Here is a 72,089-nt window from a genome sequence, read left to right on the forward strand (position 1 = left end):
ACAGCGGCATAAACAAGAGAAAATGCATATTTTAAATCTAAGTGATAAAATGTAAATCAGACATTAGCATTTCAAGCTTGCTAACAAGGCCAGACCAATGCTTAATTTGGGCAGGGCGAGACCAGCAATTCCCATTCTCCTGGGGTCAGCTGTTTCATTTTTGTTGTTGTTGATGTAATGTCTGTAAAGCAGAATAATTAAGTAAAACATCTGGGTTACTGTACATCCACTTCCAACCATCAAATGATCCAGCCCACTGACAACACAGCACATGGTATATCACCCAAAATCCGAGGTTAAGGATCTGCTGTGTCCCAGAGAGAAAGACTGAAGAAGAAAAATGGACAGTTGAGTCAGAGGTCAAGTCTCAGCTGCAAAAAACCTGAGTATACAAATGTCAGAGGATGGATTGTGAAGATGTGCAAACGTCTGTAATGAGCTATATGTGAACATGATGAAGAGAAGGGGTCTATATTCTACATATCGTGTGCACAACAGTAGTATTTGTTTACTTGCTGTGAAAGTTGTTCGGAAAATATAAAGGTCAAATGTTAGAAAAAGCATTGTCTGCATCTCTGTGGATCTCACTGGAGTGCAAATATCGTACAAGCAAAAAGTCAACAACTCATCCCGACTCAGTAACAAAGCCTTTTGCACATTTTATAGGCTAAGCGTCAAACTTTATTTCTGTTTGTTTGTCTGTTATATACAGTAAGTGGTCAGAGGGTCCAGACAGCATGCATTCAGATGCCGCTTGAGGGTGTCCATATCATCAAAGCTGTCATATTTACTGTATTCAATGCATGAAATTCTTCTTCTTCTTGCAGCAGGAAGATGCAATGGGAGCTTCAACAGGAAAACATAAAATGAGAAATGTCCTTGTGAAGTTCAATTTGTCTTTAAAATATAAATCTAAAACTTCTAAGACCTCCAGAGTGTGAGCCAGAGGAGCCTTTAGACCAGAATGACCCACTAAAGGTAGAAAACAAAGCTATTTGTCAGCCGCGTTTTTTTCCACACCCCGTTTATTGTCGACGCCGCTTAGTTAGGACACCTGAATGTCATCCCTGTTTTAGTGATTGCCATGAAATGTTCAAAACCTGTGAAATGCAGAGCTTTGTGAGACTAGTAGAGCTAGTTGTTTTGAGGATTCAAACATAGACGCGAGCAGAAGATGTACTTGGATAAATGTCATGGAGCCATAAAAACGTTCCTGCCAGACTTCTAACGGTGTTGATGTTGTATGTAAAAACGCACTCAAAGCAGGTCATTTTACTGTCTTTGGCAAAGCAATGACACTTCACGGTCACAGAGAATTCACCGAAGCTGTTAGTTTGTCAGCTGGTTAGTCCTTTCGGTCTAGAATGAAAACTGGATGTAAAGCTGCAAAAATCACCGCCACAAAGCAAAAAATCATACCGACCTCAGCGGTGTTTTGACTTTTCCCTCAGCATTAGCCTTGAGGTGACCGCTTTCTATCTTTTTTGTGTAAAATGTGTCAAAAAAAAAAAAGTGGAAAACTGAAATATTTGTTTTTAAAACATCGCTCATGTGATGTATCTCACTGACCTCACTGACACTGGTGATATCATAGACTGTATATAAAGCATGAATGTAGCCACACTGCCCACATCTTGGTTTTTGAAGCCAAGTCTGAGAAACCAAAAACACTGCTTATCCAGTAGCAACTTGTCACTCACAAGTATAGCCACACCCTAAAGCGTACTCGGCTTAATCATACATTTTTACTCTAAATAGCACCATCATTTACAAAATAGACACCTTGCTGTATTAGATGGAACTTCAAACTAGCAATTGAGACAAGAAAGTCACCAGGTAAATGTTTATGGAGGTATTAAACTAAGGGAGAAGTCGGAGAATTTGATCATAGAGGTTTGTAGAACAAAATGAGAGCGATTACTCCCTGGTGGCCATTAGAAAGAATGCAGACTAAATGCACTTCACCTTTCAGACCCAGAATCTGGACCCGTCTGTGGATCTTAGGTAATCGACTTAATTTGCTGATTTGAAGTATCCCTTTCTCCGCTTTTTCTTTCCTTTACTAAGTTTATTTTTGTGGTTTTACATTTAACGTCTCTAAAATTATGAGATTCAGTCTGATGTCAGTATTGGGAAGGAAAAAAAAGTAGCAAAACCCTGGCTTGTTAAAAGTCTGGCATTCAGGATTTTGCTCAAGATCACTTAACTAATCATTTGATGGTCCAAGGATGTCAAATCACCTTGCAGTCAATAGCAGATCAAACTTTAGCTGATCTTTAGCATCCTCAGGTTTGTCTAAGTCCGGTCAGCCTGACATTCAGTAGATGTGAACTTCTAACGGTCTTAAATTGTTTTCACAGTGACATAATGACACAGAGCATGTAATGAGCTAAAGAGCTATTTACACATCAGGAACAAGTGGTAAAAATGCACATTAACATTTTGTAAGCCAAGCTCTACTGGCAGAGCCACGCACGAGCTTCTATCTTGACTCACTGCACAATCGGATATTTTCAGCTCTGCTTCTCTTCCTTTTCTGAAGCAACAGAACAGGAGCCATCCACAAATGCCCTAAAATGTCTGCATGCTTTCATTATCTATTATTTTCCAGCTGTACACGTGTGCATTTGGTATTTTGTGTATTCCTCAGTAGGCAAACGGGGGTATTAAGCAGAAATTTAAAAATGCAAATGCTGGCATGTTTCTGTGGGCCATCATCCTAATGGCATCGTACCTCATCACTAATACTACAAAATGAAACGTGTGCATTTGGCTCAGGTGACATTATAAGCTTTCACTGGTTAAGCTCTGTTTTTGCAGATGCAGCTTAGTAAAAGTGACACCACAAGGCTGTACTCTGAAATCGCTTTCGTTCTCTCGGGTTGGCAAAACCTCACGGTGCAAAATTAAAATCTTCTCCACGTCGCTGTTTTTCGGCTAAATAAGCACGAGGTAAAATTTCTCACAAACCGCCCTTCCTCACTTTAATTGGGTGCGCATGGGTATTCAGTTTGGTTTTTTTCTCTTTTTTCAAGAGAAGTAAAATCACAATCCATTTCAAATCATTATCACAAAAAGAAACAAGGGGAAAAAACACATACAAATATTTTTGATGGTTGTCTTGACTGCACTGTGTGTGTCTGTGTGTGTGTGTGTGTGTGTGTGTGTGTGTGTGTGTGTGTGTGTGTGTATGTGTGTTTTAAATGAGCCCTTAAGACTCAGAGAAAAGCAAAGGAACCCGTTAGACTTAACTGCAGGAGGAGTTATTATCTTGGTCTAGGGATTTGGGATGACAGCTGTTTTCACACCGGTGTAAAGTGTCATCGTAATGGCAAAAATCCTGCACCACACCCTGCCCATCATCAGTCTGAGGATGAATCATCTCATTTTCATGCAGACAGTCTGATACATGGATAAAGAGCAATGAAGCATCCAAACTGACATCATCCAGATTTACTAATACGGCACGTGATAAACAATAGAGACACGAACAATTGAGCAATGAACTCAAAGTCATCCTGCACAAACAGCTAAGCTGGCACCAGGTGGGGCCTCGGGGGTGCGAGAGCATAACGAGGAGAAGAAGGGATCAGTCAAACACAGCGGGCTGGTATGAAATATGAACGAGGAGGAATGGCTCTGCGTTTGATCCTCCACTTCAGGCTGCCGCTGTCGTGTTGTAATTAAGGTAACAAATGATACTGACAGTCGTCTGTTAGAGCCGTATGTTTGGCTGTGTGACTGAAGCATCTCGGTGAAGCAAGCCTATCGCTGACTGTTCCTGGTGAATTTTTTTTAAGACTCCTGGATGCCTGCTATATTATCATGTAGATGTAAGAGGATTAGCTTAACCAAAGAGTTACAGCTGTTCAGACGAATACAGGCATGCCTTTCTGACAGCTCATGCAACTGTAAAAAAAAAAACAAAGAAGAAGAAAAAAAGTGGGCCTGTCTACTGAAAATATCCCACTGTTTTCGTAAGGCTACCCCTGCTGAAGTTAGGACTAAAAGTAAAGGTTCCAGGAAGACCACAGGAGGGGGCCTTCAGGTCCACTGAAGGCTTTTGGCTTTGAGTTGTGCGATAGCTTGTGTTGTACTGAAATGCTTCACCGGTTTCCCCGTACAGAAGTTCAGAGGTTTGGAGGTTGCTTTGAATACCTAGGAAAAAAAATATTCTCAGTTGAATCTTCTTTCCAGCACTCGCACGTCAGCTGTTCTTTCATCCAAATCCAGCAATGTCACTGCAGCTCTGTACAGCAACAGGTAAAAAGAGGCACTGCTCCCTCATCGGCCCATTTTGAAGCCCGCTGTGAATAATTGCCGGTGGAACGCGACAGACTTGCAACTCATAATGACTATAGGCTCCATTGCACAGAGTTATAAGATCAAACAGTCTAACGATTAATTTCCTTCCACCAGATTTCACATTCTTCATATTTGGAGAGAAATTTGATTCTAATAACTGGCATGATTTAATTATTACATTTGGAAGCGTTCATTCCTCATCCCTCTGTCGTGGCTCTGCCAGAAATCTGGTTTGGTCCCTGTGTTTCTGTCTCTCTTGCATTCTCCCTTCTGTTTCTGTGGGTGTTTCTGTGTATCTCTGTGTGTTTGCGTTTCCCTGGCCATGGCCACTCCTTTCCCTGCCCGAGGTCCCTGCGGCCGCCACACCTGCACGTCCTCTTTCAGTCAGCTTCAGCGGCACACCAACCCCTCGGTACTCCTCCGAGGCAGATCGCACGGTCACCTCCGCTGAGCCTCCTGTGTGTGCCAAATCGCCTGTCTGCTCACTGTCATCTGCTTGTCTGCAGACAGATGACCACCAAACCATTCTCTTCGCCCACCTCCCTGCTCAATCACTGCCTCGCTGCTCAATGCATTACTCTCCAGCTCGCCATTTAAAGACTACTCACTCCTCAGCCTCTACTCAGTCCACCATCTCTCAGTCAATAAATCTTTTAGACGTTTTCCCTTTGACTTTGTGCTGCTTTTGGGTCCGAGTGATTGGTAAATCATAGCACCCTTTTTTGTTTAAAAGGAACCCCCCCCCTCCCATCCTGGCAGTAAGACGGGATACATGCACTGGAGTGTTTGTACATCTGCGAATCAGGGTTGCAAACCATGAATCACTTTAATGATTAAAGAGAGAGTTTATTCACAGAGTCGGTTTCTTAATTAGGAGGAAATTTCAAATTCTAACTTTGAAGTAAGCAACTTAATTTTGTTGTTTTTTTCCCCCCTCTTCTCTCTCCCCGCATCTATCCATCTGTCAGGCATCTGGCTTCTTCGAGAGTCCAACTGTGCATTCTTACACCAGCTTGTGGGTATATGCATTGCGTGCCTTGGTACATGAAGTAGACATGATGACTGATAGGAGGATAACAGAATCATGTGGATGTTAGTAACCTGATGGCTGTAAGACTTCACCGTTTTGTCAGCTCGAATCCTGTTTAAGGTCTTTGATGGATGTTCTCTCATCCTTCTGCCTGATTCTGTTTGTCACTTGTAGTTATAATGCATCAGGCACTGGGCTCGGGTCAGATAGAATAACAATGTTCTGTATTTCAGGAACCGAATAAGTGGTTTGAGATAAAATGTAATTTAAACCACTTAACTTCTTTCAGTAACTCTTATTAAGCTCTACAAAGGTGATATGTTTTGATTCTGCTCAAAGCTGGGATATCTTAGGGAAAATGGGATTTACACAAGCACAAACAAAAGTTCAGTGGGTTGCTTGGTTGCACAGCAGGAGTTTGTAATGACCTGCCCATTGGCAAGTCAGTAAGCTTACAGTTTTTCTCAAATGTTAAAACACAAAAGCCAATCCTGTAACCCAAATGACCAGTAGTCTAAACACATTTACTAAATGTAGCCACCATATTCCAGTACCATAAACACATGTCACATGAAGACACAATTCACAAAACACAACCCTCTGTACTCATAAATCTAAACACATTTTTCCTTGCTAAAACACATGTTGCAAAACAACTCTGCTCATATCCTCAAATGAAAGCCCATGTGATGCAAAATGCTTGCCACAGTCACCAATCTTTGAACACAGGGAACACACCTGGCGTCATTCACTACACACAATGACTCAAAATTGAAGACACTTGTTGCTAATGCTGTACCCACATGTAAAAGCAAGTTCAGAGTGCACAGTATGCTGAAGGTTCCAAACAAACACAATGGATGAAGGCAGAGTCAGGGGAAGAGGAATTTGATGCAGAGGAAGGAGAAGAGCTGGCCCTGGAAGAAGAGGAGCAGGCCAATGAGGAAGAGGAGTTCAAATGAGAGGAGGAAGAGGAGCGACCAACGAGGAAGAGGAGAAGGCCAACATGGGAGAGGAGAAGGTCCAGGAGGGAGAGCAAGACAACCTCGCACCATCATTACGGACGAGATGCGAGCAACAGCTCAGCGACATGATGCCGCACAGTGATTGTGGTGTGTGTGTGGTGTGAATAACGTAAATAAAAAAACTTCACACCCTGTTCATGTTTTCAAGATTACTGTTGTGTGCAATAGATTCTGTTTTTGCATTGAGTTGTGTTACAGTAGTGTACGTACATGCAGGATTTTCTATAGATTTATACTACTCATATGAAACTCACAAATCTAAATGCCTAATCCTCTGCAGAGATCTACGACGATCCGTTACTGTATAGTTTCTAAAATATGCATTGGCAGTTATGGAACAAAGAACCTTCTCACAAATTGAGCATTGTGTTTTCAATTGTTTTGCTGTAGTGTGTAATGCTGTGTATAGTGTTTACAGTTTTGACAGCTTCGAGCTGCTCTCTTGGTGTGGGAGTTTGAGTTTTGCAGTGGGAAGGTGTGGTTGTGTTTATGTAGCTTTAGAGAAGGGTGTTGTGTTTGGACATTGGGGGACCTGGTGGTAACGTTTGTGAAATGTGTTTTAGCATTTGAGAAAAACTGTAAAAGCTTTCTGGCGGCGATAGTTAATTTGTGGCTGCATAATAAGAAATAAATTCAGAGTTCATGAAGAGAACGAGCTCAGGTAATAAATAAACGTGGCATTTGCGAGTTTCTAATCCAAAGAGGTTAAGCAATCACAGGGATATAGCATCACAGCGGCCTTACACGCAATCTGAATGTCTACCTACACACAGTCAGGCACTGCAGCATATCATGCGATCAAAAGAAGGGATCCTCGTGATTGTGTGCTTTTCTAAAGAGAAAATGGTTCCCCCGATGAGTGAAGGCAGGGTGGGGAAGCAACCAGCAAATAAGAGCCAGAGCAAGTCTGTGCAAATACATCTGAGTGGAGCTTGTGTAAGCAGCTGTAAATGGAGAATGAGTGCCCTCCTCTGGCCGGACTGTTATTTTCTTCACCTGTGGAACTGGGGTGGGAGTCCAACTATTAACAGGAACAAGCAAACAAAGGAAAAAAAGAAGGCTGCTGAGTCCATTTTCAGAAAGCATTTTTTAAATTAATTTTTATTATTTTATAGCTAATTTACAACAAGCGCTTCACTGAACTGGAACATTTTATTTTGCTTGATACTGTCATTGTTAAATATATTTTTCTGCATCAGCTGACTCTGTTGTAACTTTGTAATCAGTCTTTTCTGTAAAAATTCATATACTTTATAAGGAATATCACACTATGATAAGGATGGCTGAGAGAGATATTAAGAAATACACTGAACCCTCAAATAAAGAAACCCAAAACATATTGTTCAATTCATGGATGTGTCGCGGTGTGTCGTAGTTTCCGTGAGTTCTCTCTATGTGTAAATGTTAAATGCATGTGTGTGGACGTGCTGATATCTCCTTGCGTGTGTCGTTTCTGTGTTTGAGCAGTTAGAAACTGGGCTGTGGCTCTGATGGATGCTGCACTTGCACCAATTCAGCAGTGTGAACGGCTAAAACCTAAACCCACACGGCACTCCAACAACATATTTACAGCATTTCTGGCCAAGACCCGAGAGTTCTCTCAATGTGAAAAAATACAAAAATATACAGACAGGTGATGCAACTGGTGACAGTTCTGAATAAATCATACATACATATATATATATATATATATATATATATATATATATATATATATATATATATATATATATATATATATGTATTTCAAACAGAAATTGATAGTCGTCATTCACAAGCTTCAGCTATTCCAAACCGAGCCAACAGAAGCATGTGAGCATAAAGTAAACAAATATAAATATGAATGGTCACTTCCATCGATACTTCCACCTTTACTCTTTTAATTCAGAACAAATCATAAGTAAATACAAAACACATGCTCTTAAAATCTTGACATGGGGTCCTCCTGCTTTCGCTCGCCATCTTTATCCCGCCGATACCTGTAGCATATAATGCCGTCAGTGCAAACTTTATACAGTTTAAATCTTAGACCCATAAAACCATCTTCATTGCATAACATCATAGCAGTATTGCACTACATCTTCGCGTGCGTGTCTCGCTCTCTCACTCACACACACACACACACACATTACAACCATAAGGATGGATGTTCTCATATAGCATCGCTTCTATTTTATACACGACACGCGCTTTCTTGCCACTCTCGCACACAAGCGGCAAACACATACCCACACAGTCACACAGACGCACGCAGCTGCATTGCACACGTGTTTCAGTTTGTCTTCAGCGCGTACGAGAACACGTCGTGTGTTCTCGGTTCTAGTGTGAGGTCTGCTTTACGTTGACTTCAATGGTTCAGTTAGTTGTGTGTAGCTTTCTGCTGCGCTTTGCAACATGAAAAATGGGATTGTGTGTAAATTCAAAAACCAAACTGCAATATTACCCCCCCCCAAAAAAAAAAAGAATCAATGGAATATTATTTGGAAATGTTAATTTTTTTTACAGACTTAATCCCGTTAGAAATTGTCATAAAAAAGATATATATGCATATATATATATTTATATATATAGGCTATTTATTTGTTAAACATGACTTAGCTTTAATTTGTGTGGACACGGGAAGGAGAAAGAAGCAGGGAAAACTGGAAGAGAGAGAACGGATAAAAGGACATATTCCTCCCACACAGAGGAGTCCCCGCACATGAACGAGCACCACCGTGCACACGCAGACACACACACTTACACACACATACGCCATGGCTTTTAACTGCGACCACTGGAGACGGTGTGTACGTCTGCGGCAGGGGAAGGGGGGTATCTTTTGGAAGAATGACCGATGAGTTTGCTGTGGTGCGATGAAGCTAAGAGCTCTGCTGTTTGTGCCTAGAGAGATAACATTCATCCTGGATGCTGACTAGCAGGTCAGAACAGCCAATCCGCCTGTAGAGGTGTGCTAGGTTACAGCTGAGTTTACGACCCTACGATTGTGTGTCTGTGTGTGTGTGCGGTTGTGTGTGTGTGTGCCGCTGTAAGGGAGTGAGGGTGTGTGTGTGTGGGTGCATGAGTGTGTTTGTGTGCATAAGAGAGTTGAGGCTAAACTACACGCCAGAGCATCTAGTATGCTCAGCACTGGCCTCTCATGACCATAATCACATGATCATGTCTCTCTTCTCTTCTTGAGACATGCTAAAAAAACCAAACTCCTTCACTTTTTTCTCCTTCCTTTAGATTATTATCACGATTTTCTTCCTTTGTTTTTCTCTTCTCTCTCCGTTGTCTTTGAGGATGCATGCAGAAATTCAGCGTATGAGGTTTTTAGCAATATAATTATTTGAACTGCCTTTAAATAATGCCTTGCAATATTCAACATGGGGTGACCCGAACAAACGTCAGTCTTGGCCTCTGAGGTGTTATTCTGAGTTCACACCCAGAACCAAGATGAGAATCACAAAAAGAAAAAAAAAAGAAAAGAAAAAAAAAGCGGGTCTTTGCTGAGAAAGGACTCCTGGTCACGTGGGACTCAGCTGGATCTGGGCCCCTGTTCTCGGTCTTCCCCGTTCCTGTCCTGAAACAAGGCAGAGGTGGCAGGACGAGGAGGACAGAAAGCCAGGAGGTGATATAAAAAGAGTGGCCACTGTCTTTTGTTGTTTGTTTTTAAAGTGAGGGGGGACCTCCATCTGAGACATCGGTGCACTGAGGTGTTCAATGTCGGCATGAGACTCGAGATGGCTCTGTAGGTGAGGCGATAGCACCTCAGGGTCCATCTCTGCAAGGTCATCCTTTATTTTCTTTCGAGCCCTGCTCAGAATTAATGTCTCATGTCCACATACATCTAGACTGCTGTGTTGAGCTCCAGGTGACGTGGGCTGCAGTTCACACCCAGCATCAAAATGCAACTGAAATCCGCCTGAAATAGTCACTTCATTTGCTCCCTATCTGGTGGGAAAGTGCACCTGTATCCAAACACAGGTTAAACACATTACATATACACAAGTTATTATCTGTGATTTGGATATTTGCATCCCCCCCACCCCCACCAGCACCCAGTTTAGGGTGCAGTCACAGCTGCATCTAGAGCTGTCCACTCGTGTATCCGAGATGCATTTTAATGCAAAGTGTGAACTGGGTTGGCTTCATTATAGTGGGATACTGGTTTAGTCTTTTCTCTCAGTCTCTTTATACATCGCTGCATTTACATCTGTGTCAGAGTCTCTCTCCTTTTTATTTTTTATTTTTTGGTATCGTTCTTTGCCTCGCGGTGTCGCTGTGTTTTGTCTTAGTATGCGTTTATCTCTCTGTGTCATTCTCAGTGATTGCCTAAGCACTGACTTTGCTGGAGGACAGACAGGCAGGCAGGCGAGGCTGGCTTGGCTGTGAGGGTGAAGGGTGGCGGTCGATCGGTGGTTGTGAGGGAGGGGTGGTCGAGCGGGTGCAGCATCACAGCCTCTCCCGAGTGGGGATCCAGATGTAAGGCCCTGATTGCTCCTCAATCACTGTCTTTACTTTGTGATAGACCTCTTCAAAGCTGTCCCCTTCCACGACAGCTGCAGCGGGACACAGCATGTGCGACAGAAGGAGAGAAAAGAAAAGAACAAATAGAACGAGGTATGGGTTAAAGAAAAAAATGACACAGGCAGCAGGAAATTAAGAGAAAAGAGCAAAGACAGGAGATGAAATTGAAACATTGGTTGGGTGGTGGCGTGGGGATAAAGAGAAACAGGGGAAATGACAATTTAAGATATAATCAATTATGAATATAGTTTTACAATCTGTGTACGACATCAAAGAAGAGGCACATTTACATCAGCTAAGTAGTTCTACACAGTTTCCCACGTGCTTTGAGTGGTTGATGAAATGTCACACCCCCCCACTGTTCATGATTTGTTAGAAACTGTAGACAGTGTTGAATTTGCTGTGAAACCTCGCATTCATATTCTGCCAACTGCTGAGATTTGCCCTAAATGCATCGCTTAAATGTTAAAATGCCCTGAGTCCTCCCAAAAGGCATTCCTTTTCTTATTCAGATTGTTCAGTCGTGCCAGTACAAACGGGAGCGCGGAGCCCGGTCGCTGGCATTTGTTGGCATTAAACAAAAAAAATCTACGAGAGCTACAAGAGGAAGTTTGATCACCTTCTAAAGTGTGCGTACGAGCGCCAGCAAAACACGGTCAGCCTGTTGTTTCTAGAATCTTGTAATGATAAAAGAGATGATTTTTTTCCATATCAAATAGATTATGAGTAATCCTACATTTGAGTGCAAACACAGACGCATAAAATCCTGTTTTTCCATCTGGTTCTGCCAAAACCTAAATGTGAATCCCTCTGCTAAGAATACAGTGATAGACAGTGCATTGAAAAAAGCTTACTTTTTTGTTGACTTTACATTTAAAATGTCCATGTAATTAAGTGCAATCTAAAACCAAACCTCGTGCACATGTGATTGCTGCATGCTCTTACCAGTAAAACACTCTAGGAAGTCTTGTTCTAGTTTGAGGGCTCGGTCCATTCCTTTCCTGGCCTGCTCCTCTGTCAGGCGAGTGTTGATTTCTCTGTTAATCAAATCAAACAAATATAAAATCATACCTGCTTTCAAGCTGTAAAGAATAATCATTGTCAGAATTTTTTTTCTAAATGCATATAGAAGATTTGAGCTCATACAGGACATTCTCCAGCGACTTGGGCCGCACAAAGATGGCAATTGGGTGAAGCTGAGCTGCTTGTAGTCTGCGCACAGCGTTGGCTGAGACATCCAGGATGCAGTGTTTCCCCTGCTGCTCATGCATGCAAGCAAGAACAGAAATGATAAGTAAATACAAAAATAGAATGTTATTTTACTAATGAATATTGTAGGTTAATTGAGCTTAAACGAGCTTATTACTTAAACGGAGCATTGCTGTTATAAAACACAAAGTGTTTTTAGTGCAAACGGATTCATCATACTTAAAGGGGTAAGAGTTTTTTTCCCCATGTCTTTTAGTATTATTTATCTACAGTGTTTTGCGTCAGTTGACCAGTTTTGAAGAGATATCTGCCATTAGATATCTTAAATATTTGCCTTGTGGTGCTTCAAGCTCCTAAAAACTGTGATTTTGTGGTTTCTGAAAGAAGCGTTACTACTGATGTTTCACCACACAGCCCAAGTGCTATTTAGTATATTATACATGATAGAAGGTCGAGTCTGCACATATCTACTCAAACCCAAACCCATTTAGATGAATAAAAAGCAGGTATAGAGGTAAAATATGTAAATATATTTGGGGGTAAACTGTTCCTTTAAGTAATGTCCTTGTGCCTGACTTCATACTCTGGGTACTAAAAGCCGTGGTTTTTATGGCATTATTTTTCAATATCTCAATGAATCTGGAGGTAATGATCCCATTTTACAAAACCCATTATCCAACACGCTGCTGCACACCTGCTCAGCCACCTCACGGACACTCTGGACACTCGTGCCGTACAGGTGACTGTTGTACTGTCCGGCCTCAATGAACCGATGGCTCTGGATGTCCTTCTCCATCTGTTCCCTGGAGGACACAAAGTGATAGTCTCGCCCGTCCACCTCATACTCCCTCTTGGGCCGCGTGGTGTCTGTCAAATGAAGAACAGAAAGCGCACCTCATTTTGAATCTCAGCATCACCTCTGTCTGATGCACTGCGCACACATCGCTTTAATATTGTCGCATTGTGCAGCGGTGGCAGCAAGTGAAAACTGGCGAACACATCTGTCTCCGAGACTGACAGCGTAATCACTTACGTGGGACACAAGATCCAAACTTATCGGGGAACTCAGACAACAGGTCATCATTTATCCTGTCCTTCACAGGACCCAGAATGATGATGGGCCTTGCATAATGTACTTATCATAAAGAGAATGAAAGGATAAAGAGAGAGCGGGATCATTCACAAAAGAGAAAATCAAAACAATGAACATTCGTATAAAAGCCTGAAAGTACAGACTTCACCTTACCTTCCACTTGGGTAACTGTCTCATAATTGTGTGAGGCTTTATCTCTCCCTGGTGAGAGAACACAGAAGCGTTCGGTTTCTTTTTGCCTTCTTACAAATGACACGTTTGCATCGACATGCGCGTGTTTGTACTTATATGCAGGGCAGATGATGTATCTTCAAAGGTGGCAGCAAATGTATGAGATATCATTATTGGCAAGGTGTTAAAGGCGTGACTGTTTGACGTAATGTGTGCTTTGGATTATAGCCTTCTGGGAAATACTGAAGGAGAAGTCTTAGATTCATATCTGGCAGTCAATGATCTGCTCAAATAATAGTGGAGAGGCATTTAGAGATATCAGCAATGCCAAGAGTAGAGCAAAGGTGATGATAACACTGCTTTGTTCACACATTTGTTTTAGTTCCAGCTACTTGCACCTTTAATGCATATTACTAATCTCTTAATGGATGCAAAAGAGCATCCACCGAATTACCTTGTGTGCTCAAGCTGTCCCGACCAAGGTCCTGTAACAGAGACAAGAGCAGATATTTACCGATCAGGACACACTTTGAATGAACTCCCCTCCTTCAGAAAGCTATAATGAACAAACGTACCCTCTCTTTGGTGTTAACACGAGACCACTCTTTTCTTTCCACCCTGTAAGGAAGAAAAATGTGTGACAAAGGTGAGACAACCTGTCATTAGCACTGAGCTGCAGTGCTTTACTCTACATTTCAGTAAGTTTGCTACATATAAAGTGTCTGACCTGTGCTTGCTGGGGATGAAGCCAACCTCTTCAGCCTCATTCTGCGGGCTGACCTTACGGGCCTGCCACCACTCTTCATCTCCGCAGTCCAACACGTGCAGCACGTCTCCAAACTTGAACCCAAGTGCTTGACTGAGAAAGCCACAGTCGGCAGTTTTATCATAGTCAAAAAGAGCCCTGGAAGGAAAAAGAGGATTTCAATTAGGCATTTCATAAAAAGCCTTTAAATATCTTTTTTTTTTAAAAGCCACTGATATTCCAAAAACTGCGCTTTTAGTATATTTTAATGTGCATCGTGATAACAGAAACATCCGTACAGTTGGAAACGTTACATTGTAAGAGATGTGTACTAAAAAAATAATTTTTGAATTTTAACAAGTGTGCTGACTAAATGGAGAGAGAGGACCAGAAACATGCTTGACATTTTCATAAAGACAAAGCGGATAGGAATAAAACATTGGGGGTACGCTGCTATACTGGCATTTTTAAAAATAATTGTTTTTAGCCACCTGTGGCTAGCACTGAGTGCCCCGCACGACTTCAGTTATTCAGAAAAGAAGAATTTGTATGAAATATTGGATTTAGCCTAATTATGAGCTTTAAAAGCATGACTGACAGCGTCTGCTTTCCATGTGCCAGTGGACGTATAACACACTGTGTGAAATGTAACCATGAACTGCTTCTCTTTCCAGGATTTTTTTCGGTCAAGCAAAGCATACCTTGAATACCAGCGACTAGTCCTCTCACCCACACTTCTTATAAAGACCAGTGTGTATTCTGTGCAGTGTGATGTGGTGTTTGGATGTTTGCTTGTTGGTTTTTGGCTTAAAGTATTTCTGCAACCTGCAGTGATTTTGAAGATAATTTGCACCACAAGTACTCTTTAGTTTGTCTTTAATAAACATAGTTAATAAGTTGGTTGGTGTAAATCTTTAAATGGAACATTTCAGAGTAAATTCAATGTGGGTCGGTTGCTGTGTGGCTGTAGAGCTTAGTTTCCATGGATTAATCGTGACATTTTTATTTAACTGCGCAGAAAATAAAGAGCGTTTCAGTAACGTTGTGTTGACTGCTCTAAATGATTACCTTCAGTAAACACGTGAGCCTGTTGTATACACAGTAAACACAGTAATGCAATGGTGTCCTGCTGGTACTCCCTGTAAATCTAATATTGGCGGTGAATACATCAAATGGTAGCTAAATGCATATAAAGGCCCAGGAAACAATAATAAACACTCTAATGCTGTTGACTGAGACATATTTGCAGACAGATACTTTACATTTTTCCTCTTTATTCTTCTTCCTCTTAAGGCTTGTAGTTTTTGTGATTTTTGTATGTCTAGTGCTCGCCTTGTCATTTTATTTCTCTATTCTTACTTCATATTGTGTGCCTTTGAAGCCTGACTATACATTGCCTTTGATAACGCTTCTACTTCTACTCTTGCGGCTATAGATCCTATTCTGACTTTCAAAACTCAACACTTCAACTGAACGAGGCTTTGCAAATGTTTCTTTGCAGACACATTTGGCAGCATAATGGCGTTCAAGTGGAAGGACGGCTGAGTTCAAATAATGACATTTTCTTTAGTTAAATATGCTTGACATATTTTTGGCTTTGTGCAGGTAGATTTTTAGCTCTCTGACTCAAAATACTTTAAACAACATTAAATGGAACTAAATCTGCATTATTTGAAGTATTTGAAACATCCATACTATGCTGCAATATAACCACTCTTATTAATGATAAAAAGCTGTGGATTTCTGCTATGCTGCAGTCAAACGATGCATTAACCCAAAAACCGTATCCTCGAGCCACTTTGATCTCATCCTATAAGGCTAATATCAAAGGTAGTTCTTCTGCTTTTAGTGTGAGACCTGATGTAGAAGCCTCTCTTTGGATTACTCCTTAGGGTTGTCGTCCCAGAGCCCATGCTGCTGTTCATCAGCTGTTCCCTCAAGTCATGGATCTTAGCCTCGAAACGACTGTACTCTGCAACAGAGAAACACAAACATATAAGATTCCATATTTTACTCTCAGACACCTAAAATGTTTGCTTCAATAAAAATAAAGATCTTTCTCTTTTCCATGTCTAGTCCTTCAGTGGCTGAAGCGTGGATAAATGGATTTAGCTGCAGATGTTTGATCTCTTTGTTTCAAAAAGAATCTAAATGAGAAATTACTAAGTCATTGTTTTGTTCTTTGCCCATCGCCTACATTTCCACCTTATTTAAAAAGTAGTCCTACCATTGCATTTAGTCATTTTCTTCAAAAAGAGATTTTGAAGCTTATTTTAAAGGCCAATTTTTAGACTCATTGCTCAAACAAGTTTTGCAACGTATAAAGTTCTTTGTGAGAAGGTCTCTCAGTGGTTTTACCATCGGGTCGGTACTGTGCGATGATGGTAACTGTCTGGCCAGCGTTCTTCAGTGCTGCAGCTGCCTGTTCGTGTGTGGCCATACGCAGGTCCACGCCGTTTACCTGTCACACACACACCATGACTGTTAACACCTGACGACCCAGTGCTGCTAAGGATTACATGACTACTTGATAACATGAAGAAAACTGTCATTACACTGAGGATCTGATCCCCTTTGTGCAGCTCTCCGCTGAGATCAGCTGGACCGCCTGCCAGGATGAAGGAGATAAAGATCCCCTCGCCGTCCTCTCCTCCGACGATGTTAAATCCCAAACCTGTGGAGCCTCGGTGGATCAAAACTCGACGAGGCTCTCTGAAAAATCGATGAAGGAGACAAAATAAGTTTTATAGGGCTAAAATGCCCCCATAATAATAATAAATAAACAAGATAAAACTGCAGTTCAAGGATCATTGCTCACCTGGGAATATCATCATCTCCCATCATGCCGTGTAGAACAGGAGAAAATCGACTCGGTGAGGTGGGAGTGAGGGCTTGCGGGTAATCAGATCCGAGATAGTTTGGGTGGCTAAGTTCAGTATCCATATGGGAATATGCTGGAAAAATAAGCACAAAACCAAATGAGGTGTAACATACCAAGCACATGGATTTTATTGTACTTCAATTTTCATGCACTTTTTTCTTGGTTTCAGGTCACAGGTTGCACTGCAACTTAAGAAAACACCAGAAAAATAGAAAAGGAAATACTACGGAAGTAGCGGAAAACAAATCTGTGTTTTGGGGGGAAAAATAACAAGACAAAAGTGACAGAAACCAAAACACGCTGAGACACGCTCAAAATAAACAGAAGATTCATCAGTGTAGTACAAGAGAAAAGGGGAAAGTAACGTGTTTTAATACTGTACATACATGTTTGCTATTAGACTTTTACTGTTAGCTTGCTATTCCATTAAGTTTCTGTCTCCCAAAATCACATCTGTTGTGTTTTGTGAAACTTTTTTCTGGTGAAATTTGTGTTTTGTATTTTTGTAGCTCTCACTTTGTAGAGAAAACTGGTAGAAACTGGTTCTGAACTGAGCTTTTACTATTCATAGAAATCCCACAGTCATCTCTAGCACTTAATAAGACTTTTTCTCCCTCTGTTCTATTTTTGACAGCTGTTCCAAACACAAAAAGAGCAGGTCTTGTTTTTAATAGCTCAAAGTTCTCTTTAATACGGGGTGAGGAAATTTGGGCAGAAGGATGGAGGCTTACTGCTGGTGAGGTCAGGAGGGTTGTACGAGTTGGTCAGGAACAGGTTGTTGGGCTTGGCCACCCTGAGGTACACCACCTCGGCTGTGTTCTTCAGAGCCCCCACCGCATCCTCGTGCATCACATCCTCCAGACACACGTTGTTCACCTGATTGTTCGCAACAAACAAGGAAACACAGGTAAGGTAACAAAGTGCAAATAAGAAGGCTGTCACCCCTGTGACTTCATTATGTGTGATCCAGCAGCACTCATGGATTAGATTTAACAGAGACATTTAGCAGCTAGATTCCAGTAATGAAAGCAAAATTATAGTTTAGTCCGTGGAAAGTTAATACATGTTAGGGAAAGATGTTAATAACATTAATTTTTAATGGTAGAACAATAAGTTTTAAGAGATTTATTGTAACACAGACCAGTTTGAATAATACGCTAAGTGAAGTTGCTCCATGAGAGAATCTCTCTTTGTCTAAAAGCGGGAGTCACATTCATTTCCATCCATGGGCTATATTCAGCCCCATGAGATATCAAGTGTGCCAGGCCAGTAAAACCACTTCCTAATAACTTAGAAGAAATATACACATCTAAAATTCTCCCTGTTTTTTACTGTAATAAGGTACAAGATACATTTGGAAAATGTTCATATTTTATGAAGCATCCAGGAGTCTGAACCTTTTGAGGTCCTCTCACCCTCAGCTGGTCTAGGTGGATCGCTGCCCATCCCTAAGCCTGGTTTCGCTAGAGGTTTCTTCCTGTTAAAAAGGGGTTTTTCCTTCCCACTGTTGTCAAGTGCTTGGGGCAACACAGGGTAGTCTGATTGTTGGGGTCTTTCTTCTACTATTTCTGGGCCTTTAACTTCCAATGTAAAGTGCCTCAGGGAGACTGTTGTTGTGATTTGGCGCTATATAAATACAACAGAATTGATTTAAATGCATATACATCGTAAGAAAAACAATATCCTCCAAATTCAGTCAGTCTACTGTTAGTATAACCAAACGCTTTGTCAAATGTGGAAAAATCGCATCAGTCACACTTAGCAAAGCGTTCCAGATGGGACCCTGTGGAGGGCTGGTTCTGGCTCACTGACCTCATGTTTGACACCTCTGATGCAGAAATTAGAGTATAAATCGCTAAACTCAAATTGGTTTAGACACCTTTAAAGTGGACGGGAAATGCAGGGAGAGAAATAGTTGGAATGACAAGTTCCAGCTGATTGAGAGTTAAATCAAAGAAACTGTGGCTGCGTGGTGTTAACTGTAGGTTACAGAGAGAACACATAATGTATTTTTTAACAAATTCACAGGGAACAAAAGGATGCTGCCACATCCCATTCTGAGTTAAAGCAACGGCTCAGACACCATTTAGTGGGAACAGCACCATTTTGAAGCTGGTGGTGTTGAGCTGTGTGTTCCCCAGCAGGTGGCAGTAATGCTGCTTAGAAATCACTCTGGCATTGTTGTAGTTAAGGCTCACTCCATCCTACACATCTGTTAACATATTAATGGCTGTAATGTCAAACCATGAAAACTGAGAGCTGTAATTTATCTTGGCTCTTGATACATCAGTGCCTCATATGTGCGCAATGTGTGAGTGTACATACGGGTGAACACGAATCCATGTATGAGAACACATGTCCCTGCATGCTGGAAGCTATTATATGTGAGTGACTGACCGCTAAGATCTTGTCTCCAATCTGCAGACGCCCATCTTTATGAGCTGCTCCGCCTTCAATGATCTTAGTGACATAGATGCTGTTATCTCCTGGTATGTGCTGGTTCCCCACCCCTCCAGCAATGCTGAAACCTAATCCTGAGAAAAGGGGGAGCAGAGCGTGAGCAAAGGAGGTGCAGGTTAACACAGAGTAGATTTGCTAAATCCAGAGGGCACAGCTTAGCATCCGTAAGCCCACGCAAAAGCCTTGATGCTTTGCACCAGTCCTCGCTTGCACACACCTTTAGGCCCTTTGATGAGCTTGATTTCAGTGACTTTTTCCGCTGCTGGTTTTCTGCGGAGAACGTAGAGGCGGACGATAGCACCTGCCTCCTTAAGAGCCTCCACAGCTTGGCTATGTGTCACCTCCCTCACGTCCACATCATTCACAAATAGGATGCAGTCGTTCACACTAAGAAATGGAGAGAGACAGAGAGAGACTGTGGGCGCGAGAGGAAAAAATACCGCATGAGTTTTTGTTTTGGTGAAGAAGTTTGGGTGTAATCCTCCACCAGACGAGGTCAGGAACAGTCAATCTCCAGCTACAGCCGCGCTGGGGATCCAGTTTCACTGCAGACTTTTTTTTTTCTCCACTTCTCAGTGACTAAGATTAAAGAGGGTATAATCTCTTGCTCTATTGATTTAGCACCGGGGGAAAGCTGCAGTATAGCTTCTTTGTGTTAACCGCTCATAAAAAATGATGACGACTTGATAGGTAAAGCGAAAGTGACAGCCTGTGTGTATAGGAGAAGCTGATCTTCAGCGATGAAATTGCTATTTTCAGACACACACATTTTTTCCCCCTCCAGGGCCGTGTTTTCGTGATTCCATTCATGTATTCAAAATGTATTTTATGGCCATGAAAATGATGATGCGTAAATAGGACTGAAATTATTCTTGCAGGCTGCCGGAGCTTTAACCACTGAAATACATCGCTATAGTCAAATCCAAAGGGACCCAATCACAGCTGACATCTTCATGCAAATGATGTTACATCATCCGAGCTGCATATTATCTGCAAGGCTGCATGTAGGAAAGATTTAAAACATTTTTATCATGCAATGTTTTTTTCAGCCTCCACAGAGCATCTGTATATATTTATTGATGCACTGTGTTGATTTGAGCACAACCTTTATTAAACGTGTATGTGTAGGGGACTAAATATTCCAAATAACCGTCATTTAACTGCAAAAAATAAATAAATCAGTTACTTTGATGGAAGAACCTTTTAACAACCACGTTAAAATAAGCAGATAGTAGCTTAATCAAAGACCAAGGACAAAAAATATACTTGCATTCAAGCAAATATGAGCATTTTCATTAGGTCTTCTTCAAACTCATCATTCCAGATGGAGGTTTATAGGTCAAGTGTAAAGAAGACGATGCGTCTGTGTTAAAGCACAGTCACAGAAATGGATCCTAAGTGTTGTTTTTTTCCCACAGAAAGGCAAATTCTGTACTACATCCTCTTATGAAAGTGGCAAAACATGCATATTATTACATATTCTTGCAACAAGCATGATTAGGATTCCATCTTTTTTCATTTAAATTTAGGCGCGAACAGTTCTTTTCTTCCAAAAAATATGTTGCAGCTTGCCGCTACATGTTTTGTCCATTAAGTGAGAGTGTGGAGATTTATGGCACTAACCTTGACACACAAACCACATTTTAAACTTGCTTTTCCATATCGTTAGTTTAAAGTGCGACCTAATTTGTCATATACAACATATTTAAGCCTTACTTTACTTCTTTTAAACATGGCATCAAAATGCAAAAAGACCTTTAAACATGTCGGGGAAGAAAATACAAACTCTTAGCTAGGCTAAGGCATGCCTTTCTTGAGTTAAACAGACAGATGCTCTTACATGTAGCTCTGAAGCTGAGCAGACTGAACGAGCAACGAGTTATGTACAGTACTGTGTTACATTACTTTGCACTTAAAAAAGAAGACGGGAGGCTTTGCTTAAGCATCCACTTCTCTTGTCTTGGGTTTTGGAATGTATGTGCGTACAGACTGGATTTGTGTTTATTGTAGCTCGCTGTGTGCGCTTTTACCTCAGCCGTCCATCCTGAGCAGCAGCTCCTCCAGGTATGATTTTGGTGATGAAGATGCTGGGGTCATCGCCCACGTGAGGGTTGTCTGTTCCCCCTGCTATGCTAAAGCCCAGGCCTGAGTTACCCTGCAATTCAATGCAAACAAAGCACACAGTTATTCATGTGCAAGAGAAAGTTTTCCTGTGACTGCATGCAGTCCTATGAAAAAACAAAAAACACAGCTCTATTGAGCTCTTGCAACAGCATTTTAATAAGGCTGATGTCTGTACTTTGACTGGGACATTAAAATACCCTCTTTTTCTCTTTTCAAGCCATTCTGTTGTAGATTTGCTGCTGTGCTTGGGGTCACTGTTCTGTTTCCTGATCCGTTTGGGCTTTTGCTCACGTTTGACTCTAGATTACTTTAGTAAACAGTGGAGTTTATGTTTGACTCAATGCCATTAAGGTGCCTGGGTCTCATGGCTCTAAAACAAGCCAGTGCTTGACAGTTGGCATGAGGTGTTGGGCACTGATATGCTGTGTTTGGTTTGGGCCAAAACTTTCCACTTTGGTTTGTTTACATAAAACTTTGCAAACCTTTACAAAGCTGTGTTGCCATGTTCTTTTTACAGAGAAGAGGATTTCTCCTGGCAACTTTTCCAAATATGCCATACTTGTTAAGTCTTTTTATAACTGTACCGTCATCAACCTAACATTTAACTCTTGGATTTTTGGGAATTTCTCTGAGCCTTGCACAGTCTGACTTTGGGAAAATTACTGCACTCTGTTATCAACAGACCAGCAAACTGCCAAAACCTGTGCTTTTACTTGTTGAAAATCACTTAATCAAGTGCATTTGATTAGCAGCGCCTTGCTGCTACTTAATTCTCTTTGTCATCTGAAGGTTTCGTGTTTCCATGTCTTTGAATGACGGGAGTGGCATTTATAGATATATCACTCACAGCACTTTTACATTCATGCATCCATAAAAAGCTTGACTTTGACTCGCTCTAACTTTTAATCCCGATGCTGTCCATACGATAAGAATCACAGCGCAACTGGACTGTAAATGTGTAATGAGGTTTAAAAGATCACATCATGACACTCACTCTCTCCAGTGTGATTTCCTCATACTCGATTTCACCTTCTGTCCCATTCACCTGTCAAGAAGACATCAGTTTAAGGGTGGTGTCCCTGTAGACCATTTTTGTCACAACCAGTCAGCTACATTTTATCTCTAGCATTAGTCCCGTGGACCGGATCATCATATGTGCACTATTGACTGCTGCACTGTTCTTTCAGTCCCATTCTTCCTTCTGGATGAACAACTTGGCTCCACGTCAGCTTTACCTTTGCAATTACAGTTCAAGAGGACGAGGAGATTTAAGTAACTTCAGTCTTCAGTGTTTTGGTGTCTGACCTAGAAAACAACTTCTCTTCATGCCGTAGTGGTGCAAAAATGCTGCTGCTGCTGCTGCTCTGTGATTGCAGGCATTTCCACATTCTCTACACAACTCGTGATGATACGGTCACTGCTTTTCCTTACAGATATGACACCATTTCAGAACTCTGAAGCAAATTAAGGAATATTTCTATTCTCCCAAATGTATATCAAACAAAGAAAGCTAATTTAATTAAAATGGAGGAAAAATTCACAACTGTTACCGTGCAGATTAAAACAGTGTGCAAAGCCCTACCTGCAGGGTGGGAAAGGAGTGGAATTGAACTGATAATGTACAATGAATATGAAGGCAGTTAAGTTAGCCATGTGGTTAAGCCTAACGTAATAATACAATAAAGGGAAGATTAAACATAATCCTTACATATGGGGAGCCATCGAGTGTGTCAGTGTTCACGACCACTGGAGGAGTGTTTCCCTGGAGGCAGAGAGAAAGGAAACATTATTAAGAAATAATGGCAGAAATTCAAATGTGAGGCAAGTCTCGGCTGAGCTCTCAGTGTACCCTTGAAACCTGCAGTCGCAGCCAAGACTGATGACCATTTTAGCTGTAAGCTGTGATGACACTGCTCTCACTATGCTTTGGTTATCACTCTGCTAAAGGATGGAGAGCACTGCTCCTAAACCATTTGTTATCATCCGTCCATGATGGACACAGAAATAATTCACGCAGGCCCTTATACTCATGGCCATGGTTTTATTTTTGCTCTAGCTGCTAGTTGAATTACAGAGCTGATGCACTAAGTGGTCATCTCATAGATATTGCGGATATGCCTCCTGCCCATCGTTTCAAAACAAACATCTCAGTATTTCGTACATATGGCAATTTCTGTGGAGAGTCGGAGGATGATGAAGACACGGTAAACTGGTGTAATGACAATGACACACAGCATGATTAGCCCATTTAGTATAATGCCGGCTCGCTTAATGGTCGGCGATTCTGTCCTAAACCATACAGCAGCAAAGCTCACAGAGCCAGATTAAACCACAGCATTTCAACAAGTTATCCATCAGGATTAAAGTGATGTAGAAAATAGCACAAAAAGCAGCAAATCAGTGGGTGGACAGGATTTTTGGCGTGGACGTGGGTTGGATTTACCTGCCAAGAATTTTCTTCCAGCTCACCTGAAGTGTCACAGTTTATCCACGCTCTTTTATTTCACTTCAGTTTCATTCATACAGCACCAGCTCGCCACAGCAGACATCAACACTGTACTCTCGTTCTTTCATCATTCTTTCTGGGATTCACTCACATCTTCAGTCTGTCGCTCTAAAATGCGAATACACTGTTGACCGACTCCCTGTGCAAACGCCATTGTTCATTTTTTTTTGTTACTGTTCTTTAGCGCACGCTGATTAGCATGGGGAAGACACTGTGCATCCAAAAGTGCTTACAGAAAAGCAAACAGCAGCACAAAATCAGCCTGCTGACCTTCACAGACCTGACAGCTCTGACACACACAAACAGCTACGCGGCCAATCCAAACACATGCGCTTTCAATAAAATGGCTTCATAATCCTAGCCAGTGATCTTTATGGGATGCAAAGGGAAGTTATTTGTTTACACTCTCTAAGACGTTCAAGCTGAGCCAGAGGAAGAAGTGTTATCCGTTTATTCATATTTTCTCTGAAAACAACATCTGGATGTGATACACTGTAGAAATACATTATAGCAGTGCAGCAGCTTTTCAGCAGACTTTTAACAACATGCATTTTGACTGATCACAGCAGGAAATGCAGATAATTTACATTTTGTTTGTAATGGTTCAGTTTCATTAGGCGTTCCATGGCGCAGCAGGAGAAGTGCAGGGGTAACTAATGACATTAATGAAGCCTTTGTTTCACTCTGTGTCCCAGAGCTACCACGCACTATAACAAAATCCTGGCACAGCAAATTATTTCATTAACAACATTATTTATATCTGAGGAGCCAAAAAGTTCAGTGAAGCCTGCTCCTTTTAAACATGCTGGATGTGTGGAATTGCCCGACGACTCGGGCAATTTCACAAAACGTCAGTCCTCCTAAAGAAAAGACACAAATCTCTCTTCTGACGTGTTTCAACTGCTCACTGTCTGATTGCAGCATCGCCTGTGCACGGCTTCATCACGCACGGTAGCCGCATCCAGCGGTGCTACTGAACATTACGTCAAATTCATCCTTATCTGGAGAGAGAAATAATGAGTATAGCTAGCAGAAATCTAAGCCTAGTGCAGGCAATTTCCCTGCAGGGATTTTGACAGAGCTCTCTTTCTGTCTCTCCGCTCTGTCAAGTCTTTCGACATCAGGGCGGTTAGGATTTACAGTGTTTGGCTGCTCTTGCCCACCTATATTTTAACACCACCTATTCAGCCATCCCTGGCATGGCTCTATAGGCAGCACCGCCATCCATCAGCAAACGGACACTAATGCATTTACAATTCAAGCAGGACTTTGCAAATTTGCATCACTACTCACACACGGCCTGAGCAGGACTTGATTATTATTAGCAGATCTGATTACTCGAGCTCACTGTGATTAAAATGTCTGTTATGAGCTTTAATGGCAGCAATTTGAAAAGTAAAAAAAAATCCCGGTGCCTTTTAAATCACACAATAACACAATGCACATACTTTAAAATATTTAAATAACAAAACACACTAATGTAATATTCTGTGCCGGTGACATTTTCATTAAAATCTGTGCAACTATGCTGAGGTGAAGTCATACAAACAAACAAACATGAAGTAAACATGTTTAAAACATGCCTACCATTTTATGATGCCGACGTTTCTTGCCCTTCCGCACATTGTTGAGGAATCGGCAGCCCATCTTTTTGGCGTACCACACAGACATAAACATTGTGCTTCTGTCCTTAGATGTCAGTCACTGATATTCAATATTACACCCTGTTCAAGTCTTACAACGATATACAGACACACTGAAAGTGTCAAGGTGTTTTTTTAGAGTACCCTCTGCAAGCATCTTCATTCAAATTCACCACAAAGTACCACCAAGGTATTGTTGCCAAGCGAGCCATTAGGTCTAGGCCCTGCCATAACAGTAAGCTTCCACAGTGGATCAATTAAAAGATACCTGTTTCAACTTAAGATATTACACTTGAGCTTTACATTTAACTCAAATCTAATCGAACCCTGCTGGCATGCTCAAGACATGCAACGATTTCATGTCCAGAATCACAGAAAGAGCACAGCTCAGTAATGTTTTCCTCCTGTTGAGTCGGTGCTGAAGATTTCATCCACCAAGGCTGAGGCTGATCACTTGTTGCCAGTAAGTCTTGTTGTTATCTGATACCCGATCATCCACTCTTCGGGAAGCCATCTATCCAGAATAAAAAGAAATAGATCCCTTCATTCTCCATCCTCTCTGGTAGTGGACTACGATAGCCGTGCCTCCCTGCTACTGGTCTGTGCTCAGAGAGAACGCAGTTCACATTTTCTGCTGCTACTGTACTGTACCCCTCCCATCCCTGCTGCTGAGAGAAAGAGGAGCAGGCAGGAAAGTTTGATGGCAATTACTTAGCTGTCTCACTGTATAATGTCTACGCTGGTGATGTGAAAGGCTGAGGAATTATACTTTGACTGAACTTAAGAAGGACAAGTGGCGCAAACTGGCCTCCCTTTTTTCTTAGGGAACACTCGACACTGAAAGGTTTGTGAGTACTGTACCAGTTCTAGTAAAAAGAATGAAGCCTGAACACAGTAGTGACAGCTTGGTTGGAAAAAAATGAAGCTTGCCATGTGACGTTTTTGCCAGACCTGAGCTGTTTTTGAAAGTCTGTATATGTCCGTAAATTAGGGCCCTTCAAAGGAGATTTTTATTTGCGACGTGAGGAGAAGCTGGAGTAATTGCAGGGCAGCGTTTGCACATAATGAACAAATCCTCCTTTTAATTTCATTAAATTTATTTAATTTCAGCTCAATATTTGTGTCTCTTCTGCTCTCTTCGGCTTTCTGCTTCACCATGTTAGCGCTGCTTCATTCAAAAACAGCAAAAACAGCAACAGAGAGTGGCTGGTTTAACATTTGTTTATCTTGGTTTAAGATGCCGATGCCCTCGTGTGACGTCCGCTCACTGTGAATATTGTTTTTTGCAGCTTTACTGCAAACACAAATTATTTTCAAGTTGGGCGATCAGTATAAAACATCATTTTACATAAACTTATCAACAACGTAGCTGCCTGCAAATGCATTTTTGTTTTGTTATGATGAATATAATTGTGTTGAAAATAACATTGAATATAATAATATTCTCTCAAGACATCTCTAAGAACCTTATTGAAGGACCTGTCATCACTATTGACAGCAATACTCTTGACCGAATATGGAGTTGAAGAAAAGAGGAGGGGTTTGTTTGCCATTTTTACCTTGAATAATTAAACAGGACGTGAGGTTACTATGAAAGCACACCACCATGTACAGAAAAAAAGGCTTAAATGATCCTTTTTCCAAGCTTGTGCAAGCTCTCTCTTTCAGAAAGACAGATGGATTGGCAGGCGTGGAATATATATGCACAAATGCATGCACGCACACTGAACAGACTTAAGCAAGGACATGCTGAAGGACAAGCTGTCAGCAAACGTTCTCATTCTGTGAAATAAAATCCCTCCATTTACCTATCTAATATTTTCGCCCTTCTGCAAGGCCCTCTCTATCCTTTACTCCGCCATTCAGCACGAACAGCTCTCTCATCCTCTTTCAGCATTTTTTCTCCCCCTCTTTCTCTCTCCCCTCTGCTTCCCAAAGGACCTGAGCTGCGGCTGCTCAGTAATTACACTGAAGCTGCAGGGACGTATTTAAACATTTATTAAAGAAAAATAGGGAGGATGGGAAAATGAAGATGGAAACCAGATACTGACCAGACAAGAATGGAGAAGAGAAAGGGGGAAGGTATAATGGAGAGCTCTTGGGGAATCTCTACAGAAACGTGTAACTGATCCTTGCGTTAAAAACAAACTGTCTTTTTTTTGTGCAAAGTGTCAGACACGTGTCAGAGGGTTTAACTGCTTTGTCTGAAGAAGGATTTGTCTGATTTGGGCTGCGTACTGCGTCTGTGGTTGGAGACAAGAAAAGTGATATGCATCCTTTTTCATTAGAACTGAAGGAGTATAACAAATGGGTTGGTGGGAGTCTTCAGTAAGCACTTACAGCCTTCTGCTTCTCACTTTCAGCTTGTCAGGTGAAGGATTAATGGCAAAGATAAGCACTGTGTAGAGTTTTTATCTCAACAATTCAAAACTGTCACAATAAAAGTACCTCATACATTATTAAAAAAGCCTTTTTTGTTTTGTTTTTTCATTTTTAGACAGATCTCTGTCTTTAAGGAGAATTATATAAAGAGAAAGAGAACAAAAACAGTGCTTTCAGGGCAGTACATTCAGAATATATCGAATCAGATGACCCTAACCCTTTAAAGCATTATTTTCATATAAACTTGTAATAAGAAAACAAAGAGTGAATTCACTTTCTAAAGAAATCTCCACGTGTTACAGACTGGATACAATGTGACACAAAAAAGCTTTCATTTGCTGTTAGACCGTGAACTTTAAGTAAACCAACAGCAGATAAATAAAAGCAGAGCAGTCAACACATCAGTTTCTATGTTTATGCAGGCTCGAAGAGTCACATCGAGTAAAAGGCGGGAAGATTCATCAGCATGAGCTCAGATCGATATCAAAAGTTCTGCGCAGTGTGAAGAAAAAAAAGATTTCTAATTACATTACCAGATAAGTTTAAAAAAATGGATGTCATTTGAAGCTAAAGCACCTCTTTGCTAAATCATGTACATAACCCAAAGACCTTCTATTACTTGCCAAACCATTGCAGTGCTTCCAGAGACAATCCTACCCATAAATCAATGGGCCCTGGAGTGGTACTGGCAAACCCCACACCATTAGAGCAATAAAGACACAGACTGACGATACCACCTACACATCAATGACAACCACACGGGCATTACATCGGCTGCAAACACGTCCACACACAAAGGCATTGCCGCAATGCATCTTGAAGACAGGACACACTTAACCCGACCGGTGGGGAAAATTGAGTGCATGCATCAACAGAATGCAGTCGTTCTGTGCATGTTTGAAGGAACGCATACAAACACATTTTTCTTACTGATGACTTCATGCTGGAGGCTGCGTGGTCTCCCATATGTTAAACAGTTTAATTCTAAGCATGTGTTATTAATTGCGTTGTGTTCAAAGTCAGGGCAGGCCCACAAAGACAAAGAATGACGTATAGTTTACAAGAGTAACTACTTGTTCGAGAGACACGGAGAGACTGAAAGCCAAACTCCACTTATTTCAATGATCCTGTCTTTTTGCTTTTAAAGTAATTATGTAGCAGCTCATTTCTAATGTTCAGATTTTCGACTAATAAAAACACAATATAATATTGTGTGTCTTTTGTTCTGTCTTCCTCCCCTCACCCCAAATTGGCCAGATGGCAGCCTCTGACCCTGTTTCGGCCATATGTTTCTTCCTGTTCGAAGGAAGTTTTTCCTTCCCACCTTTCCCAAACCACTTACTTAAAAGGGGTCAAAGGGGCTCTTCGATTGTTGGGCTTTTCTCTTGGTTACCTTACAGTCTAAAGCACCACGAGGCGACTGCTGTTATGATTTTTGTGCTACATAAATAAAATGTAATTAAATTGAGTATCCTAATAAAAGGTTAGGAAGGAACAAACTTCTCAGTGGTGATAGATACATTTCTGGACCACTATAAGCACGTTTCGCCTTGCAACTGCGAGCAACACATTGAGCAAGATGCAAATGCAACCTCTCTCAAACCTCACAAAAATGCTTTATAGAGGAAGCAGGACAGCCAGCTTTTCAAGGTTATGAAAGTTGAGTGTGCACGGTCTAACACTGACACCTACAGGTTTCAGTCTCCCCTTGCAAATCTCTGCTTGTCTCTGTCTGTCCATATCCATGCCACAAAGGTTTAGCAATGTAGCACTAAAGGTTTAGCAGCGACATACATCAGGACTTTACATATGTGTCTTGACCACAAAGATAGTTTTCTCATTGTGTTACATGTTTTAGGATTGTTGGGAAATATGAACTTCTACATGCACAAAAATGCTATGGTAGATTATGTGTTGTTTAATTAGAACATAGGAACTGAAACATGCACGTAACGACAGATCTGAGTCTTGTGGTGTGATTGAATTTTCAACATTTGAAAAACTATTTTAGTGATTTCTGTGATTTTAGTCCCAAAAATAGCCACTGAGTACGAGCAGAACAAATCTGTTAGACAAAGGAGATTTGAATGACAGTGAGCATGAAGCCGCTGATATGATCAGAAACAGATGACCTCATACTCTGGCAGTACAGATAAAATGTCGATGAATGGGCAGCTGTCTCTCTGCAATCAGACAGCCAGCCAAAGACACGGAACAAAGATAAAAATCACACTGATTATGATGACTGATGATGATACTGGTAACTTTCACGTTGATGGACCAGCACGGATTGCTGTGCTCTTACCAGTGTGGAAACAGCGGAGGTGTACATTGGAGTGTGTCCCGTAGACATCAACACAGGCTGCAAAACAACAGAAGGAGAGGGTAATTGTGCAGGCCTTGTACATCGGCACAGGGAAGAACAGCGGGTACCGCTCAGTCTTTTCTCTTGTGGCGATTGATTTTGCATATTTCTAAGAAATCCTGAAAGCAGGCCTTGAATGCGACAGTTAAAGGGCCCACACTGTAACATACTGTACTACAGTGTTGAAAGTAAAATACTTGTTATATGCAAAATCTTAAAAACAGTGTACCACACAGACAGCACATCGAGAAACATTGATTAAAAATTGTATACTGATCATTTATACAAGCACCAGCCCTGAAGATGGATTAATGCAGAACAGCGATCAAACAATCAAACTAAGCAGAATACACAGTGACACAGACGGACTGTCTCTACTACTCACTGATAGCTTATATATGAGAGAGTAAAAAACACTCAGGTACATACAACCATTAAGAAACAGTGGGATTGTCAGTGCTTGTTAAAGCAGAATTGATTACTCTGCACAGCTGAAGTTTTAAACAATCCACCATGTGCCCATGAATTTTACAAACAGCAACACTGCAGCATTTTCACATGTCAGGAGACCCGTTTCCTCCCACTGGAAAAGTTTTATATTACAACAAAGCATGTAATTAAAGTATGAATGTTAGGACAGCTGCATTTGCTGATCCAGCACAGCACTTCATTCAGTTGATTCATGCCGATTCCTCCTGTTATTAACAGACACTACCTGTCTTTCTTAATATAGACACTGCTTTCTATTCAGTGCTTCACTGGAAATATTTTGGCTTGCTAAATGGCAAATCAGGAGTCATATCAAAGCTGAAGAGTATGAAAAAATGCAATGAGTCAATGTTTCTGCTGCCACGCAGTCTCAAGCATGTGAGATGGCTGCAGGAGGGGTTAGGTAGTGTGGAGAAGGTTTTTAAAGATGGGAAAGTAAAACTTGGGCAATGTTATTCACTCGCTGGACCCACATCCTCTCTGTAAACGAGAATGAACAGCTTGTATAACTGGGGGAACATATATAGATGAGAACCGGGAGGAGCGTGTTTGGAGGCGTAGTCCCGCTCCTGAAATTCAGATACTTTATCTCCAATTGATGAAGGCCAGGGTTTCCAGTGTTGTTCAAAAAGTAACAAACCAGTTCACAAGAGCCCTCGGGGGTACTGTGTGAGGACACAGTACAAGCAAATGGAGCAACACAGTGCAGATAAACATCATGCATCATCATCATCATAGTTATCCTGAAATTGACCATTATTGTCTTTAAATCTTCATCAAAATCACAATTAACAACAAAAAATCAATTACCTGTAAGCCATATGTAATAATTATTAAATATCTTTATCAGGCCTGTATTAATATTTGCATGTGACTCATAATATCGCAGAAATCTGATCACAATATGATTTTTACTCGTCTAACTCTGAGTGGGACAAACATAAGGGTCGCCACATGTTCATGCATCCAGCCAGCCTAGGACGGAGTTACGTTCTTGTATTTGTTTTTATAGCTATTCAAGGATGCACACGCAAAGCTCCCAGAGCGTGATGTGAACAATTCACTTTGAACTAAGTTAAGGCAGACCTTTGTACTTCATCATGCATTCAGCTCTCCCTGAAGAGAAACACAAAACTTCATAAATAATAGCGGTATTCCAAAAATAGAAATAGGGCCAATCCTGATTCAAAAAAGCACCACTGCAAACAACATCAACATGCTCTCTTTCAAATGTTAGGAAAAATATCCTCAAGACAGAATTTCACTGCAGTGTAGGTGTCTTAATAACAGTGTTATTGCTGCTAATGCAATTTAGTGGTTTATAAACTGCTCTCTGTGTCACACAAGTTTTGATGCAGTGAACATACTGAGCACCAGAAATGTCTTTGGGCAAAATGGGGAGACTGTAGAAAATCTATTTTAGGAGACTTTTAGAGACATGGGACACTCACAATGCAAAACCTCATTATGGTTTTAGTTTATATTGCAAAACCCTTGTATTTTACACCAAGTATTACCCACTGTACTTAATATCACATTGAGGGATGATATCAAGGAAATGCTTTCACAGCCTGCACTTTAATATTTGCTAAATTGGTTTTAGAATTCTAAAAACTCATTGCCTCAAAAATGATGCAACTTTCACTTAAAAGTGGTGAGCAGTACAGTTCCAGCTTGGTTATAGTGACTGTGTCATACTTTTTAAAGCCTAAACCATGACATAACTGACAGAGAATTGAATGAAAAAAAAAGTTTATTGAACGTTCTGACATATTCTTTTTTATATATATAATTATATATTATTTTGCATATATAACATTTAAAGTGCATCATATTTTGCAACATATTTATTTAGGTTTAAAAAAATTATTTAGGTTCTTTGGGGAGATAAAAACACACACTGATGTTGTAGAAATATTAAAAATTAAAGGAGGCCATGCCCAAACCCAAGTATTGTTTGTGATTTTAGTCTGTTGTTAGGTGGTTACTAGGCAGCGTGACAACAAAATAATGTACCGAGAATTTAAGTTTTGAGGAACTAAAGCAGATGTTGCTGTTGCTGTTATGAATTGAAAATGTATTGATGCTGTAATGATTTCATAAATTAAATACATTTGTGCATAAATACTAAAAATGGGTCATTTTAGCTTGTTGCTAGGTAGTTGCTAGGTAACGTGATGACATATCTGATATAGATAAGAATCTTCAGGGCCTTTAAAATATACCCGTGTGCCATGTTTTTTTGTTTTTTTTTGCTCAACTCCTGATTGTGTAGGATGGGCAAACAATTTCTTGTATTATAATAGGATTTTATGAATAAATTCAATAAATTCAATTCAATAAATTCTGAAAATTAATTTAAAAAATGTTATAGAAGAAAATATTTTATTTAGAAAGACAGAAAACGAATGAAATTTAACAGTGGTTACATTACATGTTGAAGACAGATTTCACTTTTTCCTGCATCTCCGTGTGCCATAGACTACACACTGCACTTAAACAGCAATACTGCTTTTATTAACATTTGAAAAACAACCTTAAAGAGGACCAGTGACTGGCCATTAATCACTACAGGAGTTGCAATAGTGGTGGCCTGTTGACTTTACACTTCTCTTGCCCACACACACTGGAAACGACATTACATTTCAACAAGAATCAAAATCTAAACACGTAACAGAAAAAATATCACAGCACTCTAAATTAAAGCTTCAGCAGCCCTGTAGGTCTCTGTGCTTGGCAGTTTAGAAGTATTATGTACAACTACTCTCCTCACATTACAGGCAAAAAGGTAGATAATGTTAAATAAGTAAGTATATTTTAAACTTATGCTAGCTAACAAATTAAGTTATAGGCAATTAAAGGCAATTAAAAACTGATTACATTTGTACTATAATGTCAAACTACTATTAATTTAAGATACATGTGGTCTAATGGTGTCAGACAAAACACAAAAACCAAGCAGGAATTTTATTTAAACAATTATAACACCTATCTACACACCAAAGTAAATTAAAAATTCAGTGTTATTAATTTGAATTAATATGTAATTCTATGCAATTTTATAAATTTCCCCTTGAAAATCAATACATTTACATTTCTGGAAAATAATTAGATAAGGGCTTACATGTGCATTAGAAGCATGCTTTATAAATTTTATGAAGCCAATTAAGAGTACAAAGTCATGGTATGCTGCACAAACTGAAGTCCACCAATAAAATGCTTTAGCAGTCAAAATAATAAAGAGTCAAGACTCGTAAGGATGATACAGTGTAGCAGAGTCAGTCACTGTTTGAGGAGAAATACAAATAACAGAAGAAAAGCAGAAATTATTTCATATTTCTGATGCCAATTTCCTGATTCTCCACACTGTTTCTGCATGCCAGCCTCAACACAATTAGTTTTCTAATGAAAGTGCACATCTAATGAAACAGTTCACAGAAAAAGTTATATACTAAGTGCCATTTTATTAGTGGAGACCTCTTCAGCTGCTCATTAATGCCAGTATCTAATACCTAATAGCTTATATGCAAATATTAGCCAATGATGTGGCAGCAACTCTGTACATGTGGACACTTTGACAGGATCGAGAATTGCAATGAAAAGCAGGGATCCATCCTGCCTTGAATAATGGTTCACACTGCTGGGTGGGGGGACATGAAAGTGACTTTACTCAAATGGCCTCCACCTTCATCAGATCACAATCCTGTAAAGCACCTTTAGGATGCGTTGGAACAGGAAACTGCATTGTGGATGCGCAGCTGACAAATATGCTGCAATGTCATGATGCCAGTATGATGTCAATATGGGTCGAAAATCTCTGATGAATGTTTCCATATTGAATCTATGACGTGAAGAATTAAGGCAGTTCTGAAAGCAGAAGGAGTCATGCATGGTGTACCTAATACAGTGGCCAGTCTCCATGCTCACGATAAAAGAGGGACCTACTGATATTCATATAAAATACTCTTCAGTGTAATGGGATGCAATAAGTAAATCGGGCAATTTGCCAGTTTGAAACATATATTAAAAAAAACCTCACAGACGTTATCATTATTAGATCATAAATAATATTTCCTGTATGATAACTCATATATACTGAAAAAAATACCACAAGCCTCAAAGGACTGACTGAATGAGTCATGTAATGGACCTGAACCACTGGAGGGCACGCATTACATTTTTTATTTGACTTAATAAACCTCATACTGGTGGGTTTTTAGAGAATGGAGTAACTCTCCTGCCACATTACCATAATAAATGGTGCACCCATCAACTATGAATAATTACTGATCCCTTGGCATGTGCTGGATAGCAAACTCAACTGGGAGCACAGGGATTCAAAGTAACAAAAAAAAAGAGAGCTTGTCTGTCCTTTGTAAAAGCTAATAATGCGACACGTTTACACGTCATCTTGTTTTTAAATATATATTTTAACTGTCACAACACATCACCCCCTTAAACATCTACAAAAAATGGTTTAACAGAGAAAAACATGTCATCTTTTTGTTGTCAGTCTTGAACAACCTCACGGGTAAAGCCTCAAAAGCAGGGACGTCAAAGTCATGTTACATCGTCGGACACATACAGCCCACTGTGATCTTCAGCTGTCCGGACCAATGAAACTACGTGATAAATGTCTAAAATTACAAAAGCTATGGTAGTTCATTGTCCAGACTGAATTTAATATATTTAATAATAATAATAATCATAATAATAATAATAATAATAATGATAATCAGAATAATCGGTCTAGTATAAATGGTAATGGTGTTGAAAGCTGTAAAATGTAATTAAAAGTTAAGTTCTTTAGGTTTTCCAAAGCTGCGCATTGTGACACCCGAACTTTAGAGTAAGAGTCACAGACTTATAGACAAAGTTACCACAACCAAAATATATGTATATTATATATTACAACCACTTTCTTGTTTGTGCCCATCAACGAGCAACCTCAAAAGCCAAAATGAAATCTAGAACTGTAGTTCCTCTTGTGGCCACTTGAGGTTGGCTTCAAAAGAGAGCCGATCCCTAATAGACTCTCATGTTAAAATACCCAAATTTAGGCCGACATATACATGATTACATCTTGGCATAAAACGGTTTGCTCTCATTATTTTCTACCTCATTATAGTTGTACAGGCAATTGATTTTTATATAATTTACTCCTTAAAATCACACAAAGGCTTAAATTTAGGCATAATTAAGGTAGTGCTGCTTTGATATGTTGTTGTTAAGCCTGTACCAAAGTCACAAGTTTCCTATTGTAACAAATTATGGAAGCAAATATCTACCCAAGCTTAGCTCTTAACTAGGGCTGAACGATATATCGCATTTGCGATAATATCGCGACATGATCAAGTGCAATTTTCTAACCGCAAAGGCTGCGATTATACTCTGGACATGTCCAAATTCATGGGCTGCATCCTCCTGAGGCCGCATTTGTAGACCGATTACGTCACAGCGACGTGCCGAAGGCTGTCCAAATTACTACCATATCCCAGAATTCATAGCGCGGCCCAGCCAAACTCCAGTTTCCAGCAATGGCGGCCGCTACTAAGTTTTAAAATTACTCATACTAATCTTTCTGGGTCACAAAATAAACTTTTAACATATTTTCAGGCGAGAAAGTAGTTGTGTAAACATCAAATATCTGCTCGGTTTATCAAGATATCCCATATTTGCAAAAGTGCTTCGACGTTTTCAGAGGCGTCTGCTACCCACCAGCTCGACAGCTAGCCGGGAGCTCGAGGGTTACTGATGCGGCCGAGAACGGCACAACTCCCGGCACATCATTTTCAGATCACCGCGGAGTTTCGCTGCTCGGGTTAAACGTAATATATAAGTCACTTAGACAACCTAAAAATGTTATTGTTGGGCTTTTTTCAGTGTTTTGTTTGTTCGTGAGTAAATCGGTTTGGCTGAGATTAAAGTTATTAGATTAGATAAAATAAAACTTTATTAATCCCCCGGGTGGGTTCCTCCTTGGTTTTCACACAGCTGACTAAACGTCAAACAGAAAACTTATTAAACAGAAGTATGAGACAGTCGAGAATTTACACCAGTGTCTGGTTATATTTTAGATAGCAAGAAGCAGACGGCCGAGTTTATTAAACTCCACCGAGACAGCGGTGACGCAGATCAGAAGGCTAGACCGTCCAATTTCACGCCTTTAAACTTTAAAGGCGTGTTTGTGTGTGTGTTTATACAATTGCTATTATGTTTGCACTTTATGTGTAATGTTACTGACTGCAGAGATCAGTAAGATGTGTGTATTTTTTATTTATTAGTTTTATTTATTTAATATTATTTTTTAATTGAATGACTGTCTAGTAGTTCACAGATGTCGAAAAACTGAGTGTGGTAAAGCCACTGATTTTTTTTATGTATATTTCTGCAATCTGCACATTGTACTGACTTTCATTTTAATGTTTACACCAGGGTTCCTTGTCAGCACTTTATGCTCAGATGTTTGTAAGCTAAAAATAAACTATTGTGTATGTTCAAATATACTGTTGTGATTGAAGTAGTTAAATAAAAATGTCAGTCATCAATTCATGCATCACCTCATGTCATCATAACAGAGGTCTGTCTTCCAGGAAAGAACAGTTTAAAATTAATGTAATATAGTATTGGCCATACTATATGATGTATTGCTTGTCTTTGTTTAATAATACAGAAGACAAAGACCTTAAAAAATAATCGCATATCGCATCGCAATCGCAATATTGGGGCAAAAAATCGCAATTAGATTATTTTCCATAATCGTTCAGCCCTACTCTTAACTCCCCTGCTCTTCCCTCTAGTCTAAATATGTTCATGTCCAGTTAAAAGAACAATACCAAGATGATGAGAGCTAAAATAACAAACATGGGTTTTCACACCTTCTTCACTACTCCTAGATGTTATTACCCTGTGTTATTCCTGCAGTATACAGTCTTATACCCATTTAAAATCTCTATCTGGACAAGTTTTTGTGCATTGTACCGAGTAAGGAACTTTTTCTAGTGTCTTGTACGACTTGACCTAACTCTCCAAAGCTACTGCGGTGGTTTTTAATTTGGCAGTGTTCCCATACAGAGCACCCTCCTCACAGCATCCTCAAGGAGAAATCTCCATGGCCACCAGAGCTCATGCTGAACATACAGCTGTATATTTTAAACAGCAGCAGACAACAATAACTCAGCCTCTCCATTGTATTCCCTGGTGAGAAACTGATAACCCCTCCCTCCTCAAAGAACCCCCATCAAACTAAATAAATGCAGGCACTCTTAAGTTTTAATAGCAAGGGATGCTGTTAAATAACGCATGTGGGCATAGGAGACAGATCATTATTAAGTGGCCATTATAGCCTACACCTTTACATTTGTAGCTACACTAGGTATTTGCTAATGCACTCCTAGCAAAGCGCTCATATTCCTACTGATGTCAGCTGTATCGTTTGACTGTGTGACCGGCATCTCCTGTGCTGTTGGTGTCATTGCCCCCTTCTTTGTCATGAAGCTCTCAAAGACATTAAATACTGTATTGCAAAAAAGAATCGTAAGCATTTCCTTATTCTATACATTTGATTCTGTACCTGCAACTCCATCCGCCAGTCAAGCTATCTGCTGCCACCAAACTCAGAATGAGAGATTTTATTTCAATTTGTTGGATTTTTTTTTTGCTGCTGTCACACGGTATCATTTATTAAACCAAACCTATATCTGAATGCATTCTTTAATGTCTCAAGTGTTCGCATTACTACCTTAAAACTCTTAAATGCATCCTGCACATTGATTTTGAAGCTGTGCAAATTCATGTAAGTGCAAAATTGATCTGACCATTTAAGGTGCCAGGGGCCGTATCTATTCCCCATAAATGTATTACATTCCCATTACCATACTTAAGTTGACCATGATTCCAAAAAAGACAACACGACATCTTAAGAAAACCTATAATAGATAGATAGTGTGCGTGTTTGTGTGTGTTTGAATTAGAAATCTAATAATCAGTGATATATACTGTTTTTTTCTTAGGGGGGTGTTAAACAATCTTCTTTAATAATAACAGCAATTTTCAAGCGTCTTCATCAAATATTATGAATTATAAATACAATTATCCGCTTCCACAGAACATACATTTAGCATAATTAGCACGTGTGTAATTAGGGTTTTTGAGCTGCACTGCAGGAAAAAAATAAATCTCTGATGCACTCAGATCGCAAAGTGGCTCACATGAAGTCATGTAAATGTGAAGTCAGAGTTATCTCACTGATGTTGCATTGAATATTCAGCACTGCAGTACATATATAATTGGCTGTGGAACGATGATGTGTGAAGCTCTCTGCAATATGCTCTCGAGCAAGGGTGTGCTTATTTTGGCACCGTGGGCTAACGGCGTCGTTCCTAAGTGTTGACAGCTGAGTGCTTTGTGCTGTTGTAATAGTGTTGTGTATTGATTACCAATGCACATAAGCGAGTGTGTTTTGGAACGTGCGTATCCTACCTTGACAGGTGAGATATGCGTGTGTGGTGTGTAGCCATGGATCGCCTCCATGGCGGCGAGGTTTTTGTCACTCATATGAAGCATCTCTGCACTTTTCCCTTGAGCCAGATGTGCTGGACTGTGCTCCAAGGGGGGCGTCTCCTCATCCTGGTACCTGTACTTCTGCAGACACACACAGATACAGGCGAGGGTATTAGTCTCGCCAGGTCTTATGTAAAAGGAGCTCGATAACAGGTAAATCACAAACAGAATTTACCGCCACCTTTCGCTGGTTTCTGATCTTCTTACACATTATTATGTAAAAGACAGTCTACCTGTACAAAGAGCAGAGCACAGTATTTCTACTAAAGAGGGATTTTTAGCTAAAAGCGGACAATCTATATGCAAATCTAGTTTATCACATAACATGTGTGACGCCCACAAGCGCAAATTGGACAAACGGAGGCCTCAAAATGTTTCCATTGTGCGTTGAGCAAAGCTAACGTCCTCCACAGCCACATGGAGCAACTGGAGCCGTGACTCATAGCGGCTCTGAAGTAGCCGATCATGCGGCTTCTTCCTAGTAACCTCACTCCCCTACCGATATCCCACACCTGGGCAGCCTGCCAGCAGCCCACTGTTTTAGCCACACATGGTAGGTTTCATTTTAGGCGTGATGACACAAAATCTGCACGCAGCAATTTTCCATCACAAGCACACGAGAACGTGGGCAGCATCACAGTGGATATCTGCTCGTCCTGCGGGTTAGAGCTCGCGGTTTCTGCATATCTGTACGCTGCTCCTGAAGCCTCGAAGGCTCACAGTGTACTACCGTGCTGCACTGCAGATGTGAAGCGGCCGATCTGAAAAATGGAAACATTTGGTGGGTCCTTCAGAATTTTGGCTGGTGGCCCGATTGCCAACCCTGCCACTATCCCCTTTCTCATTTATATATATATATATTTATTTATGTTTTGGAGGCAGACTGGAGAGAGAGGTGCATCACTGAGCTCTGTCTCAGACAGGCTGCCTAGCAACCAGAGCAGAGCAGAGATTGCAGTGCCACAGTTGGGGCTGCCAGCATCGGTCCTGGATCACATTACACTGAGACAGCAAGAAAGAGAGGGAGTGAAATAGAGATGAGGATAGAAGAGAAAGTGAGGGGGATGGGTAAAAATGGGAAAAAAAGAAAGAAAAGCGAGCCCATCAACAGAAAACAGCAGCATGAAGGCAGGAAAGAAATGACTCGTTGTTGTTGCATAATTACAGGTTAATAAGCTGGAAGCCCTTTTTTTCTGTGCAAAGCGCTGAGTCTGATATTACTGCACTGTTGTATACATAGATTAACTATTATGTAACTGCATACCACCAACTACCTGCACACTGTAAGAGAACAGATTCAATTAAGTATGTGGCTCAACTGGGAGATATGGTCCATAATAAGATGCAAAATATTTCTCTGTTTTTAAAACTCATCCCAAGCAATATTACAATATTAAACTTGCATGCAAAAACATAAAAAGAAAATACAACCCAGTAAAATATTATTATTATTTAGGTAATTGGATACTTTTAGCAGCTGTTAAATTAATATATCTTATTTTTTAAAAGAAGAAATGTCATGACGACGTAGCTATGATTAATGTAGCCTAGTTCTATGGAGCTACTGTGCTGCTGTCTATACTCACATATAGACAGCAGCATGTTTTTTAATGAAGCTGAATTCCCAGTAAAGCTGTTCTGATTTCCACTTTTTTTCGTGTTTCTGTTGTTAGAAAACGGAGCAAGTATGAAATATGAAACAACACGTGAACTGGCAGCCAGTTAAAAAGCCGTCTTCAAGCAGCACCTCTGCACTGCTGAAATCCTCGTTTTTTTTTCATCTGCCACCCTGACCACGACACTGTCTGACAAAAACACACAATTCAAGTCGCTGTTGCCACAGAGCAGAAGTAGAGAGAGCCGTATCTGTGGCAAGACATCACACTTTCTGGGCAATACTGGAGGCTCTCTTCTGCAGAAAGTAGCTAAGGTGCTTCTAATAACATCTGGGTCATGGTCATAACAAACAAATTAAGGCTGAGCCTCAAATACAGGCCAGGGGGAAACCAATCCCTTCCTGTTGTTACTGCATGTGCAATCCATCACTTACAATGTTTCTGTAAGAATTATGCACTTGGTTTAAGAATTTAAGGTCTGGTTCCAAATGATCGGTCTATGTGTTTAGGGAGATAACTGAGTGAAATTATTGATTTCAATAACCCACAGCTGCTCCAAATCTATAAATTCTAAAGCCACCTCTCTGCTTCAATTCCTGTCTCTTTAAATGCAGAATATACAGCAGAGCATCCTTGATATAAAAAAAAAGAGGATGGAGTCCCCGCAGCTCGGAAAATCAACGTAACTTACAAGGGGATGCACATAATCATGTAAATTACTTTGCATTTTTCATAATACGCCATAACTTGCTCATATTTTGTGTATGTACTGAATTTTCAACAATTTGTAAAACCCGGAGGCAAACTATTATTACGTTTCTGTAATAACTGTAATAAAATCTGCTCTCATAAGAAGGTTTGCCGGGCGTGAAACCTTTTGTACTGTAAGCTTAGAAAGGTGCACTATAACGATTCTGCTACAGGCTTGCCACTAATATAAGCCTACTTCAAAAAAACGAAGGCAGTTGACTTAAATGGAGGCACTGGTAACTTATTATTATCTACTTATTTTTATGTGCATGAGAGCGAAGGAATCGTGGGAGAGAGCCCGAGAAGCAAAACAGCAAAGCTTGTGTCATGCTGGCAGCTTAAAAAAATATGACAGTTTGTACCAAGCATTCCCAATACATTTACTACATCCCATGTAGAACAAATCAAAATATACTGACTATATTTGATCTATTTCCCTAGTCCTAATTGTGGTTAATTAAGTATTCTTAACTCCAACTGTATCAGTAAAGTCTTTTCGTCAAATAATATAAACCACTGATTTAAACCCTGGAAAGACAAGTATATTACATGAATCACCGCTCAGAGTAGCCCTGAGCTCTCTGGTCTTCACTTCCTCCCCCTTTCCTGCATGACCAGCCTTCACGCTGCCATGTTGCCTTCTGTCCCACTGGTGGGGGATGTGACATTAAACTCAAAGATATGTTACACAGTGTCCTTCTGGAGAGAGGTTTGGAGCATTTTTCTCTGACAAGCACACTGTGTGATTGTTAAAAATGACACAGGATTTGTTTATTTGGAAGAGGGGGAAGACAAATGATTGATTTGAACACTATGAATGATTTTGAAGCTGACTGAGCCTTGGTAAACATTTTAACAAAGCCAGCATGACTGAGGGGCGGGCGGCAGAGGGATTCTCAACAGCCACGGATCATCAAAGTTCTCCTATCCTTTCGGTTTTCCAGCTAGGTAAAGAGCCATCACTGAATTCACCTGTTATGCATATCACTACTGATTGGATGGTTTAATAACTAAAAGTACAAAGACAATAAAATTCTCCCTTTTTTTGTTGTGCGTTCCATCATTTACACTGTTTCTGTGAAAATTATGCACCTGTTTTTTGGTGTTAATATTGTAGCTCCTTCTGAACCATGTTACTGATATGTACATATGAACATTTTATTTATTTATTAATAAAAATGCTTAATATTTTTTTATCGAGATTGAGAGAATGAATGAGCCTCTGCACCATCAGATATAATTGGCTTTTCCACACTTAGGCAGTGTGAGAGGAGGGCAGCTGTTTTTAGTTATTTGTTTGTTAGGGTTCAACAAGAACAGCTTGGAAAGTCCTAAAAGAAAAAAAAAAGAAAAAGATTTCCACTCCGAAGCAGAAATCCCAGAATTTTATGTGTTTTTTTTCTTTGGTAATTCAGGTTTTGGGTTATTTGTTGTGCAAAAAAGCATTGTGACGGTGTCATTAATGCTATTTTCAATGAAGAATAAATTCATTTGTCATCTCACAATTCAGAGGTTTGAAGGCGGCCATTATCAGCAAACAGTATAAAAAAAATAAACAAGTAATTAGCTAAGCCCACATCTGACACACATATAACTGCACCCGACCTTTTTGGATGCCCAGAGCATCAACATTGCCTGATAACAAAACAACCACGCACAGCTCGGTAGCGAAATGGTCATTTTCTAAATAATAGAGCATATCTCTGTCTGAGCCAGTCAAGCCAATCCAGTCTAAACTGGTTCTAGGTGCAGCTCCTCGGTTTGTCAACCGGCTGAAACAAGCTATTTCAGCTCCACTCACTTTAAAGTCACTCTGAAGGCAGCCTGCTTTTTTCTGATTGGCTGCCCCTCATAAATCAAAAGTTTGATGGCAGGTGGGTGGGGCTTTAGCTTGCACAACAACCATATTCGGGATAAATATCATATAATACCACTCAAAGAATTTTTAAAATATTTGTTTTAATTTATTTGTTTGTTTGTTTTATATCCCAGTGATCATTAAAATTAAAGTTAGCTGCAAAATAACGTCCATAAATAGACTACTGGAGGCATTTCAAGATGACTGGCAACTTGCAAGACCTGCTTCTACGAGGATGGTGATTCTACAGAGCCAGGAAAATGTTTCATTTTTGAATGATTGTGATCACTTGCACATAAACCAACCTCTTTATCTGAGACTTTTTCCACAGTATATGCATGACAAAATGAGGTAAATTAAGGAAAAGCATCGCTGTTACCCTCTGGATTGTAATACACAGAATGCACTGACATCCACTGTCAAGAACACAAATACGTAAGAAGATATAATCTGTTTTCATAAACATAAATTCTCATTAGATCACTTAAATCGTTTTCTAACAGGCAGGGAGGTTTCCAAGGGCCTGCCTTACTTAAAGGTCATCGTTAGGAGAGCAGCATGAGTAGTATTTGCTTAAATTCTTGTACTATGTGTGAATAATAATAATAATATTTAACGTTTAACAGAGTTCAGTTATTGTAGAGCAAATGTCAAATGCTGTCTGCCATCACATTACTTTGTAATTCAAGGACCAAGCATGAGCTTTTAAATTATTTTCATTAGGTAATGGAATGAAAGCTGACCTTACCCCTCAGGCATATAATTTACAACAAACTTATATGGTAAATGCATTTGATGTGGAAGACATTACAGGAACCATTAGAAGCTTTTCACTTGCAAATCTGTGTCAATTAAAGGTGAATGCTCATTTATTTACATGTCTTTTGATTCTTAAAAATCAACCCAGAGGGCTTTTTATTGAGTCTGTTTGGTACTGCAACGATATGACGTTTGGAAGCAGCACAACATATCTCATAAAAAGTAAATGTGTTTCTATTCAAATGAATTTGAAGATTTGTGTTTAAATACATAAAATGGCATAAAAATCAAAACACAAAGCCAAAGTTAAAACACTTAGATAGGAGCAACTGATTGTTTAAAACCTGACAGTTTAAAAAAATAATTAACAGTAATTATTTTTGGAAAAAATATGAATAATCAGAGTTTTTCCTGCCACAAAATTGGCCTGTGGTGTGATGACTAGGCAGGACAGCAGGATCAATTTGCATCCTATGAAAGTGATGAGGATGTGTTACCTCTTTTTGACCAAAATGTTCCTGTTATACATTTAACAACATAGATTATGCACAAATTCCCTGTGCTGAAACGCAGTCACCTGTGGTGATATTTAACTTTTTCTTTTGTTTATTCATCAGCTTTCATGTCGCAGTGACCATTTGCATTTAACTAAATCTGGATAGTTTTTCAAAATATAACTTCCCAAACAAGCGCCCGGAGGCTCTTTGAGATGACACAATGAACTGTACACTGTAGGTGGTAGAGATAATCTGAATGAATGAACGTGAAAAGGTAGAAAACCACATGTGCAAGGGAGGCAATATTCACAAATTAGATATCCCAGACAAATAAAACACTTGGACAATATTGCACTCACAGTCAATGAATGTTATACAAGTTTGGTATGGTTCAGCAGTGTTGTGTAGGGGGAAGAGAACAGCTTGGTCGTTTTTGCATTTCTAGTTAATTTTCATGCGTGGATCAAACATCAGCAAAACAAACATATATATAATTACTGATGATTCACTGACGCATAATGTTGGTCGACTAGACAAGAAATACACTTAGATTTGTAATTTTACCTCTGTTCACCAACACAGCTGATTTTAAACCCAGCAATCAAGATGTGATTGAATTGTAGACTCTCAGCTTTAAGTCAACGGGTTTAGCAAAAGTACTAAAATGACTGTTTAGGAATTACATCATGCCCTATTTTCAGAGGCTCAAAGGTAACTGGACAAACTAACATCATTTTAACTGTAAAGATCGCTTTTAATTATTGGATGATCCTGCAGCCAATGACTGCCTGGCATCTAAAACCATCAACATAGGTGGTTGTAGCTCAAGAGGTAGAGCAGGTCTTCTGCTAATTGAAAGGTTGATTGTTCAACTCCAAGCTACTCCAGTCTGCATGGGCAAGATTCGTCCATCAGAGTATGAATGTGTGTGAATGTTAGACAGAAAGCACTTACTTAGAAGAAGCATTGTAGGAATGGGTGAGCCAAGTTGCGCTTTGAGTGATCAGATAGAGTAGAAAAGTGTTCTTTGAGATGCTCTGCTGTCCCTTGAATTAAACCCGAAAGTCTGCACTTCAATTGCTTGTTGTGAAAACCGTAAAATAAAAGTGTCTTTGACTTGGGGTTTAACTTTACTTCTTGCTCTTCCTGTGAAAAAAAGCAACAAAAAGTAATCACTGTGTTCTTCCCTTTCACACACTGTAAGTAGGCCACAGCTCTGCCTGGATATCGGTGAACAAACCCTCACACCAGCCCACTAGAATCTATCAACCACACTCACGTGGACTACTTACATTATCTTGAAAATCAGACTGATGATGTGGGTGAAATAACACTCATGGTGCCCAGCATCATCATTCACTGTCACTTTGACAGAGCGCAGAAAAGAGAGCAACATTTGCCTGTGACGGTCATGTGAACGTCCTCTTTTCCACTACAATCCATCAAGAAACAGTCACTGTTGCCTTCTCAGTTGATTTTCACTCCCAAGTGTCTTCACAAGAGCCAAACCTCAAACACAGCTTTCATCTCATTTGCATTATCACAATTGCTGTTGCCAGCCAACACCTACCAGTACAACACTTTTTTCGTGTATATGTGAGCCCCAGAAGACAGAAAATTCACTCATCTACTGCCAATGGTAACTTCAGACTATTCTCCAAGGTGTTTCAGCACAACACTTTGACGAGTGTTAGTATCCTGTAGCTATGCTGGCTTCCACAATAACAACAGACTTTTACATTTACCATGGGGCAGACTGCTTAAAGCTGTGCTGAGAAGGATGTTAATGTAAGAATCCATCAGTCCTAAATCAAAAAGTGGAGCTCCAACAAAGAGGAATATCCAATACCCCCACGGAGATGCTCTAGATTCACCCCCTCTTTACCCAAATTTAAGTCTACAGTTGTCGCCTTTGCAATGCTGAAAATTAGCATTAAGTACCAATCTAACTAATGGGCCGACAAAAATTTCAAAAGACAGAAAGACAAAGGGCAAAGAGTGAATATTTATTTAAGAATGCATAATTAAATTATTTATTATCATGATTTATTGATTTATTAGCATAATTGAATGAAAAGCAAGTGCAAACACATCTTCTGGGCTGAAATACGAAGGTGTTACACAGCGAGCAGCAACAGAAATGCATCCGCGTCGTCCCACAGGGAGATGATTTAAGTTCTGCCCTGAAGACCTATTCAAAATCAACATTTTAATCAAACAAATACTTTCAGCAGTACATGTTTCGAATCCCATTTTAACCACTGTAAAAAAACAGGCTTTTTTATATCAGAGTGGAACCATTTGCTTGGCGAGCAAAAGGTTGCTGGTTAATGACTCAAATCTCCTTTTGCATTGCAGGAACAGCAGCTGGCATTAAAAACTGCTAAATCAAACATGCGGCGCTTCCTGCTGTGGGAACCCTCGTGGTAAGCAAGCAGCTGAAAGTAGTTTCCATATCACAATGAAACATAAAAGGCCATAAAACAACCTTAGCAGTTTAGTGCGGTTTTAACTTTCCTCAAATCTCAGTCTTTTTGCTTGTTAATTTATGTTCGTGTTGATGCTAATAACATTCTGAATTTCCTGTCTGTGGGATGATTCATCATTGATAAAACCCACACAGATGCATCATCCTCAAACGCAATAATCAGATCAGAGTTACAGTATATGTTGCCATAGTGGGTGCTCGGCTGTGGCACTTCTGCAAAGGGCTGGGCATGGGGGGGGGGGCATTGTGTCTGTCTAGAGCCTGCTTTCACTGGAACTTCACACTTTTTTGCGAGGCAAGAAACACTTGCACGAGTCTGCAGTAGTAGGCCAGCTCATGTGAAATTTATCATTATGTAAATGGAAGTAAATGCAGACTGCTGAATTAATGCTTGGCATTAATGCACACAGGGAAACATCAAGATCAGACAGGGAGGGAAGGGAGAGCAAACATGCTCCCTCCTTTTGGCTTCGTGACACGTGAGGAAGCTAGAGTCAGAGCCTACAGCTGACTAGATTTCTGGTGGTCAGTGTGTGCAGGCAATGCAACGAGCAGAGCCCTGACAGCTTAAGTGCAACCCCGTGGATAAAAGGGTGTGTTGGATATTCGCTGCACTGAGAGGAGTACGTCATGCCATGCTACCCTTAATTAGCAATAAATAAATAAATAAATTTTTGCAAGTCTGCAGGTCAGACACAGCTCAGCAGTGATGATCGTTTCATCTCCTTTCACTTGGTCCACAGAAGCATGCACACACCATGTTTTTTGGGGTTTTTTTGCTGACCACATGCGATTTCACGTATGGTGCACTTGTAATGGGGGTTGCAACATTAACCCTCACTCTCTGACTTGTCCACAAACACGATCATGCATGGAGAAGCCATTTTACCACAGTACTTCTTTAGAAATGAAAATGCAGCGATGGTAGATTTAAAAGTACCAACAATAAATATTGCAAATGAAGCGCCTCGATGAAATGCATTGATTTCTTAATGGCTTGCATAGAATAAAAAGCGTTACCTTGTTATACCACAATTCGAAAGGAAAGAGGCTTTTTAAATGGCTGAACATCAAAAATAAATGTATTTCATGTTTAGTAGTTGGTAGTGATTCATTTTGGCTTTCGGAGACAAATGCTGAGCTTATTTACGTGCTTGTGCCTTCTGTGAATGTTTACTTCCTGGAGGGTAAAGCAACTCTGAATCTTTTTGCATTACAGCGAGGCTAAAAATGGATTTAATTTTAATGTTTGATGATGCATATCCATGTGCCAGATGCTCAGCGAGGTGAGTTTTTCATTTGTAATGTTCTGGTCCTTTTTGTGTTTGCCAATCAATAAAGTTAGCTTAAAAGTAAAATCAGTACCATTAACTGTAACAAGGGCCTCTACTGGTTAATCAAAGGCTCCGCCATCATTTTTGCATCTCTAACTCTGGTGACTGTTGCATTTGGAAAGTGCCATGTTGGTAAGCTTGAATATTAGAGCTGTTTAAATTAAAAACTGTATTGTCTACCACCATCCCATTAATGGGATGCAGTTTATGTTTATGAACAACAGCTTCCTCTTTTAGATTGTTCTTAGACTTTTATGTATTTTATATTATTTTTTATTTTTTGCATGACCTTGATAGGTGGACTCGGTAAGGTCAGTTTCAGAATAGGTTTAGTTTTCATACCATAAATGTGCCTCTCTCATAACACAGTGTGGTGTTTTGGCTCACATAAGCACATAAAGGAAATGGTTCAATCTTAGACCTGAGAAGAACTTTTGTACACTCCACTACAGTGATGGGAATCCTCAAGCTTATTGCTGAGCTCGGGCTCATTTCTCTGTAACAAAGAAGGCGACACAAACAGCAGAGTAAAATAGGTCAAATCCATAGGAAGAAGTGTATTTGCAAGACTATAAAAACAGGGACATTAAGCATGGTGAATGTGATATCAGTGCCCCAAATATATCCTCTCTGCTATCTCCTTTCTATATAATTACTTCTGTGCATTTAAAATTTTGGGGGCTGGTAATGAATGACTTTTCTTTTTGTTTATTTTCCAATACAGACACAGCGGAAATTGATTATCGGGGTGAGCTGATTACAGACCTTGACACTGAGATGAAGGCGCGCTGATACCTGTGTCATAAATCATTCATTGCACTAACACTCGATTTTAAAACTCTATTCTTTGGCCTGTTTACATTGCACGGGCTTTAGTAGAAGTACCGCTCCAGATTGTGGCTTAAAGACAAAGTGAGGCAGGCCGTCTTGACTGAATGTTGCTAGGCCATCAATGGCCATTAAGCATAAGAGAGCCCATTAAAGCACTGCTGAGTGCCTACAGCCATAGAAAGACCTTTTTAATTAAGACACTGTATTCAAAATGACTGAGTGGATTTGTGCCGGGCATTGTTTAAGAACAAAGGTTATGCAAATACATCACCTTGAAAGCCCTTGGAAAACGACCGGTCATGTGGTAGCTAGTGTAACATAGAGGTTTATTGAGAGCAAAGGGTGCAAATACATGATATGAGGTAAAAAAAAAAAAATTGATCCAATACACTGTATATCCCAGAGATCCAAATTAAGCCCTACCTATAACAACTCCCCACGAGACTGCAACTGACTGGACACAAGCTGCTGGAGGGCTATTGAACCTGCATCTATACACTGTTTGCACATGAAAGAACAATGCTGAGGCTAGTCCTGAATGCACTGATGATTCCTGTGTTTTCCCCCAAAACAAGCCAGCTCCAACACAGTTACCAGTGGCATCATAGAGACAGCCTTACCAGAAAGTTCCCAAACAATCTCAACTAAAATAATTGCTTATAAATTACACTTGAAATGAAAAGAATCCCATGCTTAGAAGCCAGATCTATTAAAACAGAATTACTGTACAAGTGGCTTTAACTGAGTCATTAATCCCACCTGAAACCTGCTCTTTACGACAGAGTAAATGTTGTGTTGTGGAACTGCATTTCACTTGGATGGGCATGACTACAGAAGACGCAGCTTGAATCACTGGAAGAAGAATGTTGATGTGTTTTCCACCAGGAAGGTGTGGTTTTCCTGATGGAGATGCAGAGGAGGATATGAGCCAGGAGGGAGTGATGCATGGGGACAAATGGGATTATCTCTGCTAGTAAACTCAATACTGAGCACAGCAGGACCACCCTTTCAGAGACACGAAGAGGAAACACCCACGTAAAACCTCACCAGCTTTGCAGCAGACAAAATGTTCAAATAGTTGCAGGTAGTAGGATACGACGAAGATGTCGAGCTGTCTTATCTTCTAGCCACAAACTAGGAAGTGAACTGGATTCTAGTGACAAGACAAAACACGAACCAAAACGTCAGCAGTGAATTTACAAACAATTAACTGGAGCTCTGTACACATGTACACACCATTTTGGCAAGTGTAGCGACAATTACTGGCCAGAGCAGAGCGGTGTAGTCGGATTTGGCTTTGTAAAGCTAACAGATTAGTGTGCCATGTGGAGGGAAACTCTGAACTGGCTGCAATACTAGAAACACCTGAAGTTGGGAGGGATGGAGGGAGGAAAATCTGGACAATCAGAGAATCAGTGAATGAATGCCCAATGTCCTCTCTTTGGATTACACGTTCTCATCATGATGGAAAACAGACAAACACCAAAAAAAAACATCCAAGAAAATAAAAACTGCCTGATTTTTCCTGATAAACAGCAAACATCACCCTCTGGGTCTGATTTAAGAACAGGCTACTCTCCGTTCATGTTACCCTACTCCAAGCAGGCTCTGTTCTGTTGCAGCTTCCTCTAAGGATGAAGGCTACTTAAGTGGCCCTGAGCAATAAAGTGGTTTTTCCAAGGTCAAAAGCACAACATGCATCTTCCCTTGCTGGAATGCAAAGTGAACCTGTGGTCAAGCCCTACCGTGACCTGCCCAATGGAGACGGAGGAGAAATACAGGAGGGAGTGATGCTCCATTCATTAAGCAGCATCCGACTGTGAATTCACGCTGAACAGCAGCTAACACTAAACACAACAGTGCTTGCCAGCGATGCCGTAGCATGCTATGTGTAAAATGAAATCGACCATCTGAGCACGAAAACCCCGACCACTCGGCGGTGCAAAGGTATTAAGATGTGAATAAGCTTGCTGGCTCAAGACATATGGCCAAGTCACTTCACTGCACTAATTACTATCGTGGATTTGCACTTGGAAGGGGAAAAAAAGCGCGGTTCAGATGGCTTTTAACCCTCCCCCTCTGAAAAAATAAAAAAAATAATTTAAAAAAAAGGAAAGAAAGCTAATTTCTCCCAGAGGCCTTTTGCTCGGTTTTGTTCGGTGTCTGAACAAAGTGCATCCAGATGAGAGTCGCTGCTGCTGCAGCAGCCTTACCTTACACCCGAACATAAGAGACAGGGTCCGGTTGCTGCAGATGACCTTACACTGGCACATGACCGGAGAAAGACACTTTAAATTCCTGACAGGCAGAGACATCAGTCCGAAGCCCTCACACCAGGCAGACAGCACCAGAGCTCGTCGGTCCGCCGCCTCTCACTCAGAGCCACGGTGCAATTTAGACGAGAGCCGCGGAAGCTGGAGGGGGCGTGTGGGGCCGGTAGTACCCGTTAATGGGCGGGCTGCCCCGTTGAAGCGTGAGGTGTATTCCTGCTTTATTTGTTCGTTTATTTTTACATTTACTTTACGTTAACGTTTAACGAGTCGACTGCTGCCTGTACGTTGCCATATTGTCCAGAGGTTGAGCACAGCAAGCGTCACTCATAGCTATAGCGTCTCCCTCCCCACCAACCCCCCGCGTCTCTCTCTGTCCTCGCGCTTCACTTGATTGAGCCGTAAAGTTTGGACGTAAAGCGCAGCAGGAATCTCACAGGAAATCCGCGCAGAGAGTGACGCGAGAGCGATTATCAATTATCCTTTGAGTCTGCGTGAAAATTGTAGTAGTAGTAGTGGAGTAGTATCAAAGCGAGAGCAGTGAATGCCGGGGAGCATTTTTTGATGCTACACAAACATCCTCGCTCTCCTCCACATGTAACACCGTGATTGCTGCGCCCCCCGATGGATCACCGGGAAAATGGCGTGTAGGCTGCTGTCCAAGGTGCTGAAATCCCTCAACTCAGGAGGAGGGATGCGAAACGTCTTCATTTCATTCATCAGCACACGGTGTTTGACCGTATCCCTCAAAGCACCCTGCTCACATGGTCAGCGATGTATGATCCTCACGTTAAGCAAACACATGCCCAGTCTTAAATGTCGTAATAGTGTAAAATAGTGACGTAAACTAGGACCGACAAGCTGAGACTCTCTTGCTGTTGTGTTAGTATTTATATGTGTCATTATTTTGGATTTTCTCAGCTATCACTGCGCATGATCTGGATGGTTGTTATAGGGAATAGTGCCACTTGTGCTAAACGGAAGTGCTGAAAGTGGGCCTTTATTTTTCGCTGGGCCTGTTCAGAACTAAAAAACAAAAAACAAACAAAACAAACAAACAAAAAATGAATCAACCTAAAGTTAAATCAATTTTAAAATTACTCTTGATTTTTTTAAAATAGTGTTTTCAAAATAAAATACAATAGCAATAAGTTATTGTCCCTTTTTCTTTCTCACACACACACACACACACACACACACACACACACACACACACACACACACACACACACACACACACACACACACACTTTACAGCTGTCACAACATGAATGTGTTTTTCATTTCATTCATTTGGTATTTTGATGGTCTCCACTCCTTCGTGGGATTGTGCTGGCATGGTGAGCCCACAGGGTGGAGTGAGAGAACCAGGTAGGGAAGATTTGAATATTGTGCATTCATCTCAGGACCGACTGCGGCGCAGGGCTCAATGCTCCCGGGTGACGTCAGCGTTAAATCGAACACAGAAACCGTTCCAGATATCCCAGTGTGCTGCTGATATATATTTTTTAAAACCCTTATCTCCCACCTATAGAGCTGGAGATATCCAGTGTGCTAAAGACATCAGCAGGTTTATCACAGATCTTCATGGGGAGGTCATTACAGCACAGTGTGAATTAGAATATAGTGCCAGCTGCTTAAAAATGTTTTTTCTTTTAGAGTTAACTCTCTCAATGACCAAAAAAGACGTGTGTAGAAATTAAAAGTTTCTAGTTTGGTCATGTGATTCAGGGAGTAATCATCAAAATAAGCAGAGAATCCTTGATCACATAAATGCTCTGTTTTATAAGTCATCTGAGTCTTTGCTTGCTTCACATTTGTCTTTTAGTACTCTGTATGTATGGAAATGTATATATATTTATGCACATAATAACTGAAAGTCTGTCCTCAATTGCAGCGGTGAATGCCCTTTGATAGTTCACATTGCCGACTGTATACTGGAAAAGATTGTGAGTAACAGACTTTTAGTAGGCCACCTCTTCAAAATTACACAAGGGTAGTCCACGCGTTTTCCTCTACTCCTCCACTTGAATTACATCCACACAGTTTTTATGTGTGTTTGTGTTCCCCTGGCAATACTCCACCTTCTGAAAGTAACTTTCTTTAAAGAGTACTGTCACAATATCAATAACTAATCATCTAATCAGAAGTCTGTCTCATTTCAGTTTGGTTCAAATCAGCCTTCATATCACAGGTCTAAATTATATATCATTGGCAAGAAAAAGACATGAACTATTTTCTATTCTTTCTCTCCTAATAGAGAAACCTCCAAATAAACAACCCAGGAATGCCTGGGATTCCTCTCAAGGCTTTCGTTAAAAATATGTAGACATAGAAATGTCTTTTTTCCCCCTTCTTTTTAAGTATAACTATAAATTGTACATAGACATGGAGGTTTCAGATCTGGAAGGCAGAAATCCTTGAAACCTGCTTTCTTTCTTATGACCAGTGGGGACATCTGGTAGCAATTTACACGCGCATAATTCACAAATCATGGATTATTTTTTGTGTAGCTTTGGTTCAAAGGCAAAACAAAACTGCTGACTTTGCTACCGTACTGTGTGGTAGCTTTGAATTGTTTGCATAGACTATAAAAGACTACAATGCCCATTTCTTACGTGGTTTGATACATCAATAAACACTTTCATGATGAGTTAATGGTATCGTTGCAAGTCTTATTTAACGCAGAATAAAATTAATTATGAGAGGTTACCATGTGATTTCAAAGTTATTACCATCTGAACATGCTCTATCCCTGCTTTGTAGTTAGCCATACTCAGCATTTAGGAAAACCGAGATCCTTAACTCGAGGCTTAGGCCAGTGGCCACCAGACTAAGAAGCATCCATCTTTAATATGCAGTGTATAGCCAACATATACAGTAGAAGTGACCCATTTTATGCAACACTTAAGTGTATTAACATGCAATTAACACAAAAACTGATGTGACTAACGTCATAAATTATCAGCGTAGGTACAGTATAATACATGGGTACACAGGTATTGTATAATAAGTATAATGTAGCATGGGCACAGTATAATTTCTATGGCATACTGTAAGTGGCTTTTCCCTTCAACTACAGTATTATGTAAGCGTGGGAGTCACATGGAAACCTGAACTGTTTTGAGTATAGCATTAACATCCTAATGCTGCATTGTATGAGAGAAACAGAGAGAGAGAGAGAACCCCAAAAGAGTGTTTCCATGACAACATCTGCAAAGGGTGGCAGATCCCTAACAAACAGTCCTCTTGCCAGCAGCTTTCTGGTCACTGGCTCTATAGCAGGACTGTTTCTGTCACGGGTGATTGTCTTCATAAAAGCAGGTGTCTCATGCTACTATTACATGCGACACAAGCGAGACACGTGACAGGTCTTCCTCAAATGGACAGAGAATTTAAAGAAATACAGTGAGCTCACGAGAAGAGCCCCTCACTGACGCTGTGAGTGGCTAAAACCCTGTTAAGTCTGCCCTGAGGTTAGAGCCAGATTTTCCGTACTAGCTGTGGTGGTTGGCTAAAAGTTTACATTAAAGCTAAAATCAAAGCTGAAATTCTGATTGGTTTACATTTAATTGTGTGAAAATGTAAATTCATGCAACATTGATGCCTTTGTTAATCTTCCCACATCCCCATCTAACATGCATAGCATGTCCTTGCTTTTAGATTAGCTCACCTCGTTTTTGAGATGTGTGTGATCAATAGATCCTACTCCGCCAACTATAGTCAGCTAAATTTTATTGCTGTTTTCTATTTATTAGACTCTTACATATACATAAACATCTCAAAATTAAATAAAGCAATGAATGCACTTTGATCTTGCTTCATTTTGCCTATAGACCGTACATTTCAGATTTATGAATTAGAGCATATTTTGTAAGTCCAGCCAACAGAAATAACAATAATATTAGCTTCAAACCTTTCACCAAATGTAAATGTATGCAGAGTAATTATTCCATATGTTATCCATATCAGAACCAATTTATAATGACACCATAAAGTTGATTGTGGCCATTGCATAACAGTTTTTCCAAACTTTATAATCTGTTTTTGAATTAAAGCATATTTGTGGTTTATTTCAACCTGGTGTATCTCTCCAAAATCTATACTGTAGATCTGGGAAAAGGAAAAATCACACAAAGGGCCTCTAAAGTGAGTTCCCTGCAGCTTTCCAGAAAACATGATATTTGCATTAATCATTTAAAAAATACAGTTTCAAGCTGACCAACGCCAAATGTGCTCTTTGCTGACTTTGTTAGGGATCTCCAATTGGGGAATACTTGCCGTCTGATCTAATCCCCTTGTATAGTCATCCACTGCTTAGTGGATTGCTTACGTGCAAGTTACAGGTGTCGAAATTGTAGTATGATGGTGGGTTGCATTCTTTTGAACCATGCAGCCGATTGTTTCTTGAAATCTCTAAAACATAGGTTTGGACTACCAAGTTAACATGACCATACCAAAGCCTACAAAGCCCACATTACTGTATAATACACCGTTCTGAAATAAATCAAAACAAACATCTACCAATTAGATTTTTATAAAAAGCCATAAACTGATAGAACATGTGAAACATGGATGACAAAATAGTTTTGCTCTGTCTGGGCCCGCTCTCTAAATAGTTGTTTGTTGAGGCAAAACCTACAAGGAATTACAGCTTTAGTGTTTGCATTCACTGAAAGTGTAGAACTGCTGTCACAGAAGGTGGCAAACTGGGGTGAAACCAATGTATATCACACTTCCAGAACAATTCTCTACTATTGAGCCTTCCATTACCTCCAGCATTCAGCAGCTTTGACACCGGAACAGCGGAACTGAAACGCAAACACAACCGGGAATCTCCCGAGGCTCCGAGACTGCCTCAGCTCTCTTGACTAGGAAAACACACAAGGTGAGAATAATAGTATTCACACCTACACAGAACCAACAATATCTGAAAGTTCTCTGTGTGAATATCTGATTCTGTTTAGTGACTACAGTCCTGCAGCATCTACAGGCATAATTTCATATCAAAGAGGCCTGCGAGCTAAAACTAATTTACTAGAAGCAAAATGTTAGCTGAGATGCATTTGAGTGTAATATTTTATGAATTTACTCTTTAGTGTCAGAGAAAGTTAAACTGGACTTGTTGTCATCATTAAAAACCCTTTCTTTGACCCCAACGCTGCACAAAGCTAAAGGTAACCTGCAGGTGCAACAGCAGGACACAAAAGTTGTAGTAAAGGCAAACTGTTAGGTTTCAGATAGGATATTCCTGGTTTTCTCTCTTGCGAATTCACCCAGCTGTATAAATATTACATGCCCAAATGGAGTCATCACCAACAGCATTGACTTGGAGCAATCCATTATGTATGAAGTATGGTGCGTGCATTATCCCTTCAACACATTCAAAAAGCTAAAAGAAAAAATACATAGCCACTAGAATGCACTGTTTTTCTCCTTTTGGGAGAACTATTTAAGGGGGAAAATGGGATCGAAGTTGTCCGCACCACCCTTCAAGTGGATGAGAGCATCCACGCTGTCACGTCGTAATCTTAAAAGCGTGCGGATAATTCTCTTCCTGTGATGAGAGAAGAATGTCTAACTGCAGCTACTGGTCCAATTCTTTGCAACCATAGCCTCACAGTCTGTATTACATTCTGGTTCTGCTGTGCCTCCTCCCACACTAAACACAAACAGCAGTGTGCCATCCACAGTACAGAGACGATCCTTTGCCTGCTGCCCTCCCCTCCATCTGAGACTTAATGTGAAAAGATGCGCATAAAAGATCATCTGGATCATCACGTCAGGCTCTAACCTGCACTAAAATCTGTCCGATGTAAAACACCACCACCCACGTGACGAAAGCCCTCCCATAGCCTGTCGTCTTGCTAAAGCAGCCATGCCGCGAACATGCTAATGCAATGTCTGGCTGATGACGTAATATGTCACTCTGCAAGACTTGATTTTAATAAAATAAGTCTTATTTCATATTTGTCATGCTTTCCTTGTTTTATGTTGAGCTCTTCACTGCGTCGAAGCCATCATGAAGAGCAGCACAATGTCAACGAGAGCGCAGAAGTCCCATCCAACTGCTGTTGAAATCTTCTGTTTGCAAAGGACAGCCAATCAGAAAGAAGTCTTAAAGAGATAGGGACCTTAAAGGACAAGGAGCTAAAAAAGCCTGTTTCAGACATTATTTTAAACTTGAATCATGAAAAGCTACACTATTAGAATCAAGGACTGGAAAAATATGCAGCTCAAAATTACTATATCAGGTATCCTTTAAGGTGTTGGTGGCAAATATGTTGTGCCTGTCTGTGTGAAACCATGACCTGTTTGTAATATCAAAGTCCTTAGCCACATCCACCACGATAAAGCTTATAAATGCTATTTTCTACACTAACAAGTAAACACCAGCCACAGGAATTTTAACGCAGCTCTTTTTTTCATGGAGTGATCTCATGTGAGTAGTGTTTCCATGTGCTTCTCTTCATGTGGTGTTTCCATAGAGCTGACGAACCTTGCCATGGTTTCTGTGGTAACTGCAGAAGCAAGGCTCTCTCCTCACTGAACTATTTTTGTAACAGCAGATGGAAGAAGACTACAGTTTAGTTTAGGCTAGTTTAATTTTCTTTGCCTTGGGGTGTGAATGCAGCTTAGTCTATAATTAGATGTGAAATTTGCTTTGTTGTGTTTTGTAAGTTTTTTAGCATGACCATGGCCAGGACTCACAGGAGTTCATTTAATGGGTAATACTTTTCATTGCATATTGTAACACTGTATCGAATGGAACTGAATAAATTGCGCTGGAGCACAGAACCACACCGTGGCAACACAACTCCGCATTTGTTATGTGTACGCATTCATTTATACTTTTGACAGACTGTCAGAGTAAAAGTAGATTTCTTTTGGATCCCCCTCTGAAGAAATGCAACAAAAGACGGCACCACGCGCTGCTTTGGCTCTGCAAGTAGTGTGCTCAGCAGGACGTCAGTCTGGTCAGCCATGGAACAGCTTCTAACCAAGATGATTAAAACAGAACAGCCCCCGGGAACCAACCTGCCAGGTAAATCTAACTGGATATATTTATGCTCCATTTTCCCACCACTCCCATTTGAATAAAGGAGTTCATAGGTGTGCCGCAGGGGATGGGTTTTGAAGACTGGGACTGCTAGACGAAGCTGTTAGCGGTAATCAGAATGCAAAATTGATATGAGGGTCTTTTATGGTCGTGGTTACTGAACTGACATATGTTTACTGGTACAGGCTGCTACTGTAGGCAGGAAAACACTAATTTCTTATGAATAGACAAGAAAATACCAGTTTCTTATGAATAGCACTCAAATACATACAGATCAGACATAATATTTAAATCCCCTGGCAAGTAAAGTGAATGCAACCAGTTATTTTGTTACATTATTTTGTTATTTTGTTGGCTGCACCTGTTACAGGGTGGAATATGGTATGCAGCTAGTGAACATGCCTTTAACCTTAAGCTGATGTATAAGGATTCAAATGATTTTGACCCAGTCAGCTCATCTGGAGTGGTAATTCCCTATAAAACGTGTCTAAGGAAATAAAATATGTGAACTGTCTTCAGGGGCATAGGTGTCCGAGCCTCACAGATGCACATAGGGAGCAAAGGCTAACTGATGGGTTGATATCCTGAGCTGAAATTGCTAGAAACTGTGACCCTGCAAAGCCTGAAATATGAAATAATTGCCAAAAAAATGTAATTTTTCTATTTAAACCTGTTCAAACTGTTTATTGAACCTTCTGACAAATAAAAAAACAACAAAAAAACATCAGTGTAATGATGTTGAGATCACAATAACTTGGTGTTACAGGGTTAAAGCTGGTTGCGGTACATGAGTATGTGGCTGTATGGCCACCGGTTTGCCAGAAGGCCCATGCTAACCCCCGTCCACTGCTGAGATCCCTTACACTGGAGCATCAGAAGTTACGCAGTGAAAGAAGATGGCCTTGTCTGATGAATCATGTTCTGTTGCACATCATGGTGAGAGCTGGGTGCATGCACATGGCAGGCAGATGTCAGAAGCAGCATGATTCTCTGGTCAGTGTGCTCCTGGAAAAGCTTGGGTCCTGGCATTCATGAGGATGTTTGCTGCATGAAATGCACTACCTGCCTAAACAGTGTTGCAGGCCATTATAGCAGACCTTTATAGCAAAGACAGCATCTTTCAACTGTAATAAAGAACCTAACAAAGAGCTTTAACTTGTCCTGTAATTCTCCACATGTCAGTCCTGCTCAAACATCTGTTAGATATGTGGGAAAAACTAATATGATCCACTTTACAACTCACAGGACTTAATTGATCTACAGCTAATATCCTGGTACCTGCAATCACAGATGGTTCAGAGCTGTTTTATTGGCGCTAGGGGGCTCCACATAATATTAGGTTTTAATGTTGTGGCTGGTAGGCGTAGTTTGAACGGCCAGCATAGATCTATCTTTATGACAAGCTGAACAGTTTCCTAAAATAACGGTAGAAAGCTGCCCGACTAGCAGTGTCTTAAGCGAACATAGTAATTATCACTTTGCTGTAAGTGTCTTCTGTGTTATCTAGCAAGCAGTGTTTAGTTCAAGAGATATTATCACCATTGCTCTAAACAGAATGAGGACTAACAGTAAAAGGAGGTGATCATTTTTATACTTTCTGATTTTTGGAAATACGTGATAACTTCAGTCTCGGTTGTCACGGTCAGTTGTCATTAGTATAATCATGCTCGGTGCAAATGTGCAAAACAACTGCTGCAAAGACACATTTCATAATCATACAAAGAGCGACTGGTTGAGCAGAGGTAGTAAACTAACAAACGAGTCGGGCCTCGTAAAATTTTACTAACAACGAAAGGAAAAACGTACGACAGAAATCTGCTCTCCCATCAGCATCCTGTTTGAGCTATGATGGAGTAGATCACCTGGCCAGTCATGGCCCAGTAAACCCATTAGAAAGCTGTACAAGGTGATGAAATAAGACAATGAAATAGCATGATGTTGAACATGTGGTGGCGTGCACTGGCATGGAGAAGTTGTATTTTCACTTTGTTTCTGCTACCTGGAGCAAAGTTGGCTCTTCACGCATGCTACCTCTATGGTATTTTCAGTTCAATGTCAGGGCAGTGACATCCACATAAAGTAAACTATGTAGAGGCTGCAACCATTTTCAAATATGGTCCCCTAATGTGATCAAACCAGTTTAACTAAATTTGTCACGCAGACAACTGCCCGATCACACGCCTACATGATGCTCTGGTCCTCCTGGATTGCAGCCATCTTCACTTCTTGCTTGTTTGGGATCTCAATTGAACTCCAGGTCAAGTTCATGACTCCTCCTAAATTGCTTTTGGTGAATGTTTAAGACTGCCTTGCTGCTGGATCATTGTTCCTCGTGTTCTAATGCGATCCTTTGGATCTGAGGAGTCTTAATGTATGTACTGATCACCGCGCTGCTGCAATTAGAAGCAAAATCATCAAGCGACTCCACCAGCAGTGCTACACATCCAATCAATAACACCACTTCTGCTGTGTTTGACAGATGCACTGGATTATGAGGCATTTCTTTATATATGTATATACTTTGGTCTGTGCATCACTCATGCACACTGATTCCAACCTCTGAAACTTTCCTGGAGTACTTCTGAAGTTTGCATCTCATGGTGGACCACCTGAAGTGGCTGGTCTACTCATGTCTTGATGTCTGACACATGTGCACCTGTAGGACAGTCTGACTGACACATCTTTGGTCTTTGACAACTGAGGTAAACAACCAGAATAAGAATAATAATAAAAAAGGTTATCAAAACATCAAACTCCAGTTCTTGAGATGTATATAATTTTTTTAAACATTTTGTGCACTAAATCAGGGAAATTGCATCAAGCTATCGTTTAATCTACTCCTTTTAAAATCCAACATGCTGGCACACTTAAAACAAACAAACAAAAAAACATTATATATGCCCCACGTTGTGTAGACTGCATTTCGTATTCTAATCAACAAGTCCGTAAATTTAATGGCTCTCCTAAATCAGACCTACTTGAGCTACAAATCTGCAGTCCAATCTGTCAAATACACCATAATGACCAGCTCAAAGCGCTGTTCGACCACAAACACATACATGTGCATACACAGTGGCTTCTGCTTGTGGAACTGCATTAAATGGCATCTTAGTCCCAAACACTCGATCAGCCAAAGTAGAGACTCATCATGTCAGCTAATTAAGGCTGGAGTAGCCCTGTTTTTTACACAAACCTGCACGACTGCTTCAATAACTGTATTTCAGCACGTAGGGATGTAACCAGGACATGAGAAGAAAACCCATTTGCTTGCCTCTGTGTCCCATTAACCTGATGTTGGTCACGAGTCTTTACTGTAACCCTAAAAATGAAATGACCTTTTTTCAAAGCGATGCCAGCTGATTAAACAGGATGATTTTCCTTATCTGAGAAGGACACTAGCCTAATGTCCCAGAGTCCTCGGGGGAAGAGAAGTGCATAAGAATATGAATTATCCCCAGACGTACACAGGCGGGAACCAACCCAGACGTAGAATAAAAGACATGCATGCATGAATCTGTAATGCTTTAATCAACAAGTCTGCTAGAGTTTCACTCTTTCTGCATTTCGAAACATGCTCACTGGTACATACACACCCACACGTGCCGGGCCATGTTCATACGTAATACCCAAACTGGATGATTAAACCTACCCAGAGCACACGTACAAGGAGAGCAAAAAAAAATAAAAAATTCCTCAGACACATATTTTTTGATTAATCCATGACACTGGAGCAGATTACAAGCATGTTCAATGCAGTATGCACAGATGTAGGTAGAGACCTCCTCTAAGCCTGCCAGAACGACTAGCAGACTTTGAGCTAACATGCAAAACAGAGGCAGCAACAGAGGGATGGAAGGAGAAGAACGACACAAACAGAGAGGTGAATTTACCTACCACACACGGACAGAGAGAAGGGAGCTTAGTGCGGCCCTTCATGAGCAAGAGACAGAGGAAAAACAGCCTCCCAGACACCCGCAGTAGAGGAGGAGAGAGATGGGGAGAAAAGGAAAGAGAGAGAGAGGGAGAGAGAGAAAGATGGGAGGCTGGGGAAGGGGGAATAAAAAAAAGAGGGAGGGGGAGTGAGGGAAGGGGGGGGAGGGGGGTGTCGTAGCAGACGAAGAGAGAGAGAGTTTTCCTGGAAGCAGAGAGTTGTTGGTGTTGGATGTATCTTGGTGTTAAAGGCAAGGGTCGGAAAAGAGACGACCGGCTGCCTGCTCCAGCCGTGACTCAGAAAATATGTTTGCCACCGCCGGTGAGGGAGGGAGGGAAGGGGGAAGGGGACATACAGGCAGAGAGACAACCTTTTATATTATTTTTCTATGATTTTTGGGTTGGTTTTTTTTTCCTTTTTACAGTATGCTTCCACTCACTCTGCTCTTTGCTCCCTCTTTGCCTCACCATTAAGCACACAGACGTCACCTAACGTGAGAGCGTGTTTGACGCAAATGTGAACTCTCTGGGTACACCTTCACCTCCACTCTTTTAACGGCAATAGCAATTGTTTCTAGATAGCTCATTGCATTGCACGCAATCTCAATGTGCTTAGCACGGAAGATAAAATAAATGAGTAAATAAGCTCACGCAGGTTTAGAATGTTTTAGGGAAGTGAAAAAATGTCCATGTCACCGCTGTTACACGGGGACTGAACACTTTGAAGGTTTATTTGGTCAAATAGCTGACAGCAAGTTGATAACCAGCTAATCCCTTCTTATATAGGCAAGAAAAAATACCAACATTTTCTGCTTTCAGCTTCCAGTTTTGCTTTCTAAAGAGAATATCTGTTTTTTTTAAATAATTTTTTAAAGTTGAATATTTATATTTTTATTGGATAGTAACAACTTTTGCCACAGTGAAATCAACTGGTGCACGGCAAGCTGTAAAATCAGCGATCCAACATTTTGTTGAATTTGCAGCGATGAAGCCTAGTTTCTTTAAATTGCAATAGCATCAATTAATAAAGCACATAAAATTTAATAATAGACATGTAGCAAAAATATTTGGGTGCTGATCACCGAAGTTGTTGAAGATGTGTGTCAAATATGAAATGACGTTCAGCTCTTTACCTCTAAAGGTTAAAATGAATCGGACCTTCTCTTAGTGTTGTAGCTTTTTAAACTCTAACATGAAAGCTGATTTAATTACAAATACTCCTAGGTGGGACAGATGAGTCTGTGTAATTTGTACCTTTAGAGTAGCTGCCAGCATTGTCTGAATGCTCAGGTCTCTTTCTATATAAAGGATTTTTTTTTTTATCACAATTTTCACTTTAGGTGCAAATAGCATCTTAATATAGCCTGTGATACTTCCTCACCTTATCACTTCACAATAGCCTAGCACAGTGATAACTGGTAAATTGCATGGCTGGTGTTATGAGAATGTATTTTTACTTTAAAACAATTTTTTTTGATACCCATATCCCTACGCAAGGATACATGAGCAAATTCATGTTTATCTTATCAATCATTTCACATCACAAAGACCTGGAGATTGCTTTAAGAAGCGTGTTTCTAGATATATTTTTTTATACTGTCTGTTTTCTGTATATAACCATAGCAAATACTGTTTCTTACGTAAGCATTAGACACTCTATCAAACTGTACAAATTCTTAAGTAATAACTTACACTCCTCTATCCACATCACAATCTTGTCTACAGGTATACTAGAAGCAGTATCGTCACCCTTTAGCCAGAAGCTGCACATTAATAAAGTCAACAATGAATGAGTAAGACAACTTTTCTCTAAGGAATGCATCGTGACTTAATGCAAAATACTGATATCGCTAATAACAGCTGATGCTTGTCCAATTGTTATTATGTAGTAGCCATTCAAGCTTTTATCTCAGACAAACTTGAGTGGTCTTTGATCAGTCGTTATTGCCCAAATTTTTAACTAAATATAACTCTTTTCCAGGCTTAGTTGTCAACATAAATTGCACTTCAGCTGCGTCTCTTTTTATGTCTTTCAGCTATATGGCTATATTGGGGGGGCAAAATTTGGTTGGGGAATAAACAGAGTAAAATGCACCATGACCCCACTGGACTGTTTTACAGTGGATGGCTGTTGGGTGATGGATGGGTTATGACACCTGCAGAGGTTAGGCCCACAGCCCTCTGGATCTCAGCGACACAGTGAGCTGTGGCTTCTGCGCGGCTTCGCTCTCTGTAACTAAAGACAACTCAAGCACATCGTGACATTTCCATCTGGAGTGAAGCCCGTTAGAAGAGTGTTAAATGCTGTGTAACCCGCGAATCCAGCCACATAAGACCAAACATTAATTTTCTATTCTCTGCATTCATGAGCATCCTCTGCCGGCGCCTACACAGAGGTCATCCTCCTACCTGCACACTGTGGGCTTCACATTATCAACACCCTTCAATGGCAGGTCTCTCTCTCTCTCTCCGTATCTCTCTCTCGCTCTCTCTCCGTATCTCTCTCTATCTCTCCCGTTCTCTCCTCTCTCCCTCCCTTCCTCCTTTCATCTCTATTCTCTCCATGATGATACCCCTGCCACGTTGTCATGGCAACAATCGGGCCCTGATTGCTTGGTTGCTAGGCAACTGACATCACCTATAAGAGGAACATGAAGATACAAAGCCAGAGACAAACAAATCAGAGAAAATATGTGCACTTGTGCGTTACTGTGCTGGGTGTCACTACGTCTGAACTCTCATAGCGTCATTAGCTCACGTCGTGTGCCGTGTCTACTCAGGGCCAAAGCCACACATGTAGGCAGCGAGGTCTATCATTAGGGTTACTAAGCATATAATTCGAATTTGACCTGCACTCTGTTCAGTCTTGTGCTCTTTGCCAGGCAGGAGGTTCGAAACCCCCAAAATCGTGACCTGAATTTCAGATGAGATTGTTGTGAATGTGAGTGCCTGTGACAGGGGGACTGCTCATGAATCACTGATACAGTAATTCAGATGCTCCCTATAAATTATGAGGAAACACACAGGGCCCTACATGCATATATATGTATATATATAAATATGTGTGTGTGTGTGTGTGAGTGTGTGTGTGTGTATATATATATATATATTTTGGCATAGGCCAATGCAGCATCCGAGCTTCACATATGTAGGGTACTGGCATGTGAAATGTGTATGAATACTCCTTAATCAGACTGTCATGAGCTTCTTTGCTGTAGTTTTTTAATGTGCCACAAGATGTCATTGTGTGCTGTATTACAAAAAAAAGAAAGAAAAAGAAAATCAGCTCTCTAAGAAATTAGGATCCTGCTTGCAAAGCTGTTGCAAGTCCACATCAATGATATCAGCTTGGCTTTCTTGTTTTCGTCACTTTTATTTGACCTTCCTCTTTTCCCCACATATGACATGCTAGTTATATGATCTCTAACTAAAAAGCCTACAATGTGGGCATAATGTGTCATTACATAAGGATCCAGCGACAACCTGACCCTCCTTGACCCTAATGAGGATGACAGAGCCTCCTCTATCGACTCTATCAACATCATTAGATGTACACTCTCATTGCTATTGATTTTGAATTTTCCAGGTTGCCACGACACTTTGTTGTGTTTCTTGTTTGCTCAGAACGGAGCGGTGTAGCTGACAGCCACTGCCCTCCTTACGGTCTACCGTAGCAGGCTCACGGCTCCCCATTAGCCTTCTCGCTCAATGTGAAATGACAAAGTGTCCAACCCAAACAAGCAATGATATATCTAATTTGTCATCTGTCATGTGGACAATTTGAGGATGGACGATGATTCTGACAGCCAAAACAATGAAAATGAGCATCAGACCCTTGGAGGTGGCACTCGTAGTGCACAAAATGGAAAGGTTGCTTAAATACGTGTTCACTGTTTAACGTTACATCGCCCTATTAAATCAAAAGAAGTAGCCATCTGCCCAAAACGAGGCTCAAAGGAGAAACTAGAAAAGCACTAAAGACACAGACTGAGCATCTACCCTACCAGAATATCCACCTAATGCACCAAACCATTTGAGTTCAAAAGAAAGGATGAGGCTTTGCTCATTCTCTCACCGTAAGAAACAGTGGAGCAGAGTGAAGCAGCAGAAGCAGGAGCACAGATTGTGCTGTGTGCATTTGACAAAGAGAAGCTCTTAACAGCCTTCTTGCTGGCTAAAGCGCCTGGTGGGGATGATGAGCATCATAAAGGAGCTGAAATATACTCATACGTGAAGTGTTGACTCTGCAGGCTTAAGATAGTGAAACAAGGCAACTGATGGGCATACGATTTGGGGGAAAAAAACTTAATATGAAGCATTTTGACTTTCTTAGTTATAATTATTATTATTATACAAATATATGAAGCGGTGATCTTATACCTCCTCTTTATTTGAATCTAATGGGTTTTATTGGCAAAAAATTCATAGTTTTAAATTGAGCAAGGCTTCAATCCACAGTGCAAAAGCTACTTGCACTAGAGCGAAATGCTCCACAGCTTGCATGCATTCTGTCTGATCATGTAGGTGTACGTGGCTTTCTTTTGGTAAAACAAATGAACGTGTGGGTGAGTGGTGCAATACATACATAAAGACGAACGGAGATCATGGCTAACCCCTGAATTTTTTTCCAGTATTTCATCTCAAGCACAAAAGCAAGCTGTCATTTGAGCAGAAATAACGACAGAGCAATCGAAGGGGGAAATAAATAAATAAATTGTCCGTCTCTATACAGCTACAAATTTGTTCTGCTGTGCTTTTTAACTGACCAGCAGAGACCCTCAGCACAGTGCAGTCATGGCATCGGTCTTGCACTGGGGCAAGCTCTGCTTCGCACACTGTGCCCTGGGAGACACTTGGCAGGATCAGTGTCTCTGTGGCTGCATACAAAGGCCTGATGGATGTTCATGCCCTTGAGTGGAGATCATCTGAGCTCTCCACTGGATCACTAATCCTGACACACAGCACACACTGCTGCACACATTCATACTGGCATCACACGGTATGGTGAATGGGCGCTTGTTAAGGTGGATGACTTGAAAAAATATTGAGGAGGCTCAAAAGGACTTGCGAGCAGAGGGGTTTAGCTTATACTGTAACTCCATTTTGGAGACTCTCGGGGCTAGCGTAAGATACAGCAGCCATAAGCTTTTTATCCTTGAAAGCGCACAGACACACACGCACACACAATAAACACACATTCACATTATATAAATATTTATATAGACTGAAAAAAATGTGAGTGGTAAAACCAAATCCAGGGAAGAAGATGCTCATGATGTAGCCATACATGAAACCAATCAAGCGCACGCGAAGATGCTGACTTTGACTACATCTTGTCAAATGTATAATTCATTGGAGGAAAAAAGGTACTAACTAGGGAAGCCTCGAAAGTGCTGAAGAAGAGGGCAGAAGGTAAGCTACAGAGCAGAGAGCAGGGAGGAGTAGAGTGAGCAGAGTGGGAGGGATGGGGGGGAGGAGGTAAAATGAGATAAAGGAAAGAGGAGGCTGGGAGAGAGGACCGAGAGAGGGATTACAGGGGTGAAGGAGGCAAAAAGGACACACAAAAAAAGGTCTGTAGAAATAGGAAGTGGATTGAGAGTGACAACAGGGAAAAGAGTGATGATCAAAAAAGGCTAGAGAAGAGGAGGCAACAGAAATGCACTGCATGTGCTCTGTACCGCACAGGAGAACGTGGATTTATTGCAGCAATTTTCTCAAAGATAGAATTAAGATTAGTTGCTTTTCGAGCATAAATCCTTTTCACTATGCGCATCATCTGTGTTCGCGCCTCTCAAATTACCGACCCATCCTTCTCTGACTCAGTGCCATACAGGGAGGGAGAGTCAAAGGTATTGTCAGCCACGCAACTAAATATAAATCTTGTGACGTCTCCTCGATATGCCCTAATATTCTAGTTCTAAATGTTATGTAATGACACTTGTGTATGATTCACCAGCATCATATGTTGCAATTTACTGCTTGCTCTTTTTTTTTTCCCAGAGATTTTAGTGTGGGAAGGAGCAGAAAATTACATAAGCTGCTAAAAAGTCCAATTCGCTCAGGAGAATCGATTGAAATGCCGAGTGTTTCCTGGTCATTTGCTCCATGAATTATAAATAAAAAGATTACAGTCAAATTGCAGTTACTACAAATTTTATCCAAGCCAAAACTTGAACCTGTCAGTGTAGAAGGATAGAGAAAGGTAATAGCGTCATAAGAACGGGGCGATCGTGGCTCAAGAGTTGGGAGTTCGCCTTGTAATCGGAAGGTTGCCGGTTCGAGCCCCGGCTTGGACAGTCTCGGTCGTTGTGTCCTTGGGCAAGACACTTCACCCGTTGCCTACTGGTGGTGGTCAGAGGGCCCGGTGGTGCCAGTGTCCGGCAGCCTCGCCTCTGTCAGTGCGCCCCAGGGTGGCTGTGGCTACAATGTAGCTTGCCATCACCAGTGTGTGAATGGGTGGATGACTGGATATGTAAAGCGCTTTGGGGTCCTTAGGGACTAGTAAAGCGCTATATAAAATACAGGCCAGGCCAACTGTAAGAAAAAAAGAAAGGGACACAACTTTTGCACTTTTACCTTGAGGATGAAATCATCTTTTATCCAAAATGGGCTTTCCTCACAAATTTCTACTAATTCTGGTTCTTTCACTCAAAGACATCCTTTCTCAGCCTGACTTTTCTCGCCAAAATACTCAACCCACCGACTCAGTGGGGGATGCCTTTTAACCGTCAAAGAGCACGGCACAGCAGTGCTCCGGTTCTAGTTGGTGTGCTCTGTGTAGCGGTATCAGATATTTGTCACTCACCAGCTGACTGTGGCTTCACCCACACACAAAAACTTTGTGCAAAGACCTGCACGGGAACGCGGCATTGTTCACATAACTTGTTATACAGCACGTGGGTGTCACGGAACAGCTCGCTCAGGGAGCTGCTCGCCCGTCATCTGCTACGTGGTGGCAAGCCACACTCCTCACCTGCAGTTCAGCCTGCCTCCATTAAAGTTTAATAATGCGCATTTAAAGGAATACACCAAGTTTTGTGGCATATCCAAGTGAACCGTAGGCTCTCTTGTGAATATCTGGTTAGTGTTTAACAAACAATCCCCAGTGACAAAGGTTTAGCTCATTTTTCTGGGTGAAACGGTCATCTAGGCACTCCAAGAATAGCCATTTCATTTGCCAGTCCAAGAGCTGCTTAGCCAATCAGTCGGTGCATAACTTTGCACATCTATGCGCTCTCACCTTTCCTTTTATAAACCAACCATCTGTCTCACAAGTTCTTGGCAATACTTGGGTTTTCTGTGCCAGCTTTACACTAAGTCTTTTCACACTTTGAAAGCGATGCAGAATTCTGGAACTGGTTGGGTGAAAAACCCACAGTTACCAACCGTGGTCTTTTACTTACAGTCTTATTCTTCTTCTTGTCCTAAGCTCAGTGATGTAAAACAAAATGCACGAGGTGCAGGTGTTCCAGGGAGGAGAAATACCTTGAAATTTCCCTTTCCTGTCCCCCTTCTCTCTCTCTCAATGAATTTGTCACACTGCACGGTGCAAGGTAACAAAAACTGCTTTGCAGAACCAAAAAGCAGCTACCTGTGTGGAAGTTCTGTCATTAGGGAAGGACGTGAAATGGTGTGAAATTCGCAAACAAAAAATGTGTTTAATGTACTTTGCTGTACACGCGCGCAGTGTGTCTCCCTCCTCATCTGACTGCACCTACTTATCTGTGTTTAACCACTAATCTCTGTTGCCACGGAAACTGAGAGCTTGATAAGCAAATGAATGTAATGTGCCACAGTTAAGCGCAAGTTTACGTAATACATCTGAAAGGACCAGCTGCACTCACGCCTGCTCCACAAATTAAGAACAAATGGAAATCTCAGATGATCAGCACCTTCACACGCCTGTGTGTGTGTGTGTTTGCATGTATTTTTGTTTTCCTCTTTTATCTGTCATCACTTCCTGCCAGAATCTGCATTCAGGTTCAGCTGCTATAGTACACTGCTCACCTCCTTTTGAATCTGTGTGCAGCTGTGTAGGTATGTCCATCAGAAAATTATATCTATCTATATCTATATATATATCTATCTATATCTATATATATCTATATCTATATATATATATATATATATATATATATATATATATATATATATATATATATATATATATATATATATATATATATATATATATATATATATATATATATGATCTGAAGGTCTTAAGGTATTGGACATCTGAACAAATAGGCTTGGACAACAGACTTGAAGCTACTTCATGTTCCTTTTTCTAGTCAGTCTCATGTCTAGTACTGGCTCCTTGGAGCAGCGCATGTGTGTGATATAACATGTGGCTCATACATTATGTTTGCAGATGTTTGCAGCTGCACAGTGGGTAAGCTTCACGTGTGCTTACGGTCGAGTTTAGGACAAAGCAGCTGGAAATTGTGAGGAATATTAGCATGCATAGTGCCCTCCCATGGTCTCTGCCTGACACACTCTGCAGCTCGGGCATGACACAAAGCCCCACACAGGCAACCCGAGGATCAGATCTCTGCCGCTTTCGCTACATCCACGCAGGTCAGCCAGCCCCTGTTCATACACTCACAAAGCATGACACGGAGTAGGAGATTCAGAGAGTGGGAGAGAGGGTCATCTAGAGAGGGAGATATCAAAGAGTGTTCAGTCAGGTAGCTCAGCTCGCACTGAGGCTTTTCTGAAATGTTCAAATGCTCAAAACGAACACAAAGATCGAAACAATGCACAACACGAGAAATGTCATGAAGACAGCAAATTCCCACAATTGAGAGATGGCAGAAGGAAGCTGGCTGCTTTCTTCCCGGTTCAGTTCCAGTTGTGGTGCCTCTCACTCTGTTTCACGCACACATAGAGCTAGAGTAATGAACAACAGATAGGCTTACCTTTGTAGTCACAATGCAGAGGCAGTCCATGGTACTTAAAACAAATATCGGGGTGTATCTCAACCCCCCCAACCCCCCACGACAGAGGGCTGAGACCCCACACCCCTCTCCCCAGCCTGCCCCACTCCTGCGCTCTCACTCTCGTCCTGCCTTTCCCCCCTTTTCTCTCCTTCCGTGAATCTCTTCTTTGACTAACTGAACCAGCGAGGGAAAGAGAGGATGGAGGGAGGGGGGAAACATGAAAAGGGAGGGGGAGGGCCACAGAGAAATAGA

The 72,089-nt window shown here is 40.7% G+C and overlaps 1 protein-coding gene across 1 annotated transcript; it reads right to left on the bottom strand.

The window, feature by feature from the left end:
- Nucleotides 1-10,797: 10,797 nt before the first annotated feature.
- dlg4a (discs, large homolog 4a (Drosophila)) lies at nt 10,798-51,950 on the bottom strand. The gene is made up of 22 exons (XM_085363688.1): nt 51,849-51,950; nt 39,422-39,583; nt 30,392-30,448; nt 23,264-23,317; nt 22,550-22,600; nt 21,462-21,586; nt 19,649-19,818; nt 19,369-19,505; nt 17,703-17,847; nt 16,909-17,044; nt 16,646-16,802; nt 16,449-16,551; nt 15,948-16,062; nt 14,073-14,249; nt 13,921-13,963; nt 13,800-13,830; nt 13,328-13,375; nt 13,115-13,216; nt 12,776-12,948; nt 12,019-12,131; nt 11,818-11,909; nt 10,798-10,904 (listed from the first exon to the last, which is right to left on the bottom strand). The coding sequence occupies exons 1-22, from the start codon at nt 51,948-51,950 to the stop codon at nt 10,798-10,800; spliced, it is 2,400 nt and encodes a 799-aa protein (XP_085219814.1).
- Nucleotides 51,951-72,089: the final 20,139 nt, after the last annotated feature.

Source organism: Diplotaxodon limnothrissa, linkage group LG10 (assembly GCF_057381915.1).
Source record: "Diplotaxodon limnothrissa isolate DT_005_m linkage group LG10, D_limnothrissa_male_GT1.1, whole genome shotgun sequence".
Taxonomy (NCBI): domain Eukaryota; kingdom Metazoa; phylum Chordata; class Actinopteri; order Cichliformes; family Cichlidae; genus Diplotaxodon; species Diplotaxodon limnothrissa.

Coding starts and splice junctions, on each gene's coding strand:
- dlg4a (XM_085363688.1), bottom strand. CDS start 51,950: ATGTCTCTGCCTGTCAGGAATTTAAAGTGTCTTTCTCCGGTCATGTGC. Junction 13,376..13,799: donor GGACAGCTTGAGCACACAAG/GTAATTCGGTGG, acceptor TTCTCTCACCAG/GGAGAGATAAAGCCTCACAC. Junction 10,905..11,817: donor CTTCCTAGAGTGTTTTACTG/GTAAGAGCATGC, acceptor GTCCCGCTGCAG/CTGTCGTGGAAGGGGACAGC.